Below are 72,089 nucleotides of genomic sequence, written 5' to 3' on the forward strand. Positions count from 1 at the left end.
GCGACAGCCCCAAAACATCACCGCTCTAGAGGAGATCTGCATGGAGGAATGGGCCAACATACCAGCAACAGTGTGTGCCAACCTGTGAAGACTTACAGAAAACGCTTCACCTCTGTCATTGCCAACAAAGGTTATATAACAAAGTATTCAGATGAACTTTTGTAATTGATCAAATACTTATTTTTCACCAAAATTTGAAAAAAATTTCTTTCCAAATCAGAATGTGATTCTCAGGATTTGTTTTCTCATTTTATCTCTCATAGTTGAGGTCGACCTATGATGTCAATTACAGGCCTCTCTCATCTTTTTAAGTGGGAGAACTTTTTTTCCCCACTGTACCACCATATACAGAGATAATATACAAATAATATGCTGCCATATACAGAGATAATACAGATAATATACCGCCATATACAGTACAGACCAAAAGTTTGGACACACCGTCTCATTTAAAGATTTTTCTGTATTTTCATGACTATGAAAATTGTACATTCACACTGAAGGCATCAAAACTATGAATTAACACATGTGGAATTATATACTTAATAAAAAAGTGTGAAACAACTGAAAATATGTCTTATATTCTAGGTTCTTCAAAGTAGCCACCTTTTGCTTTGATGACTGCTTTGCACACTCTTGGCATTCTCTTGATGAGCTTCAAGAGGTAGTCACCGGAAATGGTCTTCACTTCACAGCGCCCTGCATGGTTAGTACCTAGTAGCGCCCCCTTTTGAAAGTATCACAGCTTGTAAACGCTTTTTGTAGCCAGACAAGAGTCTTTCAATTCTTGTTTGAGGATTTTCCTCCATTCTTCCTTGGAGAATTCTTCCAGTTCTGTGAGATTCCTGGGCCGTCTTGCATGCTCTGCTATTTTGAGGTCCAGCCACAGATTTTCAATGATGTTTAGATCAGTGGACTGTGAGGGCCATTGTAAAACCTTCATCTTGCGCCTTTTGAGGTCGTCTATTGTAGATTGTGACTTATGTTTAGGATCATTATCCATTTGTAGGAGCCATCCTCTTTTCAGCTTCAGCTTTTTTACAGATTGTGTTATGATTACATCAAGAATTTGTTGAAACTTCATTGAATCCATTGTTCCCTCTACCTGAGAAATGTTCTCCATGCAATTGGCTGCAACACAACCCCAAAATATGATTGGCTGTATATTATCTGTATATTACATATATATGGTGGTATGTTAGCTGTACATTACGTATATAATATATGGCGGTATATTATCTGTACATTACGTATATATGGCGCTATATTATCCGAATATTACATATATATGGCGGTATGTTATCTGTACATTACGTATATAATATATGGCGGTATATTATCTGTACATTACATATATATGGCGGTATATTATCCGAATATTACATATATATGGCGGTATTTTATCTGTACAGTACGTATATAATATATGGCGGTATATTATCTGTACATTACGTATATATGGCAGTATATTATCCGAATATTACATATATATGGCGGTATATTATCTGTGTATTACGTATATATATGGCGGCATATTATCTGTATATTATGTATATATATGGCGGCATATTATCTGAATATTACATATATATGGCGGTATATTATTAGAGAATATACAGGGAGTCCTCCATTACGTTATATATACACATAATTTACAGATGTTGGTTTTCGTGCAGGTCTCGTCTGTTAAGCTGATTTGCCCTTTTTTACAGCTCTATGTGGCTGAATGTGAATGATGATTTCCAGTTTGTAAAATACTCATGACATTTACCTGAAGGTGTGAACGTCTCCTAATGGCGCAGACTGAGGGTCCGTCTCTTAAAGTCTAATACATACCATGGTATATGGCTATTCCCGTATATCGTGTGGATGGGATTTATGGAGATCTCGTGTCCTCTGTACTTTTTTTTCTGACGCTGTGTAAACTGATCCGCGGTTCCTGTTTGAAATCTGCAACAAGTCAGTTTCTCTTGCAATAAAAATGCCTTTTATTTGAGGATTTTCCCCATAGACTTCAATGAGACGAGGGAAATCCGCAGCAGAAACGCACTAAAAATGCATGTGATCGGCACAGGAATTTATCAATAATGTATTATCAAAACTAAGTGACATGAAGTTTACAAAACAAAAACAGTTTTATTGAAAACGACCAAAAAGAGACAAAAATCGTAGCTGAAAATATGCAGTAAATGTAATATAGTGAATTGGTGCAGGAAATCTGAAACATCAAAAACGCACGAAACGCTCCTGGTGGGAACTCGGTGTAAGAAATGTCAGAAGCAGAAAATACTGATACTACAGAAATACTAATAATAATATATCAGGAATCCATAGATTGTAGGGAATATCCAGAAAATATCTGTACTATAGGGGACGCTGCGGATTTATCAGCATAAAAACAGCCACAAATGTCTCAGGTGTGAACACGCAACTAGGGATGTGTCCAGAACAAAGATGATCAGAGCCTAAAACCTAACGCTCCACATATTATATAGTGAGAGCCACAGCATATAATAATGTATAATAAACCACCATAATATATAATGTCTCCAGTAAATGTATGTAAGAGCCTTATTACAGAATTCATCAGTATATTATAATGTTCGCTCATATTATACAGTGAAAGACGGAATATATAATAACAACCTATAACCACCTCCATGATATCTAATGCCTCCAGCCATAACATCTAATATAATGCACCATCATAATATATATGTCCTCATTCATAGTGAGACCCAAACAGTAAAAAAATATATAATGATACACTGATATAATATATACATAATGTAAAGCACTTCTATAATATATACAGGGTGGTCCAAAAGTAGGCGGACAGAAAGTGTAATAAGGTTATGAAGGGGGAGATTTATCAAACATGCTGTAAAGTGAAACTGGCTCAGTTGCCCTTAGCAACCAATCAGATTCCACTTTTCATTCCTCACAGACTCTTTGGAAAATGAAAGGTGGAATCTGATTGGTTGCGAAGGGCAACTGAGCCAGTTTCACAGATCTAGTTTTCACAGATAGATCTCCCCCAAATCTGTTTTCTTTTCAGATAATTCAGATAACACATAATGACAAATAATTTAAATACAGATCAAAGAAAATGGATTTTAACAGAGTATTGGAAATCTCAAAATGCTGAAACCATTAGAGCAAATTGGGTTGAAACATTTGGTACTCAAGCCGCAAAGAGACAAACCATTTACCGCATTCGTGACAGATTCAATGCCACTGGCTCAATCCTTAATGCTCCAAAAACTGCTCGACCCAAAACCGTCTGTACAGAAGAGAAGAAACAATTTGTTGCTGAAACATTTGTTCAGAGTCCAAAAAGTCCACAGAAGAGTCTCTCTGGAATTGGGAATTTCACGAGCTTCTATCATGCAAATCCTGAAATCTATTGGGTGGAAAGCTTATCGTCCACGTCTAATTCATGGTTTATTGGAGGATGATCCAGACAGGTGGCTGCAATTTACTGAGATTATACTTAACGAAATTGAAGAAAATCCAGTAATTTTAGATAACATTATGTGGAGTGATGAAGCTTCTTTCAAATTATCCGGCCATATTAACAGACATAATTGTATTTACTGGTATCATGAGAACATGTATTTAACATTAGAGCAACAACTAAATGAGCAAAAAAGTTTGTCGAAGCGAAAGAGGCGACTTCAAAGCTGTGCAAATTGTAATGGAGAACAGTGTGAGCGCCTGCGCTGATAACATTTAAGGGCTTTTGTATTATTGTTCAGAATAAAATTTAATTGTCAATGTTATGCTTGTGTTAGTAAATATAATTTTATATATAAATCAAAATAAATGTTATTATTTTCTGTCCACCTACTTTTGGAGCACCCTGTATATGTATATATATATATATATATATATATATATATATATATTGTGAGCCCTCGCGGGCAGGGTCCTCGCTCCTCCTGGACCAGTCGCCGTCATGTTTTGTTCAAAATTATTGTAATTGTTCTTGTATTATACCCCTTTTTCACATGTAAAGCGCCATTGAATAAATGGCGCTGTAATAATAAATAATAAATATATATATATTTATAACGAGAGTCCGAAAATCTAATATATTACACCATTATAGTATATAGTTATATTAGGGATTAGAGATATAGGGAGTGCCATTATGCAAAATATAATATATCCCAAAATTATATTTGTCCTTAGTAATATTATACAGCCACAGACAAAATATTTTTATGATATACAGTATATATATATATATACATATGAGCCCTAATATCTAGTACAATACACTGTTATATAAGTAATTTAAGGAGGGCCATAATACATAGTATACAATATTCCACAGTAATATATATGTCCTGTTTAATATATACATAATGTCTCCTCTAAACTAATGGACTAAGAACCTCATATATAATACACCACTATAATGTTTAATATTACACAGAAAAATATAGGAGAGACATAATATGCAACACAATATAATATATAACATCTTCCCTGCAATATCATATAGGGACAGACAGTCTCTTAATATAATATAATGTATAATGCCTCCTTAATAATAATAGTAATAATAACAATATAAAGTCAGAGCCTAATATATCATATAATGCACCACAATATGGCGTGATGATGAGTGTTAGAGTGTATATATATATATATATATATATACCCCCTTATAACAGTCAGAGCCATCATTGTGATACAATATAATGCAGAATATTTCCACAGTGATAATAAGATATATACCACATATGGGACTTTTCCAAGGATTCTTGAAGTTACTTACTAACTGTAATATACATATCTATATAGATAGATAGATAGATAGATAATAGATGATAGATATATATCCAGACTCCCTCTATTATAAGTGTATATTCTGCCGTTTGTATCTAATAGCTTCATGAATCCTTGTATAAATCCCAACTATATAACATCTTGGTCACTATATATATATATATATATATATATATATATATATATATATATATATATATATATATATATATATACACACACATAAGGTGTGTATACATCCAGATGAGTTACTGATCGCCCGATCACATCGCTCTGTATATTACAGACAATAGCAGTGATACTAATAAGCAGTCGCATCTTCTGTATTGTTTCTATCAGTGATGATTATAATGCTGCTGCTAATAATAATAATAATAATAATAATAATGTCACATATAAAGTACCCGGAGCTGTAGCTGACCGGACACTATACAGTCACATATCATATAGAGAATAATCCATAGCTGCAGAGATACAGCCGGATCTGTGGCGTCCCCCATTCATAGTGTATATATATATATATATATATAATGTGATATTATCGCCCCCAATAATCATATTCCCCCATCACCCAGTACTGACTGATAACAGCCCCCCAATCACACATATAATGTCTGACAGCCCACGGTGCAATCCCCTTGTAGTGTCCGTCTCTGTAGAAGGAGCTGACACAGCAGCAGTCGCAGGATTGTGCGCTACTTCTCTCTGGTGTCACCACACATTGCGTCTGATCACTGATCCCCCCCGGGGCCCCCCGGATCCGGCCGCTGATTGGAGGCTGCAGTGCCGGGTGCGGGGTGCGGCCTCCCCTGGTGTCGGCGCTGTGGAGCCGCGGGTCAGTCGCCATGGCTCTCAGCTCCCGGGCGCACGCCTTCTCTGTGGAGGCGCTAATGGGCGCAAAGCGGAAAGTGCAGGAGGGAGAAGGCGCAGAGCAGCGGAGCGGCCACCGCCAGGAGACGGGTTAGTGTCGGGGGACAGGGGTGCACAGAGGAAGGGACCCCAAACCCGGGATCCCGGCAGGAGCAGGAATGATGGAGGAGACAGCCGGAGGAAGGGCGCAGAGAGAGGAGAAGCGCAAGAAGTAACGGAGGATTGGACCCCGACATACACATATACACACACATATATATATATATATATATATATATATATATATATATATACCTGCCCCTCAGTATACTGGTATCATGTGATGCCTGCTGCAGCGGAGAGGTTTTTTTCTGTGCGGTACCGGAGCCGCTGTCCGTCCCGACTATGTTTTTACACCAGTGAGGTTGGATCCGATCGTTCATGGCCGGGGATACAATTACTATTGTACGATTCTCATACGATCATTCTTCTTTTACAGTTATGGTTCTGGTCTGATGTTATAGAGTCACATTATACGATGATTATTGATCCTCTGTCCCTTTTTGTTACACAAAGTTTTTTTTTTTTTTTTTGCAGCTTTTTTTTTTAGGGAAGACAAATACACAGCGGATTTATGAAGCTCACTAAATTTATGCTGCAGATTTCTCCTTTTGTAATGAAAATTTGTGCTTCAATTTTGCACCAAAATCCCCATTCCGCCCCCCCCCCCTCCCACTTCACTGGGGTCTTTTAGCCCTTTCCGCACCCTTTCCTCTGATTGCTCCACTTACCAATACTGATGTAAAATACTGAGCAAATACTGAATGTGTGAATATGGCCATGGGGCTCATTTCAAAGTCAGTTTTCAATGAATACAACTCTTACCTGTTACAGTCTATGGAGCTGTTCACACCTCTGTGGGGGTTTTTTATGGACGAAGTCTATGGGGCTGCGAAAAAGTCATCCTGCACTTTGATGCCGTCGTGTGACGTCCATTTTTCACAGACTGTTTGATAGGAGAAACCAGAGAATCCACCTACAGTCAAAAAGACCAAACCCTGATGGGAAAACTGAGCAAAATCTGATCAAAAACACTGAGGAATATAGGTCAATTTATTTTTGCATACGATAAAAAAAAAAAAATCACAAAACATCATAGAATGAGCCTTAATGAGTTGGAGAAGTTTAGAATTTTTTTTAAAACTTTTATTTTATAAAATCACTGATGGTAAATACGGGCACAGAGCGACGCTGACGCTGGGGAAACTCTGATGCAGCATAGGGATGAGAATTGGTCGTTTCCTATTCAAGCACAAGCAAACAATTGATGTCTGAGGCCTCACTAAAGGCACTAATGATTTGCATGCAGTGTTTTAAAAAAAATTGTGACTTTTTTCTTATATCGTTGTGATTTCTCCCCCTTTTTTTCCCCTATGACACGTGTATAAAGCACACTCTCCAAGAATGTAAAAAAAAAATCCGGACAACATCTGGTCACAAAATTTATATCACACCTCCTCCTATTTTCCTATTGACTGATATTCATAATTTGGACACAAAAAAAAGGAGCAAAAAATGTTGTGAAAGACCTGGATTTATTTTTTTAAAGTTTAAAGTCATCCTTTCATGTGACGATGGCGCTGACTGCACGGATTGTCCTGATAATAAGATCGCCGGTCTGGGACATCACAGATCAGGATTGGGGATTTATCATCAGTGGATAATGGATCTGGACCAGTGTTGCCAACTTGACTTTTTTTTTTTTTTTTCTGGACAGTTTATCAAAGAATCACTGACAGATTCAAAAACCAGAAATATCATTATGGTTTTAAGTGATATCTGTCCTTAGCCCATCATTTTCATATGAAGAAATTAGCTGCTTTAACTGTAAAATGTTGATAATTACAGTCAACATTTGCAGAAGTTTCTTCAGCTTAAAAAAAATATTGTTTTTTTTACAGACAGGGCAAACAAGTGCCTAATTTTTATGGACTGTCCAGGAATTTCTGGTGTGGATACAGATGACCCCGGGGGGATGCGCGAGGACTGTGCGATCACTGATGTTAAATTTCCTTTCCTGCGGGTTTTGTTGGATGACAGATTATTGGAAATGGAAGAGGGCAGTGATAAGTCACGGTGGTTTCTGATCCAGACACCAGAATTTGTAGCAGCTGCTCTTTATCCTGATAAGATCCTTGATAAATATGATGGTCATTATATATTATAGGGATATGACTTAGATGATATATTCTTCTCATTTATTATGTAATTACAAAAAAAAATTGCTATATCCATCAGGTATATATAATGATACAACAGAATGCTATATATTTCAGGAGTATAAAACCCATCATGTATCAGTACAATGAAATAATACAATTTTAATACACTAAGTATGAAGTATCATAGTAATAGATGTAAATAATTCTATACATTCATGGTGTTACACTGTCATTTTAGAGTACAACCAGATAACAATTTAATTAATTTTACAATTGTAATAGAAGATAATAATATAAACTTATGACATTTTCTCACTGTATTGTTACATTCTACATTTGTATAAGATCGGTCATCCTATAGAGTGTTCATCCATCAAGTCACCACGGCTTGAGATCGAGCTGAAGGCCATTAAAATAAATAAATGCATTAATAAAAATAATGATACAACTTGATAATTTAATATATTGACCCCACTGTATTAATATGATCTGCAATAATTACCATTATAGCAGAGTATATATTTCTAGTTGATTATAACTTTCTACATTAATGCTCTATAATAACATTATAACATTCAATAAAGATACAACCAGATCTTAATATCTATGTGACGAATGTCCTACAATAACTTTAGACAAAACTTTCCTATATACTCCTGGTGTATTATAACATCCTATAATAAGAATATCCTACCCTGGCACATGATGCATTATACTGTTATATAATTCTGATACAATATAATGCACCACGTGTTAGATTGTTATATTTTACGATTCTAGAACAATATGAGAATATTATTTGATAATTGATATAATTCTAACACTAGTTTTACTATATCAAGTGCAGTCATATTCTAGAACATGTTAATACTGTATAACGGCACCCGCTGTTTTATATTCCTATAATACTAGATAAAAGTATTATCACTTTATACCTTTCTAGTAGAAATTCCTATTGATTTTATTACATTATTATACTTTATATGATATTTTTTGTTTTCTTTCATTTTATCAGGTCAAGTATCTGACTAAACCTCAACAACTAAGATTCTGCAGACGTAGATTTCCATATAATATAACCTGAAGTATTATAACATAATTCTGCCACACGATGACATCATCTAATCATGTGCATTATAGCATCATGACAAGTCTAATGCCTCATAATAATATATAATGGCCACAAAGTATTATAATATCCTGCAGCTCTGTTACTCCATAATACCATATAATGGCCCAATATATTATATAGTCCTAGATCTAAAACCTCGTAATCCTACATCATGGCCTGGGTGATTTATACTGTCCTGTACTCGTAATAACTGATAATATTTTATAACGACATCTGGGTGATTATTATATCTTTAATCTATCACCACAACATATTAAAATCTTGCAAAATGCCAATACTGTAATCATGAGGGTGTAATACATGAATGTGATGTTATATTATACTAATACACTATATAATGAGGCTTGTGAGTTATAATATCCCATAATACTGTATGAGCTACAGTATACTAGATGCAATACTAGAAAGACACTTGGGATATTACATAATAATAAGCCCCCTACTAATATATTATATACCAAGCGGTTAAGAAAGTAACGTTGCCGAAGGAAATCTGATTAATCATATTGTCCCATAATAATGTATAATAAGATCTTTATTATTACATAGTACTATAAAATGACACTGAAGGATTATATTGTCCCTATATAATGATTCCGGTGTCTGGTGATGTCTCTATTACTAGATAATATTATATAACGACATTGATGCCATATAGTTTGTAATAATATCTTTATTAGTAGGTAACACTATATAACGACATTGGTGCAGTATTTTGTCCCATATTACTCTTTGGTGATTCCGGTCTTGTAATGTCCATATCCGCTGATCCTATATATTGCCACTGGTGCATTGTCCCGTGATCTTATGTAATGAGTGTGTGATAATATCCTATAATATTAAGTTTAGTGTAAATACTGCGAATCTGATCGGGAAAAAATGCTGCATATTAGGTTGTATTTTCGGTCCGAGTGCTTTCCATCAAAAAATCGGATCACACCCGGACCAATGTTATTCAATGGGGCCGCGCTGATGAATGATTTTTTTTCCACTGACTTGAAATGTCAGCGTGCAGGATTTCCCTCTTAAAATCAGACGAGACCCACCCATCCAAGTCTATGGGTGTGAGAAAGAAATGGGATGCCACAGTAAAGCATGCGATATTTCCGGATACATCGCAGTTCTGTAACATAGGAAAGCGTAAACGGTTAATAGCTGCTGTAAAAAAACGGATTGTACAATGATGACAAGTGAGAAAAAGATCTTCCCACTTTTCTGGATGAGAATCGGACGGATTCTTTTCTAGGGTTGTGTGAACTTAGCCTTAAAGAATCAGCGTCAATAATGAGATTCCGCTAAGTCTTATTCCTGTGCTGCGGAAACGCAAAGTCACAGAAATCCGTTTATTCTGCGGATGTGAATGCGTCTTCCACCGTTTGCACAAGGCGAGATGTGTGGAAATTCTGCCCCTTTTCTGCAGTGAATTCTCAGCAGTATTTATCGCTGCAGATTTCACCAGGTTCCCTGATAGAGACGCAAGGTGCGAATATAAAGTGTTATCCACCGCAGGTAAATCCGCTCTATAACCGCTCGTGCACACCACCATGTGTTTGGTCCGGGTGCAGTCTGAGAAAAAATTCAGATTAATGTTATTCAATGGGGCCGAGCGGAGGAGCGATTTTTTTTTTTCTCTGACAAATTTGCGTGTGAAAAAAAAAAAAAATCGCAGCATGCGCTAATGTCGTCCATAAATCACATGAGATTCGTCCATACAAGTCTACGGATGTAAAACCTACAAAAGACAAAAAATATATCACATACCCTACCATCATTATATATAAATGTAAAGCAAAGTTGCATATGAAATATAGGGTACTTAGTGAACTATTTTTGATAAAAAAAAGTATACATCCATCGTACCAGCGACAAGGTGACCCTAATTGGGACAGTCCTACACTGTCTATATTAAAAACCTTACTGTATATCAAAGTTGAAGTATATAATATATAATGATGGTAGGGTATGTGATATATTTTTTGTCTTTTGTAAGTTTTGTATCTTTTTGCTAGTGTGAACATGCTCCTATGTCTTGCATGTGTACCATCTTAGACCTCAGTTCACATTGCCTGGTTTTTTGTCTTGTTTGCATTCTGTGCAAATTAAGGGTGTGGCATCCCCCTTGTTGAGCTGGTCAGTCTATATGTAACTTACCACGGGCTTAGGTGGTCTGATATTGGGACCCGGTCCTATTTGTCTACCCTTTTATATACATTACTTCAACTTTGATATACAGTAAGGTTTTTAATATAGACAGTGTAGGACCGTCCCAATTAGGGTCACCTTGCCGCTGGTAGGACGGCTTGTATACTTTTTTTGATCAAAAATAGTTCACTAAGTACCCTATATTTAATATGCAACTTTGCTTTACATTTATATATAATGATGGTAGGGTATGAGATATATTTTTTGTCTTTTGTAGGTTTTGTATCTTTTTGCTAGTGTGAACATGCTCTTATTTCTTGCATGTATACCAAGTCTACGGATGTGCAAAAAAAAAAATCGTCTTCTGTACGGAGCCACAGTATAGGTCAGATTTTTACAGATACATTGTAATTCTGTAACATAGGAAGCTGTAAATGATTAATAGCTGCTGCTGTAAAAACCGGATTGTACACCCAAGACAAGGGAGGAAAAAATCATTTCAGTTTTCAGGATGAATTTGTGACAATTTTTTATAGGCTGGTGTGAATCCGACCTAACAAGAAGGACGATATAATCCTAACACTGCGGATATAATGTGACATTACTCAGTACTGGGATTCTGTAGGATATAATGCTGCATTACTTCTCATCTGACGACCCCTGTAAGCGCCCCTTATAGTCGCCCCTCTAATCCTGTCTGCCAGTAATGCCTCTATCCTACTCTTATCCCAGCAGAGAAAAGACCCAAATCGGCAGGACCCCCGTCTCTAGACCCAGCGACGAGCAAAGAAAGCGAAGTCCAGGTGGAGCTCCAGGGAGGAGATCTGTGGAGGAGATTCCATCAGATCGGGACCGAGATGATCATCACCAAAGCCGGGAGGTGAGGAAGCGACAAGGACGGCAACGGTCATATCACCAAAATCCTACTGTGCACCCCAGATGGGGGTAAGGGCCGGAGATTGTGAGCCCGGCCGCCCCCCAACATCAGGGTCTGACCCCACAAATGCTCTTCTGGATGAAGAGGCAATAATTCCCACAGACGCCTCCAAAATCTTGTAGAAAACCCAAAAGAGCAGGAACGACTCCATATTAATGTCTATGGATGTAGATGAGGACAGAGAAGCCCCCGGAGGTGGATGTGGGGGGCACATATTTTTCTCCATATTAATGTCTATGGATGTAGATGAGGACAGAGAAGCCCCTGGAGGTGGATGAGGGGGGCACATACTTTTCTCCATATAGTGTATATTTATGCACAGGTTATATTTTTGCTCCTGCTTTTGGTCTGTGACCTCCCTCTTATATTTTGCTGATTATAGGCGGATGTTTCCTTCTGTGCGAATCAAAGTGAAGGGTCTGGACCCCGCTAAGCAGTATTATATTGCTCTGGATGTGGTTCCTGTCGACTCCAAGCGCTACAGGTATCAACACAATTATATGTGAGCAGCTCTGGGATTCTGCGGAGCTGCTCTGTGTGTAGGGTGGGCTCCATACCCAGCCTCTGTCTCCTTGTAAGGTCTCTACAGGACGACGCTTATTGGGTTTCATTCATCGGAACTGTCTGACTGTAAAACTGTGATTGGCGCCAAGAGCATCCAATCAGATCTCAGCTTTTATGTTAGCACCGCCCCCGAGGATCATCTATGTCCTCCCTGTCTCTATAGATATGTCTATCACAGCTCGCAGTGGATGGTGGCTGGAAACACGGATCATTCCTGCATTTCCCCCCGACTCTACGTGCACCCCGACTCTCCCTGCTCCGGAGAGACCTGGATGAGACAGATCATCAGCTTCGACCGCGTCAAACTCACCAACAACGAGATGGACAACAAAGGACATGTAGGTGTGGAGCCGCGGGACTTACCTCTCTACATGTCTGCATGTCTGGCTATCTACTGTCTATTATCTATCATCTATCTATTATCTATTATCTATCTATTATCTATCTATTATCTATCATCTATCTATTATCTATCTGTTATCTATCTATCATCTATCTATCATCTATCTATTATCTATCTATCATCTATCTATCATCTATCTATTATCTATCTATTATCTATCTATCATCTATCTATTATCTATCTATTATCTATCTATCTATTATCTATCTGTTATCTATCTATTATCTATCATCTATCTATTATCTATCTATTATCTATCTATCTATTATCTATCTATTATCTGTTATCTATCTATTATCTATCTATCTATTATTTATCTATTATCTATCTATCATCTATCTATTAATCATGTATCTATTATCTATCTATTATCTATCTATCATCTATCTATTATCTATCTATCTATTATCTATCTATTATCTGTTATCTATCTATCATCTATCTATTATCTATCTATCTATTATTTATCTATTATCTATCTATCTATTATCTATCTATTATCTATCATCTATATATTATCTATTATCTATCTATCTATCATCTATCTATTATCTATCTATCATCTATCTATTCTCTATTATCTATCATCTATTATCTATCTATCATCTATCTATTATCTATCATCTATCTATCATCTATTATCTATCTATTATCTATCATCTATCTTTCTATCTATCTATCTATTATCTATCATCTATCTTTCTATCTATCTATCTATTATCTATCATCTATTATCTATCTATTATCTATCTATTATCTATCTATCATCTATCTATTATCTATCTATTATCTATCTATCATCTATCTATTATCTATCTATCATCTACTGTATCTATCTATCTATTATCTATCTATCATCTATCTATTATCTATCATCTATCTATTATCTATCTATCTATCTATTATCTATCATCTATTATCTATCTATTATCTATCTATCTATTATCTATCATCTATTATCTATCTATCATCTATCTATTATCTATCTATTATCAATCTATTATCTATCTATTATCTATCTATCTATTATCTATCTATCTATTATCTATCATCTATTATCTATCTATCATCTATCTATTATCTATTATCTATCTATCTATCTATCTATTATCTATCATCTATTATCTATCTATCTATTATCTATCATCTATTATCTATCTATTATCTATCTATTATCTATCTATCTATCTATTATCTATCATCTATTATCTATCTATTATCTATCTATCTATTATCTATCATCTATTATCTATCTATCATCTATCACATGTTCCATGTAAGTAAATTGTGTTGATGATAGAAATGGAATCATTGCTCTTAAACATTATTTCTGCAAACATGAAGTTCCAAATAGATGAAACCTCTCTGGAATTCTATTTCTATAACTTATCAATGGAGAATTATGACTGGATTACTCCTTGTAGAAATGACAATAGTGGGATCGGTTTCCTCCAGAACTCTCTGAAGAGGCAATTTGCATATTAAATTTCCCAGAGGAGCATTGCACAGGGAATAAGCCTCCTTACCTTGACGTGCCAGAGCTGGTGTGTCACTCTCCACAAGGAGAAACGTTACCCCTTAGACCTCAGTCCAGAGCCTCTCCTCTAGCCAAATCAGTTCACATACTTTGCACTGATGAGGGCCAACAACCCGAAACACCGTGTCTGCAAATTGAGGTTCTGATTTGGCTTTTATCCTAAGTCATATAGCACGACTCGTTAAAGGGTTGATTGAGACTTGTAGGATTGCTGCTTCCAATAGGAGGCGCTATAGAGTACAAGCCCTCTTTTTCTCTGAAGAGACAATTTGCACTCCAGAATATGGAGATTCTCTGCTCCCATAAGAAGTGAGGTACATTTATTCCAGCAAAGACCTGACCTCCAGCATCCAAAATACCAAATCGGGAGTCAAGTTCCTCTTTTGTGACCCAACAGTCGCTTTGCCGCATATATGGCAGAACTCATCTGCTTTATTAATGCAGCTTCGATTATAATCTGAGAGAAGTAAAGCAAAAGGCCAACAAGCAATGCTGGGACTGACGGGGGGACGGCTTATAAAGACAAGAGGTGCAGTATTAGAATGACATCATCGGGGCTGAGATGATGTCACACTGATGATGCAGTCTACCCCTAAGCCTGTCGTAAATAACTACTCTGGTATCTTGAAAATTAGAGTCAATTTTTTTTAAATGTAAGCATTATTTTTGTTTTCAGCCCCCCAAATTATGTAGGTTTAAATGCTTATATGACTGATCCAATTTGGCCATAGAGCAGTGTTAATGGGGTAGAAGCAACAATAAGTGAACTCCAAAGTGCGAGACCCTATATATACTGTACACTACACATATAACAGGTCACCTATATATACTGTACAGTACACATATAACAGGTCACCTATATATACTGTACATTACACATATAACAGGTCACCTATATATACTGTACATTACACATATAACAGGTCACCTATATATACTGTACAGTACACATATAACAGGTCACCTATATATACTGTACATTACACATATAACAGGTCACCTATATATACTGTACATTACACATATAACAGGTCACCTATATATACTGTACATTACACATATAACAGGTCACCTATATATACTGTACATTACACATATAACAGGTCACCTATATATACTGTACAGTACAGATATAACAGGTCACCTATATATACTGTACATTACACATATAACAGGTCACCTATATATACTGTACATTACAGATATAACAGGTCACCTATATATACTGTACATTACACATATAACAGGTCACCTATATATACTGTACAGTACAGATATAACAGGTCACCTATATATACTGTACATTACACATATAACAGGTCACCTATATATACTGTACAGTACAGATATAACAGGTCACCTATATATACTGTACATTACACATATAACAGGTCACCTATATATACTGTACATTACACATATAACAGGTCACCTATATATACTGTACATTACAGATATAACAGGTCACCTATATATACTGTACATTACAGATATAACAGGTCACCTATATATACTGTACATTACAGATATAACAGGTCACCTATATATACTGTACAGTACAGATATAACAGGTCACCTATATATACTGTACATTACACATATAACAGGTCACCTATATATACTGTACAGTACAGATATAACAGGTCACCTATATATACTGTACAGTACACATATAACAGGTCACCTATATATACTGTACATTACACATATAACAGGTCACCTATATATACTGTACAGTACACATATAACAGGTCATCTATATATACTGTACATTACACATATAACAGGTCACCTATATATACTGTACATTACAGATATAACAGGTCACCTATATATACTGTACAGTACACATATAACAGGTCATCTATATATACTGTACAGTACACATATAACAGGTCACCTATATATACTGTACAGTACATATATAACAGGTCACCTATATATACTGTACAGTACACATATATCAGGTCACCTATATATACTGTACATTACATATATAACAGGTCACCTATATATACTGTACATTACACATATAACAGGTCACCTATATATACTGTACAGTACAGATATAACAGGTCACCTATATATACTGTACAGTACAGATATAACAGGTCACCTATATATACTGTACATTACAGATATAACAGGTCACCTATATATACTGTACAGTACACATATAACAGGTCACCTATATATACTGTACAGTACAGATATAACAGGTCACCTATATATACTGTACAGTACACATATAACAGGTCACCTATATATACTGTACAGTACAGATATAACAGGTCACCTATATATACTGTACAGTACACATATAACAGGTCACCTATATATACTGTACAGTACAGATATAACAGGTCACCTATATATACTGTACATTACACATATAACAGGTCACCTACAGTACAGACCAAAAGTTTGGACACACCTTCTCATTTAAAGATTTTTCTGAATGTACATGACTATGAAGATTGTACATTCACACTGAAGGCATCAAAACTATGAATTACCACATGTGGAATTATATACTTAACAAAAAGTGTGAAACAACTGAAAATATGTCTTATATTCTAGGTTCTTCAAAGTAGCCACCTTTTGCTTTGATGACTGCTTTGCACACTCTTGGCATTCTCTTGATGAGCTTCTAGAGGTAGTCACCGGAAATGGTTTTCACTTCACAGGTGTGCCCTGTCAGGTTTAATAAGTGGGATTTCTTGCCTTATAAATGGGGTTGGGACCATCAGTTGTGTTGTTCAGAAGTCTGGTGGATACACAGCTGATAGTACTACTGAATAGACTGTTAGAATTTGTATTATGGCAAGAAAAAAGCAGCTAAGTAAAGAAAAACGAGTGGCCATCATTACTTTAAGAAATGAAGGTCAGTCAGTCCGAAAAATTGGGCAAACTTTGAAAGTGTCCCCAAGTGCAGTTGCAAAAACCATCAAGCGCTACAAAGAAACTGGCTCACATGAGGATCGCCCCAGGAAAGGAAGACCAAGAGTCACCTCTGCTTCTGAGGATAAGTTTATCCGAGTCACCAGCCTCAGAAATCGCAGGTTAACAGCAGCTCAGATTAGAGACCAGGTCAATGCCACACAGAGTTCTAGCAGCAGACACATCTCTTCAACAACTGTTAAGAGGAGACTTTGTGCAGCAGGCCTTCATGGTAAAATAGCTGCTAGGAAACCACTGCTAAGGACAGGCAACAAGCAGAAGAGACTTGTTTGGGCTAAAGAACACAAGGAATGGACATTAGACCAGTGGAAATCTGTGCTTTGGTCTGATGAGTCCAAATTTGAGAACTTTGGTTCCAACCACCGTGTCTTTGTGCGACACAGAAAAGCTGAATGGATGGACTCTACATGCCTGGTTCCCACCGTGAAGCATGGAGGAGGAGGTGTGATGGTGTGGGGGTGTTTTGCTGGTGACACTGTTGGGGATTTATTCAAAATTGAAGGCATACTGAACCAGCATGGCTACCACAGCATCTTGCAACGGCATGCTATTCCATCCGGTTTGCGTTTAGTTGGACCATCATTTATTTTTCAACAGGACAATGACCCCAAACACACCTCCAGGCTGTGTAAGGGCTATTTGACCAAGAAGGAGAGAGATGGGGTGCTACGCCAGATGACCTGGCCTCCACAGTCACCAGACCTGAACCCAATCGAGAAGGTTTGGGGTGAGCTGGACCGCAGAGTGAAGGCAAAAGGGCCAACAAGTGCTAAGCATCTCTGGGAACTCCTTCAAGATTGTTGGAAGACCATTTCCGGTGACTACCTCTTGAAGCTCATCAAGAGAATGCCAAGAGTGTGCAAAGCAGTCATCAAAGCAAAAGGTGGCTACTTTGAAGAACCTAGAATATAAGACATATTTTCAGTTGTTTCACACTTTTTTGTTAAGTATATAATTCCACATGTGTTAATTCATAGTTTTGATGCCTTCAGTGTGAATGTACAATTTTCATAGTCATGAAAATACATAAAAATCTTTAAATGAGAAGATGTGTCCAAACTTTTGGTCTGTACTGTATATATACTGTACATTACACATATAACAGGTCACCTATAAATACTGTACATTACACATATAACAGGTCACCTATATATACTGTACATTACACATAAAACAGGTCACCTATATATACTGTACATTACACATATAACAGGTCACCTATATATACTGTACAGTACACATATAACAGGTCACCTATATATACTGTACATTACACTTATAACAGGTCACCTATATATACTGTACAGTACAGATATAACAGGTCACCTATATATACTGTACAGTACACATATAACAGGTCACCTATATATACTGTACATTACACATATAACAGGTCACCTATATATACTGTACAGTACAGATATAACAGGTCACCTATATATACTGTACATTACACATAAAACAGGTCACCTATATATACTGTACATTACACATATAACAGGTCACCTATATATACTGCACATTACACATATAACAGGTCACCTATATATACTGTACATTACACTTATAACAGGTCACCTATATATACTGTACAGTACAGATATAACAGGTCACCTATATAAACTGTACATTACACTTATAACAGGTCACCTATATATACTGTACAGTACAGATATAACAGGTCACCTATATATACTGTACAGTACACATATAACAGGTCACCTATATAAACTGTACATTACACTTATAACAGGTCACCTATATATACTGTACAGTACAGATATAACAGGTCACCTATATATACTGTACAGTACAGATATAACAGGTCACCTATATAAACTGTACATTACACTTAGAACAGGTCATCTATATATACTGTACAGTACAGATATAACAGGTCACCTATATATACTGTACAGTACACATATAACAGGTCACCTATATAAACTGTACATTACACTTATAACAGGTCACCTATATATACTGTACAGTACAGATATAACAGGTCACCTATATATACTGTACAGTACAGATATAACAGGTCACCTATATATACTGTACAGTACAGATATAACAGGTCACCTATATATACTGTACATTACACATATAACAGGTCACCTATATATACTGCACATTACACATATAACAGGTCACCTATATAAACTGTACATTACACTTATAACAGGTCACCTATATATACTGTACAGTACAGATATAACAGGTCACCTATATAAACTGTACATTACACTTATAACAGGTCACCTATATATACTGTACAGTACAGATATAACAGGTCACCTATATATACTGTACATTACACATATAACAGGTCACCTATATAAACTGTACATTACACTTATAACAGGTCACCTATATATACTGTACAGTACAGATATAACAGGTCACCTATATATACTGCACATTACACATATAACAGGTCACCTATATAAACTGTACATTACACTTATAACAGGTCACCTATATATACTGTACAGTACATATATAACAGGTCACCTATATATACTGTACAGTACACATATAACAGGTCACCTATATATACTGTATATTACAGATATAACAGGTCACCTATATATACTGTACAGTACACATATAACAGGTCACCTATATATACTGTACAGTACACATATAACAGGTCACCTATATATATTGTACAGTACACATATAACAGGTCACCTATATAAACTGTACATTACACTTATAACAGGTCACCTATATATACTGTACATTACAGATATAACAGGTCACCTATATAAACTGTACAATACATATATAACAGGTCACCTATATATACTGTACAATACACATATAACAGGTCACCTATATATACTGTACAGTACACTTATAACAGGTCACCTATATATACTGTACATTACACATATAACAGGTCACCTATATATACTGTACAGTACAGATATAACAGGTCACCTATAAAAACTGTACATTACACTTATAACAGGTCACCTATATATACTGTACATTACACTTATAACAGGTCACCTATATAAACTGTACATTACACATATAACAGGTCACCTATATAAACTGTACATTACACATATAACAGGTCACCTATATATACTGTACATTACACATATAACAGGTCACCTATATAAACTGTACATTACACATATAACAGGTCACCTATATATACTGTACATTACACATATAACAGGTCACCTATATAAACTGTACATGACACATATAACAGGTCACCTATATATACTGTACATGACACTTATAACAGGTCACCTATATAAACTGTACATTACACATATAACAGGTCACCTATATATACTGTACATTACACTTATAACAGGTCACCTATATATACTGTACAGTACAGATATAACAGGTCACCTATATAAACTGTACATTGCACTTATAACAGGTCACCTATATATACTGTACAGTACAGATATAACAGGTCACCTATATAGACTGTACATTACACATATAACAGGTCACCTATATATAGTGTACATTACACATATAACAGGTCACCTATATATACTGTACATTACACATATAACAGGTCACCTATATATACTGTACAGTACATATATAACAGGTCACCTATATATACTGTACATTACACATATAACAGGTCACCTATATATACTGTACATTACACATATAACAGGTCACCTATATATACTGTACATTACACATATAACAGGTCACCTATATATAGTGTACATTACACATATAACAGGTCACCTATATATACTGTACATTACACATATAACAGGTCACCTATATATACTGTACAGTACATATATAACAGGTCACCTATATATACTGTACAGTACATATATAACAGGTCACCTATATATACTGTACATTACACATATAACAGGTCACCTATATATACTGTACATTACACATATAACAGGTCACCTATATATACTGTACAGTACATATATAACAGGTCACCTATATATACTGTACATTACACATATAACAGGTCACCTATATATACTGTACAGTACAGATATAACAGGTCACCTATATATACAGTACATTACACATATAACAGGTCACCTATATATACTGTACAGTACATATATAACAGGTCACCTATATATACTGTACAGTACACATATAACAGGTCACCTATATATACTGTACATTACACATATAACAGGTCACCTATATATACTGTACAGTACATATATAACAGGTCACCTATATATACTGTACAGTACATATATAACAGGTCACCTATATATACTGTACATTACACATATAACAGGTCACCTATATATTGTACATTACATATATAACAGGTCACCTATATATACTGTACAGTACATATATAACAGGTCACCTATATATACTGTACATTACACATATAACAGGTCACCTATATATACTGTACAGTACATATATAACAGGTCACCTATATATACTGTACAGTACACATATAACAGGTCACCTATATATACTGTACATTACACATATAACAGGTCACCTATATATACTGTACATTACACATATAACAGGTCACCTATATATACTGTACACATATACAACCCCAATTCCCAAAAAGTTGGTTATGTAAAATGTAAAGAAAACAATGATGCAATGATTTGGAAATCTCTTATTACCAGGGGTGTAACTATAATGGGTACAGGGGCTGCAGTCACACTTGGGCCCTGGAGCCTCGGGGGCCCAAACAGTCCCTCTGGTCTATATTAGAAGACTAAAACGATTACATACCCATGATGGTTACGGGTTCTGTTGGAGATTTGGCATTGGGGCCCACAAGCTTCAAGTTACATCACTTGTCATTGCCATACTTTATCACATAGAACAGATCAGAAAGTGAACATTGGACATTTCTCCATTTCTGTGACTCGTTTAGGAATGGATGATGGCAGAGACACATCTCAGAAGAGTTGTACTCGAGCAATGTCCGCCATTGTACCAGGGCCATGTCCAACACTCTGCAGCAGCGTCCCCTCTTCTTCTTCTTACAACAGTCTCTAAATGTCAGGGAAGTGAGGAGACAGTCGCTGGAGTTTTGGGAGAGGAACTTTTTCCCCTTCTTCTCTGATGTTGGGTTCTCGCTGCTCCTCAGTTCGGGGTCTTTGTAGGATTTTTCATCTCATAATGCACAAAATATTTTCTATTGGTGAAAGGTCCGGACTGAAGGCGGCCGGTTGATCCCCCGAACTCTTCTTCTGCGGAGCTGGGCTGCTGTGATGGAGGCAGGATAGGGTTTACTATTGTCCTGTTGAAAGATACAAGGTCTCCTCTGAACTAGACCTCTGGATGGAGCAGAGGTTGTTCTAACACCTCTATATAACACTCAGTATTGATGGCGCCTCTAATGTGTGCACTGCCCCTGCCATAGGCACTAATGCGCCCCATACATTAGAGATGTGAACTGTGCGCAGACAACAAGCTGGTTGGTCCCTCTCCTCTATAACAAGCTGCATGGTCCCTCTCCTCGATAACAAGCTGGATGGTTCCTCTCCTCAATAACAAGCTGGATGGTCCCTCTCCTCTATAACAAGCTGGATGGTCCCTCTCCTCTATAACAATCTGGATGGTCCCTCTCCTCGATAACAAGCTGGATGGTCCCTCTCCTCTATAACAAGCTGGATGGTCCCTCTCCTATATGACAAGCTGGATGGTCCCTCTCCTATATGACAAGCTGGATGGTCCGTCTCCTATATGACAAGCTGGATAGTCCCTCTCCTTGATAACAAGCTGGATGGTCCGTCTCCCCAGTAACAAGCTGGATTGTCCCTCTCCTAGCTAACAAGCTGGATGGTCCCTCTCCTCTATAACAAGCTGGATGGTCCCTCTCCTCTATAACAAGCTGGATGGTCCCTCTCCTATATGACAAGCTGAATGGTCCCTCTCCTATATGACAAGCTGGATGGTCCCTCTCCTATATGACAAGCTGGATGGTCCCTCTCCTATATGACAAGCTGGATGGTCCCTCTCCTATATGACAAGCTGGATGGTCTCTCTCCTATATGACAAGCTGGATGGTCCGTCTCCTATATGACAAGCTGGATAGTCCCTCTCCTTGATAACAAGCTGGATGGTCCGTCTCCCCAATAACAAGCTGGATTGTCCCTCTCCTAGCTAACAAGCTGGATGGTCCCTCTCCTCGACAAGCTGGATGGTCCCTCTCCTCAATAACAAGCTGGATGGTTCCTCTCTTACTGAGTCCACAGGACATGGCATCCAGGGTTCTCAAAGAATTTCACATTTTGACCACAGAACAGTTTTCCATTTTGCCTTAGTCCATTGAAAATGAGCTTCGTCCCAGAGAAGACGGCAGAGTTTTTGGATTATGTAAATATGCAGCTTCTTTACACGATAGAGATTCCACTTGCATTTGTGGATTGCACGGCGACCTGTGATCACTGACAATTATTTTTGGATTATTCCTGACCCCATGCAGTGATCTGCACAAGCAATCATGTCTTTTTTTTGTAAGTCAGTGAAGCCTGGGGGCCCGGAGATCCCGAGCCTCCACTAATGACCCCTGGCCTTGTCACTTGTGCACAGGATTTCTCCAGAATCTTCTGATGATATCTTGTCCTGTAGATGGACAAATATTCAAAGTCTAGGTAATTTTAGGTTGGGGAATAATTTTTAGATGCAGTTGTCCACAGATCGGTGACCTCCGACCATCTTTGCTCCTGGGAGACTCTGCCTCTTCTGCCTCTGCCTTTTTCCAGCCTTTTGCTATCCCTGGCACAACTTTTCTTGAGCTGTTGCTTCCATCAATTTCTAAATAAGTTCATATTTTCAGATGAGATGGAAAAATGTCCAATGTTCACTTTCTGATCTGTTTTATGTTCTGTGTGAATAATATATGGCGATAAGAAATTTCCAGATCATTAAGTCTTGTTCACTTTACATGTTACACAGTGTCCCAACTTTTTTGGAATTGGGTTTGTGTATATAGAGTATGATCCTACAAACCCCTTATGCCTATGTGTCTCTACATGACCCTCAGTGATGTGCGGGGGGGCCGCACTCATCTTCTTTGTCGTGTGCTCCACAGTCCTGAAATTCCTCCATTTGGCAGCAACAGATGTGTCATTGGTCACAGCACATTACTCCGGTCACTGGATGCCCAGTGTGACCCCGTCCAGCACGACACCCGCACATCACAACTACATCAACGTCACCAACATCAAGTGACACCCAAAAAACACCCGGAACTCATAGGTTTCATAGGTGTCAGACGCCGCCCCCTGTACAGGAGTCAGTTGTCAGATGCACAGTCCGCTCCCTCTGAAGTCATGTGATCTGTGGGGTGCGGGGGGATTATGTCTGGGGTCTTGTGATCTGTGTTGTACGGGGGGTTTATGTCTGAGGTTTTGTGATTTTTGGAGTGCCAGGGGATAATGCCTGGGGTCTTGTGATTTGTGAGATGCGGGGGCTTATGTCTGGGGTCTCAGAATCTTTGGGGTACGGGGGTTACGCCTGGGATCTCAGAATCTTTGTGGTGCGAGGTTTACGTCTGGGGTCACATGATCTGTGGGTTGCTGGGGGCTATGTTTGGGGTATAGGGGCTTATGTCTGGGGTCTCGTGATCTTTGGGGTACGGGGGGCTTATGTTTGGGGTCTCGTGATCTTTGGGGTACGGGGGGCTTATGTTTGGGGTCTCGTGATCTTTGGGGCATGGGGGGGTTATGTCTGGGGTCTCGTGATCTGTGTGAAAAATAAAGTCCTGAGATCTGCGCCTCTTGTATAGTAAAGTGTATAGTAAAGAGTCTGAAGCCTCCGCATGTGACTTTACATACAATCGCCTGCGTGTGGCGCCGGTAGAATGTGGGGTCCCTGTGCCGCTGCTGTCATTTTGCCGCTCCTCTGTACAATCACTTAATTGTGCAGGGATCCAGCAGTGTCACCTACCAGACTGGTAATAATGGCGGCCGTGCGGTGCTGACTGTGGTAATTCTTCTCTTATCTTTGCAGATCATCCTGCAGTCGATGCACAAGTACAAGCCCCGGGTCCACGTCATCCTCCAGGACTCGCGCTTTGACCTGTCTCAGATTCAGTCATTACCAGCAGACGGGGTGAAGACGTTTTCATTCAAAGAAACGGAATTTACCACGGTGACGGCGTATCAGAACCAGCAGGTGGGGGCGCCGGTGGTGTGCCATATGGGCAGCGGGAAATAGTCTGTAGGTTTACAGAGGACAACAACTCCCAGAATGCCTAGCAAACAGAAAGCTAAAAAATGCCCTGTACCAAATACAGTACAGACCAAAAGTTTGGACACACCTTCTCATTTAAAGATTTTTCTGTATTTTCATGACTATGAAAATTGTACATTCACACTGAAGGCATCAAAACTATGAATTAACACATGTGGAATTATATACTTAACAAAAAAGTGTGAAACAACTGAAAAGAAGGAGAGTGATGGGGTGCTACGCCAGATGACCTGGCCTCCACAGTCACCAGACCTGAACCCAATCGAGATGGTTTGGGGTGAGCTGGACCGCAGAGTGAAGGCAAAAGGGCCAACAAGTGCTAAGCATCTCTGGGAACTCCTTCAAGATTGTTGGAAGACCATTTCCGGTGACTACCTCTTGAAGCTCATCAAGAGAATGCCAAGAGTGTGCAAAGCAGTCATCAAAGCAAAAGGTGGCTACTTTGAAGAACCTAGAATATAAGACATATTTTCAGTTGTTTCACACTTTTTTGTGAAGTATATAATTCCACATGTGTTAATTCATAGTTTTGATGCCTTCAGTGTGAATGCACAATTTTCATAGTCATGAAAATACAGAAAAATCTTTAAATGAGAAGGTGTGTCCAAACTTTTGGTATGTACTGTACATCAATCAGATATCAGCAGATCAGATTCTACAACCGTATGTCCATATTACTGGTTCATGAAGGATCATTTTCTCCATAGATAACAAAACTGAAAATTGACAGAAATCCATTTGCAAAAGGTTTCAGAGACCCAGGAAGGAACAGGTAATAACTACTATAATACTGCCCCCTATCTGCATGAATATAACTACTAAAATACTGCCCCCTATGTACAAAAATATAACTACTATAATACTGCGTCTATGTACAAGAATATAACTACTATAATACTGCTCCTATGTACAAGAATAGAACTACTATAATACTGCCCCCTATGTACAAGAATATAACTACTATAATACTGCCCCCTATGTACTAGAATATAACTGCTATAATACTGCCCCGTATGTACAAGAATATAACTACTATAATACTGCTCCTATGTACAAGAATATAACTACTATAATACTGCCCCTATGTACAAGAATATAACTACTATAATACAGCCCCCTATGTACAAGAATATAACTACTATAATACTGTCCCCTATGTACAAGAATATAACTACTATAATACTGCTCCTATATACAAGAATATAACTAGTATAATACTGCTCCTATGTACAAGAATATAACTACTATAATACTGCTCCTATATACAAGAATATAACTACTATAATACTGCCCCTATGTACAAGAATATAACTACTATAATACTGCTCCTATATACAAGAATATAACTACTATAATACTGTCCCCTATGTACAAGAATATAACTACTATAATACTGCCCCCTATATACAAGAATATAACTAGTATAATACTGCTCCTATGTACAAGAATATAACTACTATAATACTGCTCCTATATACAAGAATATAACTACTATAATACTGCCCCTATGTACAAGAATATAACTACTATAATACTGTCCCCTATGTACAAGAATATAACTACTATAATACTGCTTCTATACAGTATACAAGATTATAACTGCTATAATACTGCCTCCTATGTACAAGAATATAACTACTGTAATACTGCCCCTATGTACAAGAATATAACTACTATAATACTGCCCCCTATGTACAAGAATATAACTACTATAACACTGCCCCCTATGTACAAGAATATAACTACTATAATACTGCTCCTATGTACAAGAATATAACTACTATAACACTGCCCCCTATGTACAAGAATATAACTACTATAATACTGCTCCTATGTACAAGAATATAACTACTATAATACTGCCCCCTATGTGCAAGAATATAACTACTATAATACTGCCCCCTATGTACAAGAATATAACTACTATAATACTGTCCCTTATGTACAAGAATATAACTACTATAATACTGCTCCTATGTACAAGAATATAACTACTATAATACTGCCCCCTATGTACTAGAATATAACTACTATAATACTGCTCCCTATGTACAAGAGTTTAACTACTATAATACTGCCCCTATGTACAAGAATATAACTAGTATAATACTGCTCCTATGTACAAGAATATAACTACTATAATACTGCTCCTACGTATAAGAATATAACTACTATAATACTGCCCCCTATGTACTAGAATATAACTACTATAATACTGCTCCCTATGTACAAGAGTATAACTACTATAATACTACCCCTATGTACGAGAATATAACTACTATAATACTGCTCCCTATGTACAAGAATATAACTACTATAATACTGCCCCCTATATACAAGAATATAACTAGTATAATACTGCTCCTATGTACAAGAATATAACTACTATAATACTGCTCCTATATACAAGAATATAACTACTATAATACTGCCCCTATGTACAAGAATATAACTACTATAATACTGTCCCCTATGTACAAGAATATAACTACTATAATACTGCTTCTATACAGTATACAAGATTATAACTGCTATAATACTGCCCCCTATGTACAAGAATATAACTACTATAATACTGCCCCCTATGTACAAGAATATAACTACTATAATACTGCCTCCTATGTACAAGAATATAACTACTGTAATACTGCCCCTATGTACAAGAATATAACTACTATAATACTGCCCCCTATGTACAAGAATATAACTACTATAACACTGCCCCCTATGTACAAGAATATAACTACTATAATACTGCTCCTATGTACAAGAATATAACTACTATAACACTGCCCCCTATGTACAAGAATATAACTACTATAATACTGCTCCTATGTACAAGAATATAACTACTATAATACTGCCCCCTATGTGCAAGAATATAACTACTATAATACTGCCCCCTATGTACAAGAATATAACTACTATAATACTGTCCCTTATGTACAAGAATATAACTACTATAATACTGCTCCTATGTACAAGAATATAACTACTATAATACTGCTCCTATGTACTAGAATATAACTACTATAATACTGCTCCTACGTATAAGAATATAACTACTATAATACTGCCCCCTATGTACTAGAATATAACTACTATAATACTGCTCCCTATGTACAAGAGTTTAACTACTATAATACTGCCCCTATGTACAAGAATATAACTAGTATAATACTGCTCCTATGTACAAGAATATAACTACTATAATACTGCTCCTACGTATAAGAATATAACTACTATAATACTGCCCCCTATGTACTAGAATATAACTACTATAATACTGCTCCCTATGTACAAGAGTATAACTACTATAATACTACCCCTATGTACGAGAATATAACTACTATAATACTGCTCCCTATGTACAAGAATATAACTACTATAATACTGCCCCCTATGTACAAGAATATAACTACTATAATACTGCCCCCTATGTACAAGAATATAACTACTATAATACTGCTCCCTATGTACAAGAATATAACTATTATAATACTACCCCTATGTACAAGAATATAACTACTATAATACTACCCCTATGTACAAGAATATAACTACTATAATACTGCCCCCTATATACAAGAATATAACTACTATAATACTGCTCCTATGTACAAGAATATAACTACTATAATACTGCCCCCTATGTACAAGAATATAACTACTATAATACTGCCCCCTATATACAAGAATATAACTACTATAATACTGCTCCCTATGTACAAGAATATAACTACTATAATACTGCCCCCTATGTACAAGAATATAACTACTATAATACTGCTCCTATGTACAAGAATATAACTATATAATACTGCTCCTATGTACAAGAATATAACTACTATAATACTGCCTCCTATGTACAAGAATATAACTATATAATGCTGCCCCTTATGTTTAAGAATAGAAGTATTATACCGTCTTCGTCTGGATTGATCATGTGACTTCTGTCTTTTAGGGGCGTTCTGGACGGTCTTCTTGAGAACTACCCCTGGAGATCTTCTCTTTCCTTAGACTTTAAGGCGTTTGGGGCAGATCCAGCTGGTAAGAGGCTTTGCAGTTACTCGCTGATCAGCTGCTGGGCTGCAGGTTACATTATGAGGTGTTGGTGATTTGGGAACATGGACTCTGTGTTATGGCCGCGGCTCAGGGATTTGTCAGACATCACTTGCTATAAATCTGCTGTGTCCATTCACTGTAGTGTAAGTTGCTTTTCAGCGGTTGTCACCCGGCTTTCCCAGACTAGTACTGTGGTAGTGGAGCAGGAGATGGTTTCTTCTGGCTTTTCTGGAGCCCCGGAGAGCTGGGTGGCACCTGCTTATTCACCAGGGGTTTCACCATTAACCCCTAAAGGCTGGACCTAACAGACTGATGGACACAATACACTGCGATACTGGACTATTGAAGTGTGTTATTAAAATGCGCCCACAAATGTCTCTCTGCACCCGACGCCCCTCAGTATAAAACAAATACGGTACATTTTTTATCCTGCACAGTGTACACTAGAGAAAAAATAGCAAACTAACATTTTCTTTATACCCCTCAATTTATGAAAAAAATAATAAAAAAAGTTAATAAATTGCATGTACCCCAAAATAAAAAATACACCTGTCTCTCAAAACAACGAGCCCTCATGCGGCCATGTCTAACGAAAAATAAGATGAGCTCCCCTGAATGTGGCGACAAAATAAAAAATAATTTTTTTGTGTGTTTTTAGTGTGTAAAAGACAAAAAAAATAAATAAAAAGGAAACAAAAAGTCACCAAAACTGTATTAAGATGTAGGATAAATTGATCATGTCAGTTTCACCGCAGGGGATCCTGTACGAAAAGACGTTCTGCGCTTTTTTGAGACTCTATAGGCTCTGTGCACACGCTAAGTATTTGCTGCATTTTTGTTTTATTTTTTCCTGTGCAGATTTGTTACAAAAACTGAAGGATTTCCTGAAGTCTCATTCACACGTCGCTTGTTTTTTCCTTGCAGATTTCAAGCAATTTCATATCTGCAGCTCGTTAATTCTTTCAGCGTTTTTGAAGCATTTTCCCCCTATTCTAATGAATGGGGAAACCACATAAAAAATGCAAAAAAGTATCAAAAACACAAGAATTTTACGCTGCATTTTTCCTGCCAACATATCAGTATTTGCAGCAGATTTTGCAGCAGATTTGTCCTCATCAATTCAGTAAGCATTAAAATGTCGCACTTCAGTCTTCAATTGTGCAAATAAAAAAAAATGACATTTTGTTCCCCAGTAGTGTACTGCAGACACTGTGCAAGAATGTAGTGACTTATTGAAAAGTCACAAATGATGAATTGGCCAAAAGCACCAGAATAATGAAACCTGCGCCCACATCATCGCAAAGCCAAAAAACGAGGACTGAAAAAACTGAAGTAAAAATGGCACAAAAGCCATAATGAACTTGGCGAAATGTAAAAATGTCAAAAAAATAAACTTTGTCCCTAATTCCGCATTTGTTTTTCTACTTTAAAGTTACTTTTATTTATTTTTTGTCTTGCTGTATTCATTGACGATTTTTATGCCAAATTCTTCAATATGGCGGACGTGGCTCAAGAATTTTTTGAAAAATAAAAAAAATGTTCTTTATTTTTGTGTCATATTTGCAACTTTTTACAGCAAAAAGTCGCACGTTCCTCTAAATTGTCGCAAAATTTGCATAAAATGTTAAATATACATAAAATCTCTCCCGGGCGAGGAAGGGATCGGAGCACATTTGCACAAAAATGTTGTAACTTTTTAAAAAGTCGCAAATCATAAATTAGCCGAAGCATCTGGAACACATAAAATAGAGTTTATAAAATCTCAAATTAAATGGAGAATAAGACACAAATGAAAAACACCAATGACCAAAAGAAACTAAACTAAAAAAGGCTGAAATGCAATAATAATTCGAATCCTACGTTCTTCATAAACACAAAGTGAAGGAACAGAGCCAAACCCTGCACAGAGCGAACCTGTGTTCAGCTGAGGAGTGGATACAAAGTGTCAGTGCCGACAATGCTGAGACCTCCAGACTGATACATTGTAACAATAGGAGACAATTCCGTGCAGCTGGGAGAGTTTACTTCATATAGACTGAATACTATTGTCAGGACTCATTCACATGTCATTCTCTATTTACATATGCAAAAATTGCTCCAAAGGTCCTTGGTGTTTTATATGTAACCGTCCTCCATGTTTGGACCCGAGGGCCCTCAGTGTTTTGGACCCGAGGGCCCTCAGTGTTTTGGACCCGGGGGCCCTCAGTGTTTTGGATCAGAGGGTCCTCAGTGTTTTATATGTAACCGTCCTCCATGTTTGGATCCGAGGGCCCTCAGTGTTTTGGACCCGAGGGCCCTCAATGTTTTGGACCCGGGGGCCCTCAGTGTTTTGGATCAGAGGGTCCTCAGTGTTTTATATGTAACCGTCCTCCATGTTTGGATCTCAGGGTCCTCTGTGGTTTGGATCTGAGTTGTCTCAGTGTTCTGGATCTGAGTTGTCTCGGTGTTTTGCATCTGAGTTGTCTCGGTGTTTTGGATCTGAGGATCCTCGGTGTTTTGGATCTGAGTTGTCTCGGTGTTTTGGATCTGAGTGGTCTCGGTGTTTTGGATCTGAGTTGTCTCGGTGTTTTGGATCTGAGTTGTCTCGGTGTTTTGGATCTGAGTTGTCTCGGTGTTTTGGATCTGAGTTGTCTCGGTGTTTTGGATCTGAGTTGTCTCGGTGTTTTGGATCTGAGTTGTCTCGGTGTTTTGGATCTGAGTTGTCTCGGTGTTTTGGATCTGAGTTGTCTCGGTGTTTTGGATCTGAGTTGTCTCGGTGTTTTGGATCTGAGTTGTCTCGGTGATTTGGATCTGAGTTGTCTCGGTGTTTTGGATCTGAGTGGTCTCGGTGTTTTGGATCTGAGTTGTCTCGGTGTTTTGGATCTGAGTTGTCTCGGTGTTTTGGATCTGAGTTGTCTCGGTGTTTTGGATTTGAGTTGTCTCGGTGTTCTGGATCTGAGTTGTCTCGGTGTCTTGGATCTCAGTTGTCTCGGTGTTTTGGATCTGAGTTGTCTCGGTGTTTTGGATCTGAGTTGTCTCGGTGTTTTGGATCTGAGTTGTCTCGGTGTTTTGGATCTGAGTTGTCTCGGTGTTTTGGATCTGAGTTGTTTCGGTGTTTGGGATCTGAGTTGTCTCGGTGTTTTGGATCTGAGTTGCCTCGGTGTTTTGGATCTGAGTTGTCTCGGTGTTTTGGATCTGAGTTGTCTCGGTGTTTTGGATCTGAGTTGTCTCGGTGTTTTGGATCTGAGTTGTCTCGGTGTTTTGGATCTGAGGATCCTCGGTGTTTTGGATCTGAGTTGTCTCGGTGTTCTGGATCTGAGTTGTCTCGGTGTTTTGGATCTGAGTTGTCTCGGTGTTTTGGATCTGAGTTGTCTCGGTGTTTTGGATTTGAGTTGTCTCGGTGTTCTGGATCTGAGTTGTCTCGGTGTCTTGGATCTCAGTTGTCTCGGTGTTTTGGATCTGAGTTGTCTCGGTGTTTTGGATCTGAGTTGTCTCGGTGTTTTGGATCTGAGTTGTCTCGGTGTTTTGGATCTGAGTTGTGTCGGTGTTTTGGATCTGAGTTGTCTCGGTGTTCTGGATCTGAGTTGTCTCGGTGTTTTGGATCTGAGTTGTCTCGGTGTTTTGGATCTGAGTTGTCTCGGTGTTTTGGATCTGAGTTGTCTCGGTGTTTTGGATCTGAGTTGTCTCGGTGATTTGGATCTGAGTGGTCTCGGTGTTTTGGATCTGAGTGGTCTCGGTGTTTTGGATCTGAGTTGTCTCGGTGTTTTGGATCTGAGTTGTCTCGGTGTTTTGGATCTGAGTTGTCTCGGTGTTTTGGATCTGAGTTGTCTCGGTGTTTTGGATTTGAGTTGTCTCGGTGTTCTGGATCTGAGTTGTCTCGGTGTCTTGGATCTCAGTTGTCTCGGTGTTTTGGATCTGAGTTGTCTCGGTGTTTTGGATCTGAGTTGTCTCGGTGTTTTGGATCTGAGTTGTCTCGGTGTTTTGGATCTGAGTTGTCTCGGTGTTTTGGATCTGAGTTGTTTCGGTGTTTTGGATCTGAGTTGTCTCGGTGTTTTGGATCTGAGTTGCCTCGGTGTTTTGGATCTGAGTTGTCTCGGTGTTTTGGATCTGAGTTGTCTCGGTGTTTTGGATCTGAGTTGTCTCGGTGTTTTGGATCTGAGTTGTCTCGGTGTTTTGGATCTGAGGATCCTCGGTGTTTTGGATCTGAGTTGTCTCGGTGTTCTGGATCTGAGTTGTCTCGGTGTTTTGGATCTGAGTTGTCTCGGTGTTTTGGATCTGAGTTGTCTCGGTGTTTTGGATTTGAGTTGTCTCGGTGTTCTGGATCTGAGTTGTCTCGGTGTCTTGGATCTCAGTTGTCTCGGTGTTTTGGATCTGAGTTGTCTCGGTGTTTTGGATCTGAGTTGTCTCGGTGTTTTGGATCTGAGTTGTGTCGGTGTTCTGGATCTGAGTTGTCTCGGTGTTTTGGATCTGAGTTGTCTCGGTGTTTTGGATCTGAGTTGTCTCGGTGTTTTGGATCTGAGTTGTCTCGGTGTTCTGGATCTGAGTTGTCTCGGTGTTTTGGATCTGAGTTGTCTCGGTGTTTTGGATCTGAGTTGTCTCGGTGTTTTGGATTTGAGTTGTCTCGGTGTTCTGGATCTGAGTTGTCTCGGTGTCTTGGATCTCAGTTGTCTCGGTGTTTTGGATCTGAGTTGTCTCGGTGTTTTGGATCTGAGTTGTCTCGGTGTTTTGGATCTGAGTTGTCTCGGTGTTTTGGATCTGAGTTGTCTCGGTGTTTTGGATCTGAGTTGTCTCGGTGTTTTGGATCTGAGTTGTCTCGGTGTTTTGGATCTGAGTTGTCTCGGTGTTTTGGATCTGAGTTGTCTCGGTGCTTTGGATCTGAGTTGTCTCGGTGTTTTGGGTCTGAGTTGTCTCGGTGTTTTGGGTCTGAGTTGTCTCGGTGTTTTGGGTCTGAGTTGTCTCGGTGTTTTGGATCTGAGTTGTCTCGGTGTTTTGGATCTGAGTTGTCTCGGTGTTTTGGATCTGAGTTGTCTCGGTGTTTTGGATCTGAGTTGTCTCGGTGTTTTGGATCTGAGTTGTCTCGGTGTTTTGGATCTGAGTTGTCTCGGTGTTTTGGATCTGAGTTGTCTCGGTGTTTTGGATCTGAGTTGTCTCGGTGTTTTGGATCTGAGTTGTCTCGGTGTTTTGGATCTGAGTTGTCTCGGTGTTTTGGATCTGAGTTGTCTCGGTGTTTTGGATCTGAGTTGTCTCGGTGTTCTGGATCTGAGTTGTCTCGGTGTTCTGGATCTGAGTTGTCTCGGTGTTTTGGATCTGAGTTGTCTCGGTGTTTTGGATCTGAGTTGTCTCGGTGTTTTGGATCTGAGTTGTCTCGGTGTTTTGGATCTGAGTTGTCTCGGTGTTTTGGATCTGAGTTGTCTCGGTGTTTTGGATCTGAGTTGTCTCGGTGTTTTGGATCGGAGTTGTCTCGGTGTTTTGGATCGGAGTTGTCTCGGTGTTTTGGATCTGAGTGGTCTCGGTGTTTTGGATCTGAGTGGTCTCGGTGTTTTGGATCTGAGTTGTCTCGGTGTTTTGGATCTGAGTTGTCTCGGTGTTTTGGATCTGAGTTGTCTCGGTGTTTTGGATCTGAGTTGTCTCGGTGTTTTGGATTTGAGTTGTCTCAGTGTTCTGGATCTGAGTTGTCTCGGTGTTTTGGATCTGAGTTGTCTCGGTGTTTTGGATCTGAGTTGTCTCGGTGTTTTGGATCTGAGTTGTGTCGGTGTTTTGGATCTGAGTTGTGTCGGTGTTCTGGATCTGAGTTGTCTCGGTGTTTTGGATCTGAGTTGTCTCGGTGTTCTGGATCTGAGTTGTCTCGGTGTTTTGGATCTGAGTTGTCTCGGTGTTTTGGATCTGAGTTGTGTCGGTGTTTTGGATCTGAGTTGTCTCGGTGTTTTGGATCTGAGTTGTCTCGGTGTTTTGGATCTGAGTTGTGTCGGTGCTTTGGATCTGAGTTGTCTCGGTGTTTTGGATCTGAGTTGTCTCGGTGTTTTGGATCTGAGTTGTCTCGGTGTTTTGGATCTGAGTTGTCTCGGTGTTTTGGATCTGAGTTGTCTCGGTGTTTTGGATCTGAGTTGTCTCGGTGTTTTGGATCTGAGTTGTCTCGGTGTTTTGGATCTGAGTTGTCTCGGTGTTTTGGATCTGAGTTGTCTCGGTGTTTTGGATCTGAGTTGTCTCGGCGTTTGCTCCGTGTGTCAGTTTTTACCTTCAGTTTCACGGACCCATACACTCATGTTGGTACTTTTCATCCTTATAGTTGGTAAAAAAAACTGGACCTGTCTCTGTAATTTCTGCATGGATATACATGGTCTGCAAAAAAACATGGACATGTAAACAGCCCCACAGACTATAATGGGTGCATGTTGTGTCTGTAGATATAACAGATAGGACACGTACAGAAAACACGGATGTCTGACTGAGGCCCAATAGACCCTCATCTGTGAGCACGACTAGTGCTGGAACCATCTGTGTGCAGCAGCTCCTCTGCCTCTCGGCTTCTTGGATGCTGGGGGACAGTGCGCTCCTGAGGAGTGATCACTAATGACGACTGATGAGAATGATTATTGCACCTAGTTTCCATCTATCCGGCGATTCTCCCTCCGGGGTGGGGCAGTGACGATAGTTTCTATGTTCTCATTCATTCGTCACACCGGTCTCTTCAAGGACCCCGATCAGGAATCGCCACTTGTTTCATCTTTGTTTCACCAGTTTTGCAGTAGAATTAGTCGGATGACCACCGAGGCCGCTCCGACATCTGTTAAGAAACAAGAAAACTGATTTTGATGCCACGGATAACTGGAAACGGCCCCTTAAAGGCGTCTTCCATGAATGCAGATTTTAACCCCATCGGCTGGGTCTAAATAGGAATAATAAAATCGGCGTTACTTCCCGGCCTTTCCACCGCGGCTCCGGTCTTTATTGCATTAGTGACACCATGACTATAGCACTCATGACCACTGCAGACAATCACAAGGCTCAATAGCTCAGACGATGTAGATGACACAAACAGCAGAGGCCAAGGGTGTCGTTTTTGGGGTTAAATACTGTGTTCATATAATGATTATCGATGATCATTGATACAATTATCACTAATGATTGTTGCTGAATACTATGGCGATGTCTGATGATTATTGATGACTGATGATGATGATGATTACTATTCCTGATGATTGTTCTCTCGTGCACAGGAGGAAGCTCCGGTTCTTCTCCGCTCACGTCCAGTGGGGGCGCTCCATCCCCTCTTCTGTCTCCATCTTGTTCCCCTCCTACGTTCCACCTGCCCGCCGGGAGTCTTCACTGCTCGGAGACCTATCTCCACAACATAAACGCCCCATTCTGCTACAAAATCTGCCCCAGCGGCCTCCTAAGACCCCGGTCTATGCTGGATAAGCCTGCACCTCCAGGGGGGCACATACTTTCTCCTCTCATGGTGGATGTGCCTTTCTTGTCTACATTTGGCATCTCCAGACACAACAAACTGGAAACGTTCAAGGGTCACAGCGTCCCAGGAGCGGCCGCCACCAGCCCCATGTTGTACGGGATTCCCACATCTGGGAACATTTTCCCTCTCGCCCGGGAAACCCTAAACTGCTCCCTGCACCCGCCCTATGGCTTCTACGGCTACAACCTCTCCGTGCCGTCACATCTCATCACCGCAGCCGGGAATGTAAAGACGACTGACACTTGTCCCAGCTCCTTCAGAGACGTCCGGCCCGGAGCCGCCCGCTGGACGCCCTCGTCTGTCAATCATTGCCTGTAATGGACGCTCACAGGGGACGACAGGAAGGGAGACCATTATTTAATGTTGGATAACGAGCCGGACGACACAAGGACCCTCGTGAGGAGCAACCGGGACCGTCAGGTGCTCTGATCAGTAATGAGGACGCCGCGTGGCCCCGCAGGATGGACATTCACTGTGTACTTTATATATTTCTGCCTTTTTCGCTTCATCCGTTTTATTATTCTGGATTTTCTGAATATTCAGCTCAACTTACACGTAATAAATCGTGACCGGTCAAATTCAAGAAACCGTCCGCGACCTCCTGAACTCCTTGTCCGTCCCAACATGTGGCGGTACTATGGCCTCAGGCACGTACCGGTACTAGTACTATGGCCTCAGGCACGTACCGGTACTAGTACTATGGCCTCAGGCACGTGGCGGTACTATGGCCTCAGGCATGCGGTGGTACTAGTACTATGGCCTCAGGCATGCGGTGGTACTAGTACTATGGCCTCAGGATCGTGGTGGTACTATGGCCTCAGGCACGTGACGGTACTATGGCCTCAGGCACTTACCGGTACTAGTACTATGGCCTCAGGCATGCGGTGGTACTAGTACTATGGCCTCAGGCATGCGGTGGTACTAGTACTATGGCCTCAGGATCGTGGTGGTACTATGGCCTCAGGCACGCGGCGGTACTATGACCCCAGGCACACAGCGGTGCTATGGCCCCAGGCACGTGGCGGTACTATGGCCTCAGGCACTTACCGGTACTAGTACTATGGCCTCAGGCACGTACCGGTACTAGTACTATGGCTTCAGGCACGTGGCGGTACTATGGCCTCAGGCACTTACCGGTACTAGTACTATGGCCTCAGGCACGTACTGGTACTAGTACTATGGCCTCAGGCACGTGGCGGTACTATGGCCTCAGGCACGTACCGGTACTAGTACTATGGCCTCAGGCACGCGGTGGTACTAGTACTATGGCCTCAGGATCGTGGTGGTACTATGGCCTCAGGCACGCGGCGGTACTATGACCCCAGGCACACAGCAGTGCTATGGCCCCAGGCACGTGGCGGTACTATGGCCTCAGGCACTTACCGGTACTAGTACTATGGCCTCAGGCACGTACCGGTACTAGTACTATGGCCTCAGGCACGTGGCGGTACTATGGCCTCAGGCACTTACCGGTACTAGTACTATGGCCTCAGGCACGTACTGGTACTAGTACTATGGCCTCAGGCACGTGGCGGTACTATGGCCTCAGGCACGTACCGGTACTAGTACTATGGCCTCAGGCACGCGGTGGTACTAGTACTATGGCCTCAGGATCGTGGTGGTACTATGGCCTGAGGCACGCGGCGGTACTATGGCCCCAGGCACACAGCGGTGCTATGGCCCCAGGCAAGCGGCGGTACTATGGCCCCAGGCAAGCGGCGGTACTATGGCCCCAGGCATGCGATGGTACTATGGCCCCAGGCACGCGGCGGTACTATGGCCCCAGGCACACGGCGGTACTATGACCTCAGGCACACGGCGGTACTATAACCTCAGGCATGCGGCGGTTCTAGTACTATGGCCCAAGCACGCGGCAGTACTAGTACTATGGCCTCAGGCACGCGGCAGTACTGGTACTATGGCCTCAGGCACGTGGCGGTGCTATGGCCCCAGGCAAGCGGCGGTACTATGGCCCCAGGCACGCGGCGGTACTATGGCCCCAGGCACGCGGCGGTACTATGGCCCCAGGCACGCGGCGGTACTATGGCCCCAGGCACATGGCGGTACTATGACCTCAGGCACACGGCGGTACTATAACCTCAGGCACGCGGCGGTACTAGTACTATGGCCCAAGCATGCGGCAGTACTAGTACTATGGCCTCAGGCACGCGGCAGTACTGGTATTATGGCCTCAGGCACGTGGCGGTGCTAGTACTATGGCCTCAGGTACGTGGCAGAACTATGGCCTCAGGCACGTGGCGGTACTAGTACTATGGCCCAAGCATGTGGTGGTACTAATACTATGGCCTCGGGCACGTGGCAGTACTATGGCCTGACATGGTGGTACTGTTGCCTGACATGGCGGTACTAGTACTATGGCCCCAGGCACGTAGCGGTACTATGGCCTCAGGCACGTGGCGGTAGTAGTACTATGGTCCAAGCATGTGGCCGCACTAATACTATCGCCTCGGGCACGTGGCAGTACTATGGCCTGACACGGTGGTACTATGGCCTGACGTGGCGGTGGTACTATGGCCTCAGGCACGTGGCGGTACTAGTACTATGGCCCCAGGCATGTGGTGGTACTATGGCCTCAGGCACACAGCAGTACTATGGCCCCAGACACGTGGTGGTGCTATGGTCTTAGGCACGTGGCGGTACTATGGTCCCAGACACGCAGCAGTACTAGTACTATGGCCTCAGGCACGCGGCGGTACTAGTACTATGGCCTCAGGCACGTGGCGGTACTAGTACTATGGCCTCAGGCACGCATCAGTACTAGTACTATGGCCTCAGGCACGCGGCGGTACTATGACCCCAGGCACGCGGCAGCAGTATAGTCTTATATGCACATGACAGTATTATGGTCCTGTATAACTTCCAGGGTGTATGGAGCCGTAATGGAGCAGATGTAGACCTATATAAGGACCCACTTTACATCCTACTTCTCTGATTTTGTATTTAGGATTGTTTCACTGGACGCCATATTGTGAGATTCTTCCTATGGAGCTTGGTGTAGAGCACCATATGACGGCACATGGGGCCTCCTCCATAATACAGAGCTGCCGGCGCTCCATGCACATCTCACCTGTAGCTGCAGTACATTCTGCTGACTATGGGAGGATGAGCTGCACCAATGAATATACTGCACGACTATACACAGGGTGTCCTAAATACATATCGTATTTGCCTCTACCCTAATCTCACCCAGGAGGGGGTCCATCTACCCTAATCTCACCCAGCAGGGGGCCCATCTACCCTAATCTCACCCAGCAGGGGGCCCATCTACCCTAATCTCACTCAGGTCCATCTACTCTAATCTCACCCAGCAGGGGGCCCATCTACCCTAATCTCACCCAGGACAGGGCCCATCTACCCTAATCTCACCCAGGATGGGGCCCATCTACCCTAATCTCACCCAGGATGGGGCCCATCTACCTATCTACCTTAATCTCACCCAGGACGGGGCCCATATACCTTAATCTCACCCAGGACGGGGCCCATCTACCTTAATCTCATCCAGGACAGAGCCCATCTACCCTAATCTCACCCAGGATGGGGCCCATCTACCCTAATCTCACCCAGGATGGGGCCCATCTACCCTAATCTCACCCAGGTCCATCTTCCCTAATCTCACCCAGGACTGAGCCCATCTACCCTAATCTCACTCAGGATCGGCAGTATCTGCCTTATTTTCACCCACAGGACATAAATATTTGAAACCCAACCCAAACTCATCCATTACAGGTTGTATCTACCCCAAATTTCCATCCTGTACCGTGTATATTTGGGGTATATGCACCCTGTAGGTGATGAGCTTCAGGTGTATACAATGTGTTGTAGGTGAGATTGGAATATATACTGTATACCATGTGGTGTGTACGTTTTGGCGTACATACACCCCCGTTGTTAGTTGGAAATTGGGTAAATATACCAAAAAATTTAGTTTGGGGTAGATAATCCTTGTAGTGGAAAAGATTGGGGGAATTTTTCGCAGCGCTCTTGGGATTTTCGGTCGTTTCCTTACAGTCCAGGGGCTTAAATATCTCCAGAGCACAGATGGGAATTACACACGTCTGTAAGTCAATGAACAAAAAAGGTTTTTTTCTTGTTTGTTTTTCCTTCCATTTCGTCAGATTTCTCTTTCTGGTGTTGGTGGAAATTCTGATGTGTGACAGGTGAAAAGCTGAATGCTGGGAATAGACGGCCGTGTGCGGCTGCGGGTGTGAGCTGTGGATCGCGCCGTCACATCCGCCGGACGTCTCCTTCCGTAATATCAGACATTTTAAACCTTTGAACTATTTTTCGTGATTTATAAAAGTTTTATTTCACTGAAACCACAAACTTCTCAAACTTCCAATTCAGAAAAAATCCGGCAGCCGCCAATTAGCCGAGGACTTGATGGCGGACTGTTCCGGATTCTCTCCTCGCCGCTCGCAGGAACATGTTGTTCCAATAAAGGTCAATAAGGAAAAGCGGCCGATGTCTAATTTCCTGCTGAACTTTCCACCGTGAATGTTTACAAATGGCGGGTGATGCGTACAGCGGCCTCATTGTGCGCAGAGGGGCGGTGGGCGAGGAGCGGGCACCATTTGTCCACTTTTTCGGGTGACTTCAGGAGAACTGATCGACGTTCTGTGACCTGGATGCGCACTCCCATCATCCTATGTCAGAAGCATTATTGACGAGGGATTTAGATGGAAAATTCGGCACTTTTATCAACGTAATTAAAAATGGCCCCAAACCAGAAACTCGTTCATTTTTTTCAATCCGTATTGGTAAAATCAGCCCCTAGGAGCGGACGACCATAAGTGGTCAATATATGAACCCCACTAAAACAGGACGACAGATATAATGGGGTCCTGGCGGACGCAGTCATGCATATGGTGACGTAAATCCCGCACGTTGTGATATCATCAGTCCTCCGGGTTGGAGGCTCTGCTGCTAGTCTGGTCCGCTGAGTTATTCTGTCCCAAAAAACATAGGGAAGTATTAACCATTTACCTCCTGCAAACACAGGAATTAGAGAAGTGTTCTGGCGATTTCCTAAGTTATTTTCTATGATCAGTGAGGGTCTCGGGATGGTCGGGGGTCGCATCCTCCGGGTGATGGCACAGACCTCCCCCAATCATGATCCTCATGCAAACAATTTCCTCCCAGTTTCCCGGACACCTGCAAACACTTAACAGCTAATCAGCGCAGCTCACCTGCGAGACGGGCGCAAGACGATGCGTAGGAGGGGGCACCACGGACCCCCACAGGACACTGAGACCAGACACTGAGCAAAACCCCCCACTATAATACATCACTTATGTGTGAGGTGCAGAAAGTATCACACAACTGAAGTAGATACAGTGCCTGAGTTAGGTTGTATCACAGGACAGGATTAGATACAGCAGCACAGCAGAAAGAAAAACATGATATGATTAGATACACTAGTAGGAGGCAATTAAATGTAACATACCAGTAGTTTACAGGCTATCTTCATGTTTTGCACCACTAGGGGGAGCTCCCTGTATACAGAGATACATGATAAGATTCTGTCTGCAGCCACCACTAGGGGGAACTTCCTGTATACAGAGATACATGATAAGATTCTGTCTGCAGTCACCACTAGGGGGAGCTCCCTGTATACAGAGATACATGATAAGATCCTGTCTGCAGTAACCACTAGGGGGAGCTCCCTGTATACAGAGATACATGATAAGATTCTGTCTGCAGCCACCACTAGGGGGAGCTCCCTGTATACAGAGATACATGATAAGATTCTGCCTGCAGCCACCACTAGGGGGAGCTCCCTGTATACAGAGATACATGATAAGATCCTGTCTGCAGTCACCACTAGGGGGAGCTCCCTGTATACAGAGATACTTGATAAGATTCTGCCTGCAGTCACCACTAGGGGGAGCTCCCTGTATACAGAGATACATGATAAGATTCTGTCTGCAGCCACTACTATGGGGAGCTCCCTATATACAGAGATACATGATAAGATTCTGTCGCCAGCCACCACTAGGGGGAGCCCCCTGTATACAGAGATACATGATAAGATTCTGTCTGCAGCCATCACTAGGGGGAGCTCCCTGTATACAGAGATACATGATAAGATTCTGTTGGCAGCCACCACTAGGGGGAGCTCCCTGTATACAGAGATACATGATAAGATTCTGTCTGCAGCCACCACTAGGGGGAGCTCCCTGTATACTGAGATAAGATTCTGTCTGCAGCCACCACTAGGGGGAGCTCCCTGTATACTGAGATAAGATTCTGTCTGCAGCCACCACTAGGGGGAGCTGCTTATTTATCTATATATCTCTCACTGACCTCAGCAATAATTTTGCATGCAGTAAGCGCCCTCTAGTGCAGTATCTGAGCTTGGACTGTGGCCTTTTCTATGTCAGAAATTTTCAGGCGAAATCCATTCAACACACAAATCTGTATCCCAGCTGTGCAGTGGTATGACTTCGCTTTTTGTGACTTTTCTATACTGGGAACCCATTAGACTGTGGGAGGCGCTGTCATACTCTGTGTGGTGGACTGTGGGGGGCGCTGTCATAGTATGTGTGGTGGACTGTGGGGGGCACTATCATACTCTGTGTGGTGGACTGTGGGGGGCGCTGTCATACTCTGTGTGGTGGACTGTGGGGGGGGCGCTATCATACTCTGTGTGGTGGACTGTGGGGGGCGCTGTCATACTCTGTGTGGTGGACTGTGGGGGGGGGCGCTATCATACTCTGTGTGGTGGACTGTGGGGGGCGCTGTCATACTATGTGTGGTGGACTGTGGGGGGCGCTGTCATACTATGTGTGGTGGACTGTGGGGGGCGCTGTCATACTCTGTATGGTGGACTGTGGGGGGCGCTGTCATACTCTGTGTGGTGGACTGTGGGGGGCGCTGTCATACTCTGTGTGGTGGACTGTGGGGGGCGCTGTCATACTATGTGTGGTGGACAGTGGGGGGCGCTGTCATACTCTGTGTGGTGGACTGTGGGGGGCGCTGTCATACTATGTGTGGTGGACTGTGGGGGGCGCTGTCATACTCTGTGTGGTGGACTGTGGGGGGCGCTGTCATACTCTGTGTGGTGGACTGTGGGGGGCGCTGTCATACTATGTGTGGTGGACTGTGGGGGGGGCGCTATCATACTCTGTGTGGTGGACTGTGGGGGGCGCTGTCATACTCTGTGTGGTGGACTGTGGGGGGCGCTGTCATACTCTGTGTGGTGGACTGTGGGGGGCGCTGTCATACTATGTATGGTGGACTGTGGGGGGCGCTGTCATACTATGTGTGGTGGACTGTGGGAGGCGCTGTCATACTCTGTGTGGTGGACTGTAGGGGGCGCTGTCATACTCTGTGTGGTGGACTGTGGGGGGGGCGCTATCATACTCTGTGTGGTGGACTGTGGGGGGCGCTGTCATACTATGTGTGGTGGACTGTGGGAGGCGCTGTCATACTCTGTGTGGTGGACTGTGGGGGGCGCTGTCATACTCTGTGTGGTGGACTGTGGGGGGCGCTGTCATACTCTGTGTGGTGGACTGTGGGGGCGCTGTCATACTCTGTGTGGTGGACTGTGGGGGGCGCTGTCATACTATGTGTGGTGGACTGTGGGGGGCGCTGTCATACTCTGTGTGGTGGACTGTGGGGGGCGCTGTCATACTCTGTGTGGTGGACTGTCGGGGGCGCTGTCATACTCTGTGTGGTGGACTGTGGGGGGGCGCTATCATACTCTGTGTGGTGGACTGTGGGGGGCGCTGTCATACTATGTGTGGTGGACTGTGGGAGGCGCTGTCATACTCTGTGTGGTGGACTGTGGGGGGCGCTGTCATACTCTGTGTGGTGGACTGTGGGGGGCGCTGTCATACTCTGTGTGGTGGACTGTGGGGGGGGCGCTGTCATACTCTGTATGGTGGACTGTGGGGGGCGCTGTCATACTCTGTGTGGTAGACTGTGGGGGGCGCTGTCATACTATGTGTGGTGGACTGTGGGGGGCGCTGTCATACTATGTATGGTGGACTGTGGGGGGCGCTGTCATACTATGTGTGGTGGACTGTGGGGGGGAGTGCTGTCATACTATGTATGGTGGACTGTGGGGGGCGCTGTCATACTATGTGTGGTGGACTGTGGGGGGCGCTGTCATACTATGTGTGGTGGACTGTGGGGGGGGTGCTGTCATACTATGTATGGTGGACTGTGGGGGGGTGCTGTCATACTATGTATGGTGGACTGTGGGGGGCGCTGTCATACTATGTGTGGTGGACTGTGGGGGGCGCTGTCATACTATGTGTGGTGGAATGTGGGGGGGGCGCTGTCATACTATGTATGGTGGACTGTGGGGGGCGCTGTCATACTATGTGTGGTGGACTGTGGGGGGCGCTGTCATACTATGTGTGGTGGACTGTGGGGGGCGCTGTCATACTATGTGTGGTGGACTGTGGGAGGCGCTGTCATACTATGTGTGGTGGACTGTGGGGGGTGCTGTCATACTATGTGTGGTGGACTGTGGGGGGTGCTGTCATACTCTGTGTGGTGGACTGTGGGGGGGGCGCTGTCATACTGTGTGTGGTGGACTGTGGGGGGTGCTGTCATACTATGTGTGGTGGACTGTGGGGGGCGCTGTCATACTATGTGTGGTGGACTGTGGGGGGCGCTGTCATACTATGTGTGGTGGACTGTGGGAGGCGCTGTCATACTATGTGTGGTGGACTGTGGGGGGTGCTGTCATACTCTGTGTGGTGGACTGTGGGGGGGGCGCTGTCATACTGTGTGTGGTGGACTGTGGGGGGTGCTGTCATACTATGTGTGGTGGACTGTGGGGGGCGCTGTCATACTATGTATGGTGGACTGTGGGGGGCGCTGTCATACTATGTATGGTGGACTGTGGGTGGCGCTGTCATACTCTGTGTGGTGGACTGTGGGGGACGCTGTCATACTATGTGTGGTGGACTGTGGGGGGCGCTGTCATACTATGTATGGTGGACTGTGGGGGGCGCTGTCATACTATGTATGGTGGACTGTGGGTGGCGCTGTCATACTATGTGTGGTGGACTGTGGGGGGCGCTGTCATACTATGTATGGTGGACTGTGGGGGGCGCTGTAATACTATGTGTGGTGGACTGTGGGGGGTGCTGTCATACTATGTATGGTGGACTGTGGGGGGCGCTGTCATACTATGTGTGGTGGAATGTGGGGGGCGCTGTCATACTATGTGTGGTGGACTGTGGGAGGCGCTGTCATACTATGTGTGGTGGACTGTGGGGGGCGCTGTCATACTATGTATGCTGGACTGTGGGGGGCGCTGTCATACTATGTGTGGTGGACTGTAGGGGGCGCTGTCATACTATGTGTGGTGGACTGTGGGGGGCGCTGTCATACTCTGTATGGTGGACTGTGGGGGGCGCTGTCATACTATGTGTGGTGGACTGTGGGGGGCGCTGTCATACTATGTGTGGTGGACTGTGGGGGGCGCTGTCATACTATGTATGGTGGACTGTGGGGGGCGCTGTCATACTATGTGTGGTGGACTGTGGGGGGCGCTGTCATACTATGTATGGTGGACTGTGGGGGGGCGCTGTCATACTATGTGTGGTGGATTGTGGGGGGCGCTGTCATACTATGTATGGTGGACTGTGGGGGGCGCTGTCATTCTATGTGTGGTGGATTGTGGGGGGCGCTGTCATACTCTGTGTGGTGGATTGTTCGGGGGCGCTGTCATACTGTGTGTGATGGACTGTGGGGGGCGCTGTCATACTATGTGTGGTGGACTGTGGGGGGCTCTGTCATACTCTGTGTGGTGGACTGTGGGGGGCGCTGTCATACTATGTATGGTGGACTGTGGGGGGCGCTGTCATACTATGTATGGTGAACTGTGGGGGGCGCTGTCATACTCTGTGTGGTGGACTGTGGGGGGCGCTGTCATACTATGTGTGGTGGACTGTGGGGGGCGCTGTCATACTCTGTGTGGTGAACTGTGGGGGGCGCTGTCATACTATGTATGGTGGACTGTGGGGGGCGCTGTCATACTATGTATGGTGGACTGTGGGGGGCGCTGTCACACTATGTGTGGTGAACTGTGGGGGGCGCTGTCATACTCTGTGTGGGGGGCGCTGTCATACTATGTGTGGTGGACTGTGGGGGGCGCTGTCATACTCTGTGTGGTGGACAGTGGGGGGCGCTGTCATACTATGTATGGTGGACTGTGGGGGGCTCTGTAATACTATGTGTGGTGGACAGTAGGGGGCGCTGTCATACTATGCATGGTGGACTGTGGGGGGTGCTGTCATTCTCTGTATGGTGGACTGTGGGGGGCGCTGTCATACTATGTATGGTGGACTGTGGGGGGCGCTGTCATACTATGTGTGGTGGACTGTGGGGGGCGCTGTCATACTCTGTGTGGTGGACTGTGGGGGGCTCTGTCATACTCTGTGTGGTGGACTGTGGGGGGGCGCTGTCATACTATGTGTGGTGGATTGTGGGGGTCTCTGTAATACTATGTGTGGTGGACTGTGGGGGGTGCTGTCATACTCTGTGTGGTGGACTGTGGGTGGCGCTGTCATACTCTGTGTGGTGGACTGTGGGGGGCGCTGTCATACTCTGTGTGGTGGACTGTGGGGGGCGCTATCATACTATGTATGGTGGACTGTGGGGGACGCTGTCATACTATGTGTGGTGGACTGTGGGGGGCGCTGTCATACTATGTGTGGTGGATTGTGGGGGGGCGCTGTCATACTATGTGTGGTGGACTGTAGGGGGTGCTGTCATACTATGTGTGGTGGACTGTGTGTGGCGCTGTCATACTATGTGTGGTGGACTGTGGGGGGCGCTGTCATACTCTGTGTGGTGGACAGTGGGGGGCGCTGTCATACTATGTGTGGTGGACTGTGGGGGGCGCTGTCATACTATGTATGGTGGACTGTGGGGGGCGCTGTCATACTATGTGTGGTGGACTGTGGGGGGCGCTGTCATACTATGTGTGGTGGACTGTGGGGGGCGCTGTCATACTATGTGTGGTGAACTGTGGGGGGCGCTGTCATACTATGTATGGTGGACTGTGGGGGGCGCTGTCATACTATGTATGGTGGACTGTGGGGGGCGCTGTCATACTATGTGTGGTGAACTGTGGGGGTGCTGTCATACTATGTATGGTGGACTGTGGGGGGCGCTGTCATACTATGTATGGTGGACTGTGGGGGGCGCTGTCATACTATGTGTGGTGAACTGTGGGGGTGCTGTCATACTATGTATGGTGGACTGTGGGGGGCGCTGTCATACTATGTGTGGTGGACTGTGGGGGGCGCTGTCATACTATGTGTGGTGAACTGTGGGGGGCGCTGTCATACTATGTGTGGTGGACTGTGGGGGGCGCTGTCATACTATGTGTGGTGGACTGTAGGGGGGGCGCTATCATACTCTGTGTGGTGGACTGTGGGGGGCGCTGTCATACTATGTGTGGTGGACTGTGGGGGGCGCTGTCATACTATGTGTGGTGGACTGTGGGGGGAGCGCTATCATACTCTGTGTGGTGGACTGTGGGTGGCGCTGTCATACTCTGTGTGGTGGACTGTGGGGGGCGCTGTCATACTCTGTGTGGTGGACTGTGGGGGGCGCTGTCATACTATGTGTGGTGGACTGTGGGGGGCGCTGTCATACTATGTGTGGTGGACTGTGGGGGGCGCTGTCATACTATATGTGGTGGACTATGGGGGGCGCTGTCATACTATGTGTGGTGGACTGTGGGGGGCGCTGTCATACTATGTGTGGTGAACTGTGGGGGGCGCTGTCATACTATGTATGGTGGACTGTGGGGGGCGCTGTCATACTATGTATGGTGGACTGTGGGGGGCGCTGTCATACTATGTGTGGTGAACTGTGGGGGTGCTGTCATACTATGTATGGTGGACTGTGGGGGGCGCTGTCATACTATGTATGGTGGACTGTGGGGGGCGCTGTCATACTATGTGTGGTGAACTGTGGGGGTGCTGTCATACTATGTATGGTGGACTGTGGGGGGCGCTGTCATACTATGTGTGGTGGACTGTGGGGGGCGCTGTCATACTATGTGTGGTGAACTGTGGGGGGCGCTGTCATACTATGTGTGGTGGACTGTGGGGGGCGCTGTCATACTATGTATGGTGGACTGTGGGGGGCGCTGTCATACTATGTATGGTGGACTGTGGGGGGCGCTGTCATACTATGTACGGTGGACTGTGGGGGGCGCTGTCATACTCTGTGTGGTGGACTGTGGGGGGGGCGCTATCATACTCTGTGTGGTGGACTGTGGGGGCGCTGTCATACTCTGTGTGGTGGACTGTGGGGGGCGCTGTCATACTATGTGTGGTGGACTGTGGGGAGCGCTGTCATACTATGTGTGGTGGACTGTGGGGGGCGCTGTCATACTATGTGTGGTGGATTGTGGGGGGCGCTGTCATACTATGTGTGGTGGACTGTGGGGGGCGCTGTCATACTATATGTGGTGGACTGTGGGGGGCGCTGTCATACTATGTGTGGTGAACTGTGGGGGGCGCTGTCATACTATGTATGGTGGACTGTGGGGGGCGCTGTCATACTATGTATGGTGGACTGTGGGGGGCGCTGTCATACTATGTGTGGTGAACTGTGGGGGGCGCTGTCATACTATGTATGGTGGACTGTGGGGGGCGCTGTCATACTATGTATGGTGGACTGTGGGGGGCGCTGTCATACTATGTGTGGTGGACTGTGGGGGGCGCTGTCATACTATGTGTGGTGGACTGTGGGGGGCGCTGTCATACTATGTATGGTGGACTGTGGGGAGCGCTGTCATACTATGTATGGTGGACTGTGGGGGGCGCTGTCATACTATGTATGGTGGACTGTGGGGGGGCGCTCTCATACTATGTGTGGTGGATTGTGGGGGGCGCTGTCATACTATGTGTGGTGGACTGTGGGGGGCGCTGTCATACTATGTGTGGTGAACTGTGGGGGGCGCTGTCATACTATGTGTGGTGGACTGTGGGGGGCGCTGTCATACTCTGTGTGGTGGACTGTGGGGGGGGCGCTATCATACTCTGTGTGGTGGACTGTGGGGGGCGCTGTCATACTCTGTGTGGTGGACTGTGGGGGGCGCTGTCATACTATGTGTGGTGGACTGTGGGGAGCGCTGTCATACTATGTGTGGTGGAATGTGGGAGGCGCTGTCATACTATGTGTGGTGGACTGTGGGGAGCGCTGTCATACTATGTGTGGTGGACTGTGGGGAGCGCTGTCATACTCTGTGTGGTGGACTGTGGGGGGGGCGCTATCATACTCTGTGTGGTGGACTGTGGGGGGCGCTGTCATACTCTGTGTGGTGGACTGTGGGGGGCGCTGTCATACTATGTGTGGTGGACTGTGGGGAGCGCTGTCATACTATGTGTGGTGGAATGTGGGAGGCGCTGTCATACTATGTGTGGTGGACTGTGGGGAGCGCTGTCATACTCTGTGTGGTGGACTGTGGGGAGCGCTGTCATACTATGTGTGGTGGACTGTGGGGGGCGCTGTCATACTATGTGTGGTGGACTGTGGGGAGCGCTGTCATACTATGTGTGGTGGACTGTGGGGAGCGCTGTCATACTATGTGTGGTGGAATGTGGGGAGCGCTGTCATACTATGTGTGGTGGAATGTGGGAGGCGCTGTCATACTATGTGTGGTGGACTGTGGGGAGCGCTGTCATACTATGTGTGGTGGACTGTGGGGAGCGCTGTCATACTATGTGTGGTGGACTGTGGGAGGCGCTGTCATACTATGTGTGGTGGAATGTGGGGAGCGCTGTCATACTATGTGTGGTGGACTGTGGGGAGCGCTGTCATACTCTGTGTGGTGGACTGTGGGAGGCGCTGTCATACTCTGTGTGGTGGACTGTGGGAGGCGCTGTCATACTCTGTGTGGTGGACTGTGGGGGGCGCTGTCATACTATGTGTGGTGGACTGTGGGGAGCGCTGTCATACTCTGTGTGGTGGACTGTGGGAGGCGCTGTCATACTCTGTGTGGTGGACTGTGGGGGGCGCTGTCATACTATGTGTGGTGGAATGTGGGAGGCGCTGTCATACTATGTGTGGTGGACTGTGGGGAGCGCTGTCATACTCTGTGTGGTGGACTGTGGGGGGGGCGCTATCATACTCTGTGTGGTGGACTGTGGGGGGCGCTGTCATACTCTGTGTGGTGGACTGTGGGGGGCGCTGTCATACTATGTGTGGTGGACTGTGGGGAGCGCTGTCATACTATGTGTGGTGGAATGTGGGAGGCGCTGTCATACTATGTGTGGTGGACTGTGGGGAGCGCTGTCATACTCTGTGTGGTGGACTGTGGGGAGCGCTGTCATACTATGTGTGGTGGACTGTGGGGGGCGCTGTCATACTATGTGTGGTGGACTGTGGGGAGCGCTGTCATACTATGTGTGGTGGACTGTGGGGAGCGCTGTCATACTATGTGTGGTGGAATGTGGGGAGCGCTGTCATACTATGTGTGGTGGAATGTGGGAGGCGCTGTCATACTATGTGTGGTGGACTGTGGGGAGCGCTGTCATACTATGTGTGGTGGACTGTGGGGAGCGCTGTCATACTATGTATGGTGGACTGTGGGGGGCGCTGTCATACTATGTGTGGTGGAATGTGGGGAGCGCTGTCATACTATGTGTGGTGGACTGTGGGGAGCGCTGTCATACTATGTGTGGTGGACTGTGGGAGGCGCTGTCATACTCTGTGTGGTGGACTGTGGGAGGCGCTGTCATACTCTGTGTGGTGGACTGTGGGAGGCGCTGTCATACTCTGTGTGGTGGACTGTGGGGGGCGCTGTCATACTATGTGTGGTGGACTGTGGGGAGCGCTGTCATACTCTGTGTGGTGGACTGTGGGAGGCGCTGTCATACTCTGTGTGGTGGACTGTGGGAGGCGCTGTCATACTCTGTGTGGTGGACTGTGGGGGGCGCTGTCATACTATGTGTGGTGGAATGTGGGAGGCGCTGTCATACTATGTGTGGTGGACTGTGGGGAGCGCTGTCATACTCTGTGTGGTGGACTGTGGGAGGCGCTGTCATACTCTGTGTGGTGGACTGTGGGAGGCGCTGTCATACTCTGTGTGGTGGACTGTGGGGGGCGCTGTCATACTATGTGTGGTGGAATGTGGGAGGCGCTGTCATACTATGTGTGGTGGACTGTGGGGGGTGCTGTCATACTATGTGTGGTGGACTGTGGGGGGCGCTGTCATACTATGTGTGGTGGACTGTGGCAGGCTCTGTAATACTATGTGTGGTGGACTGTGGGGGGCGCTGTTATACTCTGTGTGGTGGATTGTGGGGGGGCGCTGTCATACTCTGTGTGGTGGACTGTGGGGGGCTCTGTCATACCATGTGCGGTGGACTGTGGGGGGCGCTGTCATACTCTGTGTGGTGGACTGTGGTGGGCTCTGTCATACTATGTGTGATGGACTGTGGGGGGCGCTGTCATACTATGTGCGGTGGACTGTGGGGGGCGCTGTCATACTATGTGTGGTGGACTGTGGCGGGCTCTGTAATACTATGTGTGGTGGACTGTGGGGGGGGCGCTGTCATACTCTGTGTGGTGGACTGTGGGGGGCGCTGTCATACTATGTGTGGTGGACTGTGGGGAGCGCTGTCATACTATGTGTGGTGGACTGTGGGGGGCGCTGTCATACTATGTGTGGTGGACTGTGGGGGGCGCTGTCATACTATGTGTGGTGGACTGTGGCGGGCTCTGTAATACTATGTGTGGTGGACTGTGGGGGGGCGCTGTCATACTCTGTGTGGTGGATTGTGGGGGGGCGCTGTCATACTCTGTGTGGTGGACTGTGGGGGGCTCTGTCATACCATGTGTGATGGACTGTGGGGGGCGCTGTCATACTATGTGCGGTGGACTGTGGGGGGCGCTGTCATACTCTGTGTGGTGGACTGTGGGGGGCTCTGTCATACTATGTGTGATGGACTGTGGGGGGCGCTGTCATACTATGTGCGGTGGACTGTGGGGGGCTCTGTCATACTATGTGTGGTGGACTGTGGGGGGCGCTGTCATACTATGTGTGATGGACTGTGGGGGGCGCTGTCATACTATGTGCGGTGGACTGTGGGGGGCGCTGTCATACTATGTGTGGTGGACTGTGGCGGGCTCTGTAATACTATGTGTGGTGGACTGTGGGGGGCGCTGTCATACTCTATGTGGTGGACTGTGGGGGGCGCTGTCATACTCTGTGTGGTGGTCTGTGGGGGGCGCTGTGCTATCACCCCTGGGTCCAGGCTTGGCGCTCCCCCTGTATGTGTCCCTGTTTCTGGGGGCCATGGACATCGTCATCTATAGGATGAGTAGATGATTCCACAGCAACAGACTCGTCACATGATGCCAGCGCAGAGCCCCCGACAGTGCAGGTAGCCCCCTCCACCGGTGGTATTTGGGGTCACCTCTCAGATTTGGTTTATTGCTCCCCTTTACCTGTAGCCGGGAGTCGGGACATAGACGTCACATGGAGCCTGTCCATCATGGAGCTGAGGACGTGAACCCCTCAGCAGGTCGGGGACCCCCCACACGTCTATCACTCATGATTTCCTCCACATGCCGGACGCCCCAATACGTGGAGATTCCTGCTCATTCAGGTTTAATGGAAACCACATTTCAGCTCCATCTGTTTCCCGACATCTTGTAGATCAATTTGCAGCCAAATGTCAGCAAATCCCCCCTGAGACGCTGAGTGACACGTGTCTGCGAGGGGGAAACATCAAGCACATCAGGTGCATCCAGCAAATGTCCAGACACCAGGAATGTCACCCCCCTCCAACACTGATTGTAATGGAGGCCACACATGTATCCAATCCTGCCACCTGTGATACTGTCTGCTGAGCTGTGTATCCAATCCTACCACCTGTGATACTGTCTGCTGAGCTGTGTATCTAATCCTATCCTGTGTGATACTGTCTGCTGAGCTGTGTATCCAATCCTACCACCTGTGATACTGTCTGCTGAGCTGTGTATCCAATCCTGTCCTGTGTGATACTGTCTGCTGAGCTGTGTATCTAATCCTATCCTGTGTGATACTGTCTGCTGAGCCGTGTATCTAATCCTCTCCTGTGTGATACTGTCTGCTGAGCAGTGTATCTAATCCTTTTATGTGTGATACTGTCTGCTGAGCTGTGTATCTAATCCTATCCTGTGTGATACTGTCTGCTGAGCTGTCTATCTAATCCTATCCTGTGTGATACTGTGTGCTGAGCTGTGTATCTAATCCTATCCTGTATGATATTGTCTGCTGAGCCGTGTATCTAATCCTATCCTGTGTGATACTGTCTGCTGAGCTGTGTATCTAATCCTACTTCGTGTGATACTGTCTGCTGAGCCGTGTATCTAATCCTGTCCTGTGTGATACAGTCTGCTGAGCCCTGTATCTAATCCTCTCCTGTGTGATACTGTCTGCTGAGCTGTGTATCTAATCCTATCCTGTGTGATACTGTCTGCTGAGCCGTGTATCTAATCCTATCCTGTATGATACTGTCTGCTGAGCCGTGTATCTAATCCTACTTCGTGTGATACTGTCTGCTGAGCCGTGTATCTAATCCTATCCTGTGTGATACTGTCTGCTGAACTGTGTATCTAATCCTATCCTGTGTGATACTGTGTGCTGAGCTGTGTATCTAATCCTATCCTGTGTGATACTGTTTGCTGAGCCGTGTATCTAATGCTATCCTGTGTGATACTGTCTGCTGAGCCGTGTATCTAATCCTATCCTGTGTGATACTGTCTGCTGAGCCGTGTATCTAATCCTATCCTGTGTGATACTGTCTGCTGAGCCGTGTATCTAACCCTATCCTGTGTGATATTGTCTGCTGACCAGTGTATCTAATCCTACTATGTGTGATACTGACTGCTGAGCTGTGTATCTAATCCTACTTCGTGTGATACTGTCTGCTGAGCCATGTATCTAATCCTATCATGTGTGATACTGTCTGCTGAACTGTGTATCTAATCCTATCCTGTGTGATACTGTGTGCTGAGCTGTGTATCTAATCCTATCCTGTGTGATACTGTCTGCTGAGCCGTGTATCTAACCCTATCCTGTGTGATACTGTCTGCTGACCAGTGTATCTAATCCTACTATGTGTGATACTGACTGCTGAGCTGTGTATCTAATCCTACTTCGTGTGATACTGTCTGCTGAGCCGTGTATCTAATCCTATCCTGTGTGATACTGTCTGCTGAACTGTGTATCTAATCCTATCCTGTGTGATACTGTCTGCTGAGCCGTGTATCTAACCCTATCCTGTGTGATACTGTCTGCTGACCAGTGTATCTAATCCTACTATGTGTGATACTGACTGCTGAGCTGTGTATCTAATCCTACTTCGTGTGATACTGTCTGCTGAGCCGTGTATCTAATCCTATCCTGTGTGATACTGTCTGCTGAACTGTCTATCTAATCCTATCCTGTGTGATACTGTCTGCTGAACTGTGTATCTAATCTTATCCTGTGTGATACTGTCTGCTGAGCCGTGTATCTAATCCTATCCTGTGTGATACTGTTTGCTTAGCCGTGTATCTAATGCTATCCTGTGTGATACTGTCTGCTGAGCCGTGTATCTAATCCTATCCTGTGTGATACTGTCTGCTGAGCCGTGTATCTAATCCTATCCTGTGTGATACTGTCTGCTGAGCCGTGTATCTAATCCTATCCTGTGTGATGCTGTCTGCTGACCCGTGTATCTAATCCTATCCTGCGTGATACTGTCTGCTGAACTGTGTATCTAATCCTGTGTGATACTGTCTGCTGAGCCGTGTATCTAATCCCATCCTGTGTGATACTGTCTGCTGACCCATGTATCTAATCCTATCCTGCGTGATACTGTCTGCTGACCCGTGTATCTAATCCTATCCTGCGTGATACTGTCTGCTGAACTGTGTATCTAATCCTGTGTGATACTGTCTGCTGACCCGTGTATCTAATCCTATCTTGTGTGATACTGTCTGCTGAGCTGTGTATCTAATCCCATTCTGTGTAATACTGTCTGCTGAGCCATGTATTTAATCCTCTCCTGTGTGATTCTGTCTGCTGAGCCGTGTATCTAATCCTCTCCTGTGTGATACTGTCTGCTGAGCTGTGTATCTAATCCTCTCCTGTGTGATACTGTCTGCTGAGCCATGTATCTAATCCTATTATGTGTGATACTGTCTGTTGAACCGTGTATCTAATCCTATCCTGTGTGATACTGTCTACTGACCCGTGTATCTAATCTTATCCTGCGTGATACTGTCTGCTGAGCTGTGTATCTAATCCTATTCTGTGTGATACTGTCTGCTGACCCGTGTATCTAATCCTATCCTGTGTGATACTGTCTACTGACCCGTGTATCTAATCTTATCCTGTGTGATACTGTCTGCTGAGCTGTGTATCTAATCCTATCCTGTGTGATACTGTCTGCTGAGCCGTGTATCTAATCCTATCCTGTGTGATACTGTCTGCTGAACTGTGTATCTAATCCTGTGTGATACTGTCTGCTGAGCCGTGTATCTAATCCCATCCTGTGTGATACTGTCTGCTGAGCTGTGTATCCAATCCTACCACCTGTGATACTGTCTACTGAGCTGTGTATCTAATCCTACCACCTGTGATACTGTCTGCTGAGCTGTGTATCTAATCCTTTTATGTGTGATACTGTCTGCTGAGCCGTGTATCTAATCCTATCCTGTGTGATACTGTGTGCTGAGCTGTGTATCTAATCCTATCCTGTATGATACTGTCTGCTGAGCCGTGTATCTAATCCTCTCCTGTGTGATACTGTCTGCTGAGCCGTGGATCTAATCCTTTTATGTGTGATACTGTCTGCTGAGCCGTGTATCTAATCCTTTTATGTGTGATACTGTCTGCTGAGCCGTGTATCTAATCCTTTTATGTGTGATACTGTCTGCTGAGCCGTGTATCTAATCCTCTCCTGTGTGATACTGTCTGCTGAGCCGTGTATCTAATCCTATCCTGTATGATACTGTCTGCTGAGCCGTGTATCTAATCCTTTTATGTGTGATACTGTCTGCTGAGCCGTGTATCTAATCCTATCCTGTATGATACTGTCTGCTGAGCCGTGTATCTAATCCTCTCCTGTGTGATACTGTCCGCTGAGCTGTGTATCTAATCCTATCCTGTATGATACTGTCTGCTGAGCCGTGTATCTAATCCTCTCCTGTGTGATACTGTCTGCTGAGCCGTGTATCTAATCCTTTTATGTGTGATACTGTCTGCTGAGCCGTGTATCTAATCCTCTCCTGTGTGATACTGTCTGCTGAGCCGTGTATCTAATCCTCTCCTGTGTGATACTGTCTGCTGAGCTGTGTATCCAATCCTGTGATGCGGATGAGTCTGGTTGTGTGGGTTCTGCAGGAGGTGCAGGGTGGCCTCTGATTTGGGGTCTGATGGTTCCTGACAGATGGGGGATCTAATCTCCTATGAAGGTTTCCATCTGCTGCAGATTGCGGTGATGTCGGCTCTTCCTGCCCAGTTGAAGCCGCACTTGTCCATCACACAATTGGTGCAGACACCTGGAAAAGTCCTGACTGGCCCGTAATAACAGGAGGACCCAGGTCACATGACAGCACTCACCTATTATAACATGTGGGAATCATACTGCGGTGAAGATGATGGGGATGGTAATGACAGTTATGATGATGGTGGTGAGGATAATGATGATAATGACAGTGAGGATGGTGGTGGGGAGGATGATGGGGATGATTGTAGCAGGATGATGGGCATGGTAATGACAGTTATGATGGTGGGGAGGATGATGATGGTGGTGGTGGTCGTGAGGATGATGGGCATGGTAATGACAGTTATGATGGTGGGGAGGATGATGATGGTGGTGGTCGTGAGGATGATGGGTATGATAATGACAGTTATGATGATGGTGGTGAGGATGATGATGATAATGACAGTGAGGATGGTGGTGGGGAGGATGATGGAGATGATGATTGTAGCAGGTTGATGGGCATGGTAATGACAGTGATGATGACGTTGGTGGTCGTGAGGATGATGGGCATGGTAACTCCACTTCACCAGTAGATTCCCTTTCACACATGTTTGGATTATAACCCCCAGCATTCATAGTGACATCACACATCAACCACCATAACACCCTAATCGCCACATTCCAAGCAATTTTACGCCCATAATTTGCTTAATGAATCGACCATTTATGTTTCATCTCTTGACCGTTTTCAAGATCTCTGCTTGCTGTCAATGATGTGAACTCCTGTATTCACCCTGTCCACAGCCAGTCCTGATCAGAGCTGAGAAGTGGTTACAATGTATCAGTGCAGACAATGCTGTCACCTCCAGACTGATACATTGTAGCAGAGGGTTGTGCAGCTGCTGTGATGTCTCCACTGATACATTGTATCCACTCCTCTGCAGGAGCATCTGCTGCCTCTGAATGGACACAAGAGCTCTCATTCACTAACAGCAAGCAGACATACTGAAAATAATGAAGACCTGAAACATAATGTCTACTAGAAGATTACAGAAGGTTTGATTGTTGTAAAACTGGAAAATCTCTTTATAATCTGGACAGTTTGATAATCTGACGTTCGCCAATGCCAGCACATATAATGGCGGAGGTGGGAGGACTCTCATCAGATCCTGGGGTCACCTCTGATCTGGGCTCCTGTAGATTATATATATATAAACTTCTCTATGGATTTCTGATAATCCAGAATATTTGATAATCTGGAGGATTGTACCTGTATATATGGAGGAGTTATAAGAATGTAAACCAAGAAGCGTCCCACCCAGCCCCAGTTCCCGGCGCACCCCGTATATCTAGCCTGGATTTGTGGGGTCATCTGATCCTGGTGGGCATTAGGGGGGGGGGGGGGGGGCGATGTGTTCGGGTCAGAGGGGCCGGGGTCACGGGCCGCACTGATTGAACCAGGGCCATTTGCTGTCGGGATTTCCTCTGATTATTTACTGAAACCTTTTGGTGTCAGATGCGACCAGACAAGCTCAACACAACTATCACCCCCATCAGATCAAGGGGTCCAGAGCCTGAAGTGCAAACCTAAATTCAGCAAAGTCGGGGGGCTGTAATGGCGGCCATATTACCGACACCCGGCTTTCCCAGATCCTGATGTATGGGCTGAGGGTAGAGAACGCCTAAGGACGGCTGCCCCCGATCCGGGCACATTCCACAGCTGGCAGCGCCATTGTTGGCCAGGACATTCCGAGGCTCAGTTTACATCTGATACTTATAATCCGGGGATGTTGTTTGGATTTCGCAGTAAACAATGGTCGTATGTGACAAGCCGCACGCTCTCCGAACATCGCAGCGTAAACGCCGGGGCTGCTGGGAACGGCCCCCCGTCACAACCACTTTACATCAACCCTGAGCTGTTTATAGAACAACGGCACGGGGTAAATACGCCCCGTAAATGGCCGTCACACGTGAGGCGTAACCGACCCGCCATGGAACTCACCAGATGAATGCATGCACAGTGATGGGAAAAAGTAAGTGCCCCCCATGTAATGCATCAATATCTGCTCTACACAAACAACATTCACAGATCTCTCATTTCATTCTTTGGAAAAAGTGAGTGCCCCCTACTTCAGTCTTAGCATGTATCTCTGTATACAGGGAGCTCCCCCTAGTGGTGGCTGCAGACAGAATCTTATCATGTATCTCTGTATACAGGGAGCTCCCCCTAGTGGTGGCTGCAGACAGAATCTTATCATGTATCTCCTTATACAGGGAGCTCCCCCTAGTGGTGGCTACAGACAGAATCTTATCATGTATCTCTGTATACAGGGAGCTCCCCCTAGTGGTGGCTGCAGACAGAATCTTATCATGTATCTCTGTATACAGGGAGCTCCCCCTAGTGGTGACTGCAGACAGGATCTTATCATGTATCTCTGTATACAGGGAGCTCCCCCTAGTGGTGGCTACAGACAGGATCTTATCATGTATCTCTGTATACAGGGAGCTCCCCCTAGTGGTGGCTATAGACAGGATCTTATCATGTATCTCTGTATACAGGGAGCTCCCCCTAGTGGTGGCTGCAGACAGAATCTTATCATGTATCTCTGTATACAGGGAGCTCCCCTAGTGGTGGCTGCAGACAGAATCTTATCATGTATCTCTGTATACAGGGAGCTCCCCCTAGTGGTGGCTGCAGACAGAATCTTATCATGTATCTCTGTATACAGGGAGCCCCCCCTAGTGGTGGCTGCAGACAGAATCTTATCATGTATCTCTGTATACAGGGAGCTCCCCCTAGTGGTGGCTGCAGAAATAATATTATGTATCTCTGAAGACTTGTATCTGCAGTGTAAAGTATTTGTGATATAGGGCTGTATGGCCACAGGAGCAGAAGGCATGTAATAATCAGAAAAGTCACATTAACATAAACTGTTACATGCAGTGTAAAGCATGATTGAGGAGATTTTCTATTCTGGGAATACTTAGGTGCATCCGGGTCTTGTCAGGTCACTGTGCAGATTAAGGTTAATCCCTACAAAAGGGAAGTGGGTGAGAATGGATGAGAACGAGGAATCAAAACCTGCAGCGCATGGAGACCATGAATATATCAGTAGAATACAATATTATATATATATATTATGGCGATTGTTAGGGCGGTTATTTATTACTGCAGCGTTATTTCTGTTACCTATTAGTATTTATATAGCATTTAGTACCTTCATATTATATTGTTGCTATAGTTACTTGTATTATTTATTATTAAAACTGCGTTCTATTGATCCTTTATCTTTTGTTATACCAGTATCGCTATTTTATTATTGTTTTTCGTTACCATAGTTAATAATAATAATAATAATTAATAATAATAAAAAAAATAGTGTCATTATTATTATTTATATTGTTCATTTTTCTGATCCTGGAAATGTTTTCTTTGTGAGATTTTCCAGCAGTTTTGTTGCTGAGTTGCTGCCGCCGGTGATCTGGAAGCTTTTTCTGCCCCGACCCCCTGCAGTCAGTGATCTGCGGCCCCCTGAGATCTGACTAAAATCTGCTAACAAATTAATAGCCTGAAAGGTTAAGTGACAGCGCGGAGAACATGTGTCTGTCAGCAGAGGATCAGGCCAGGAGGGGCCCTGCTGACACCGGGGGCCACAGGGGGCAATCACTACAGGCTCAGGTAACTGGCTATTGGCTTAGTTCAAACAAGATCCAAATATAAACAATGAGACATGTGCTGCCCACGGGGGGCTATGACCAACTGGGAGGGGGAGATGATATACTGGGAGGGGGCGATGATATACTGGGAGGGGGCGATGATATACTGGGAGGGGGAGATGATATATTGGTAGGGGGAGATGATATATTGGTAGGGGGAGATGATATACTGGAGGGGGAGATGATATACTGGGAGGGGGCGATGATATACTGGGAGGGGGAGATGATATATTGGTAGAGGGAGATGATATATTGGTAGGGGGCGATGATATATTGGTAGGGGGAGATGATATATTGGTAGGGGGAGATGATATATTGGTAGGGGGCGATGATATATTGGGAGGGGGCGATGATATATTGGTAGGGGGAGATGATATATTGGTAGGGGGAGATGATATATTGGTAGGGGGCGATGATATATTGGGAGGGGGCGATGATATATTGGTAGGGGGAGATGATATATTGGTAGGGGGAGATGATATATTGGTAGGGGGTGATGATATATTGGGAGGGGGTGATGATATATTGGGAGGGGGAGATGATATATTGGTAGGGGGAGATGATATATTGGTAGGGGGAGATGATATATTGGTAGGGGGAGATGATATATTGGTAGGGGGCGATGATATATTGGTAGGGGGCGATTATATATTGGGAGGGGGTGATGATATACTGGGAGGGGGAGATGATATACTGGGAGGGGGTGATGATATACTGGGAGGGGGCGATGATATACTGGGAGGGGGAGATGATATACTGGGAGGGGGTGATGATATACTGGGAGGGGGAGATGATATATTGGGAGGGGGAGATGATATATTGGTAGGGGGAGATGATATATTGGTAGGGGGAGATGATATATTGGTAGGGGGAGATGATATATTGGTAGGGGGCGATGATATATTGGGAGGGGGCGATGATATATTGGTAGGGGGAGATGATATATTGGTAGGGGGAGATGATATATTGGTAGGGGGAGATGATATATTGGTAGGGGGAGATGATATATTGGTAGGGGGTGATGATATATTGGGAGGGGGAGATGATATATTGGTAGGGGGAGATGATATATTGGTAGGGGGAGATGATATATTGGTAGGGGGAGATGATATATTGGTAGGGGGCGATGATATATTGGTAGGGGGCGATTATATATTGGGAGGGGGTGATGATATACTGGGAGGGGGAGATGATATACTGGGAGGGGGTGATGATATACTGGGAGGGGGCGATGATATACTGGGAGGGGGAGATGATATATTGGTAGGGGGCGATGATATATTGGTAGGGGGAGATGATATATTGGGAGGGGGTGATGATGTACTGGGAGGGGGAGATGATATACTGGGAGGGGGTGATGATATACTGGGAGGGGGCGATGATATACTGGGAGGGGGCGATGATATATTGGTAGGGGGCGATAATATATTGGGAGGGGGCGATGATATATTGGTAGGGGGTGATGATATATTGGTAGGGGGAGATGATATATTGGTAGGGGGCGATTATATATTGGGAGGGGGAGATGATATACTGGGAGGGGGAGATGATATATTGGTAGGGGGTGATGATATACTGGGAGGGGGCGATGATATATTGGTAGGGGGAGATGATATATTGGGAGGGGGTGATGATATATTGGGAGGGGGTGATGATATACTGGGAGGGAGTGATGATATACTGGGAGGGGGCGATGATATACTGGGAGGGAGAGATGATATATTGGTAGGGGGAGATGATATATTGGTAGGGGGAGATGATATACTGGGAGGGGGCGATGATATATTGGTAGGGGGAGATGATATATTGGGAGGGGGTGATGATATACTGGGAGGGGGTGATGATATACTGGGAGGGGGAGATGATATACTGGGAGGGGGTGATGATATACTGGGAGGGGGAGATGATATACTGGGAGGGGGCGATGATATACTGGGAGGGGGAGATGATATATTGGTAGGGGGCGATGATATATTGGTAGGGGGAGATGATATATTGGTAGGGGGTGATGATATACTGGGAGGGGGTGATGATATACTGGGAGGGGGTGATGATATATTGGTAGGAGGAGATGATATATTGGTAAGGGGCGATGATATATTGGTAGGGGGAGATTATATATTGGTAGGGGGCGATGATATATTGGTAGGGGGAGATGATATACTGGGAGGGGGAGATGATATACTGGGAGGGGGTGATGATAAATTGGTAGGAGGAGATGATATATTGGTAGGGGGCGATGATATATTGGTAGGGGGAGATGATATACTGGGAGGGGGAGATGATATATTGGTAGGGGGAGATGATATATTGGTAGGGGGAGATGATATATTGGGAGGGGGAGATGATATACTGGGAGGGGGCGATTATATATTGGGAGGGGGGAGATGATATACTGGGAGGGGGTGATGATATAATGGGAGGGGGTGATGATATACTGGGAGGGGGAGATGATATACTGGGAGGGGGAGATGATATATTGGTAGGGGGAGATGATATATTGGTAGGGGGAGATGATATACTGGGAGGGGGCGATTATATATTGGGAGGGGGAGATGATATACTGGGAGGGGGTGATGATATAATGGGAGGGGGTGATGATATACTGGGAGGGGGAGATGATATACTGGGAGGGGGAGATGATATACTGGGAGGGGGTGATGATATACTGGGAGGGGGAGATGATATATTGGTAGGGGGAGATGATATATTGGGAGGGGGAGATGATATACTGGGAGGGGGCGATTATATATTGGGAGGGGGAGATGATATACTGGGAGGGGGTGATGATATAATGGGAGGGGGTGATGATATACTGGGAGGGGGAGATGATATACTGGGAGGGGGAGATGATATACTGGGAGGGGGAGATGATATATTGGTAGGGGGAGATGATATATTGGGAGGGGGAGATGATATACTGGGAGGGGGAGATGATATACTGGGAGGGGGAGATGATATATTGGTAGGGGGAGATGATATATTGGTAGGGGGCGATGATATACTGGGAGGGGGTGATGATATATTGGTAGGGGGAGATGATATACTGGGAGGGGGAGATGATATACTGGGAGGGGGAGATGATATATTGGTAGGGGGAGATGATATACTGGGAGGGGGAGATGATATACTGGGAGGGGGAGATGATATATTGGTAGGGGGAGATGATATATTGGGAGGGGGTGATGATATACTGGGAGGGGGCGATGATATATTGGTAGGGGGAGATGATATATTGGGAGGGGGCGATTATATATTGGGAGGGGGAGATGATATACTGGGAGGGGGAGATGATATACTCGGAGGGGGAGATGATATATTGGTAGGGGGAGATGATATACTGGGAGGGGGTGATGATATACTGGGAGGGGGCGATGATATATTGGTAGGGGGAGATGATATATTGGGAGGGGGCGATTATATATTGGGAGGGGGAGATGATATACTGGGAGGGGGAGATGATATACTCGGAGGGGGAGATGATATATTGGTAGGGGGAGATGATATACTGGGAGGGGGTGATGATATACTGGGAGGGGGCGATGATATATTGGTAGGGGGAGATGATATATTGGGAGGGGGCGATTATATATTGGGAGGGGGAGATGATATACTGGGAGGGGGAGATGATATACTGGGAGGGGGTGATGATATATTGGGAGGGGGTGATGATATACTGGGAGGGGGTGATGATATACTGGGAGGGGGAGATGATATACTGGGAGGGGGCGATGATATATTGGGAGGGGGTGATGATATACTGGGAGGGGGTGATGATATATTGGGAGGGGGTGATGATATATTGGGAGGGGGTGATGATATACTGGGAGGGGGCGATGATATACTGGGAGGGGGTGATGATATACTGGGAGGGGGCGATGATATACTGGGAGGGGGCGATGATATATTGGGAGGGGGTGATGATATACTGGGAGGGGGTGATGATATATTGGTAGGGGGAGATGATATACTGGGAGGGGGCGATGATATACTGAGAGGGGGTGATGATATATTGGGAGGGGGTGATGATATACTGGGAGGGGGCGATGATATATTGGTAGGGGGAGATGATATATTGGGAGGGGGCGATTATATATTGTGAGGGGGCTATGATATATTGGTAGGGGGAGATGATATATTGGTAGGGGGCGATGATATATTGGTAGGGGGCGATGATATATTGGTAGGGGGAGATGATATATTGGTAAGGGGCGATGATATATTGGTAGGGGGCGATGATATATTGGTAGAGGGAGATGATATATTGGTAGAGGGTGATAATATACTGGAAGGGGGCGATGATATATTGGTAGGGGGCGATGATATACTGGAAGGGGGCGATGATATATTGGTAGGGGGCGATGATATATTGGTAGGGGGTGATGATATATTGGGAGGGGGCGATTATATATTGGTAGGGGGTGATGATATATTGGGAGGGGGCGATGATATATTGGTAGGGGGCGATGATATATTGGGAGGGGGAGATGATATATTGGGAGGGGGTGATGATATATTGGTAGGGGGTGATGATATACTGGGAGGGGGCGATTATATATTGGTAGGGGGCGATGATATATTGTTAGGGGGTGATGATATATTGGTAGGGGGAGATGATATATTGGGAGGGGGTGATGATATATTGGGAGGGGGCGATTATATATTGGTAGAGGGTGATAATATACTGGGAGGGGGCGATGATATATTGGTAGGGGGTGATGATATATTGGTAGGGGGTGATGATATATTGGTAGGGGGTGATGATATATTGGTAGGGGGTGATGATATTTTGGTAGGGGGAGATGATATATTGGTAGGGGGTGATGATATTTTGGTAGGGGGAGATGATATATTGGTAGGGGGTGATGATATTTTGGTAGGGGGAGATGATATATTGGTAGGGGGAGATGATATATTGGTAGGGGGTGATGATATTTTGGTAGGGGGAGATGATATATTGGTAGGGGGTGATGATATACTGGGAGGGGGCGATGATATAATGGGAGGGGGTGATGATATATTGGTAGGGGGCGATGATATAATGGGAGGGGGTGATGATATATAGTTAGGGGGTGATGATATACTGGAGGGGGAGATGATATATTGGTAGGGGGTGATGATATAATGGGAGGGGGCGATGATATAATGGGAGGGGGCGATGATATATTGGTAGGGGGAGATGATATATTGGTAGGGGGTGATGATATATAGTTAGGGGGTGATGATATACTGGAGGAGGAGATGATATATTGGTAGGGGGAGATGATATATTGGTAGGGGGCGATTATATATTGGTAGGGGGAGATGATATACTGGGAGGGAACAATTGTATATAGGGGAATAATGATGAACTGGAAGCGGGTGATGGAACGTATGGACTGATGGCGGATGGGGATGTGGCACACGGGCAGGGGGTGATAATATAGGAGGAAGGGAGAATGATGTTATAAGTACCCAGCATTTCTCCATAAATACCCCTCCCATATAAATACCCCACCTCCTCTATGAATCTCCCCGGACTTTGATATTATTACATATAGTCCTGGTGGCAGACGCTTGTAGCGGACCCCCCACAGTATGGGGGAGGGAAGGGGGTCCGGGCTCTGCTGCTCCAGCCGATGTCTCAATCACATGGAAATCTCTGCACTAAACCATAACAGTTGTTTTAACTTATGTCCAATGTGTCACTCAGGGAAATTGGGATCAGACGGTGTCAAAAAGATTCCGGAAAAGCCAAAAGCAGAGAAAAATCGGCTCCAGCTCCAGAGAATTATAACATCATGTGGCCAATTACAGCTCAACGCCAAACGCCGGCCGCAGCCAACAACCTTCTAGTGGTTTTGGCTGCAGATCACACAGACGAGTCCACGGGTCCGGCCCCTCCCCCGACATCAGACAGAATACCTCCGATTATAATATAATAATGGCATCGAAGTGACACAATGTCACCTGTCACCGTCCCCAGAAATGGCGCCAGTCACACGCTGCCACACACATGGGATTTTTACTACTGCCTATCATTATCTTTACTCTCTCTTTATTACTGATCACGTGTATAATATAAAAGTGCACCCCCCTCACAGGGGTCATGTCCCCCAATTATATGGCTTTAATTTGGGTACATCTAAACTACCATAAAATGAACATTACATCACTGCGCCGTTCTCAAGTGATGTCATCAGTATTGTCATAGACTGAAAATGTCATCTGTGTCTGACCCCGAACGCTGAGAAATACCAGTCACATGTCCTGTGCTGAGAGCGCCACCTGCTGTCAGAAAACAGATGACAGCTATGTCACATATATACACACTGCATCTGCACCAGCAGAATAGTGAGTGCAGCTCTGGAGTATAATACAGGATGTAACTCAGGATCAGTAATGTAATGTATGTACACAGTGACTGCACCAGCAGAATAGTGAGTGCAGCTCTGGAGTATAATACAGGATGTAACTCAGGATCAGTAATGTAATGTATGTACACAGTGACTGCACCAGCAGAATAGTGAGTGCAGCTCTGGAGTATAATACAGGATGTAACTCAGGATCAGTAATGTAATGTATGTACACAGTGACTGAACCAGCAGAATAGTGAGTGCAGCTCTGGAGTATAATACAGGAGGTAACTCAGGATCAGTAATGTAATGTATGTACACAGTGACTGCACCAGCAGAATAGTGAGTGCAGCTCTGGAGTATAATACAGAATGTAACTCAGGATCAGTAATGTAATATATGTACACAGTGACTGCACCAGCAGAATAGTGAGTGCAGCTCTGGAGTATAATACAGGATGTAACTCAGGATCAGTAATGTAATGTATGTACACAGTGACTGCACCAGCAGAATAGTGAGTGCAGCTCTGGAGTATAATACAGAATGTAACTCAGGATCAGTAATGTAATATATGTACACAGTGACTGCACCAGCAGAATAGTGAGTGCAGCTCTGGAGTATAATACAGGATGTAACTCAGGATCAGTAATGTAATGTATGTACACAGTGACTGCACCAGCAGAATAGTGAGTGCAGCTCTGGAGTATAATACAGAATGTAACTCAGGATCAGTAATGTAATGTATGTACAAAGTGACTCCACCAGCAGAATAGTGAGTGCAGCTCTGGGGTATAATACAGGATGTAACTCAGGATCAGTAATGTAATGTATGTACACAGTGACTGCACCAGCAGAATAGTGAGTGCAGCTCTGGAGTATAATACAGGATGTAACTCAGGATCAGTAATGTAATGTATGTACAAAGTGACTCCACCAGCAGAATAGTGAGTGCAGCTCTGGGGTATAATACAGGATGTAACTCAGGATCAGTAATGTTATGTATGTACACAGTGACTGCACCAGCAGAATAGTGAGTGCAGCTCTGGAGTATAATATAGGATGTAACTCAGTATCAGTAATGTAATGTATGTACACAGTGACTGCACCAGCAGAATAGTGAGTGCAGCTCTGGAGTATAATACAGGATGTAACTCAGTATCAGTAATGTAATGTATGTACAAAGTGACTCCACCAGCAGAATAGTGAGTGCAGCTCTGGGGTATAATACAGGATGTAACTCAGGATCAGTAATGTTATGTATGTACACAGTGACTGCACCAGCAGAATAGTGAGTGCAGCTCTGGAGTATAATATAGGATGTGACTCAGTATCAGTAATGTAATGTATGTACACAGTGACTGCACCAGCAGAATAGTGAGTGCAGCTCTGGAGTATAATACAGGATGTAACTCAGAATCAGTACAGGATCAGTAATGTAATGTATGTACACAATGTCTGCACCAGCAGAATAGTGAGTGCAGCTCTGGAGTATAATACAGGAGGTAACTCAGGATCAGTAATGTAATGTATGTACACAGTGACTGCACCAGCAGAATAGTGAGTGCAGCTCTGGAGTATAATACAGGATGTAACTCACGATCAGTAATGTAATGTATGTACACAGTGACTGCACCAGCAGAATAGTGAGTGCAGCTCTGGAGTATAATACAGGATGTAACTCAGGATCAGTAATGTAATGTATGTACAAAGTGACTCCACCAGCAGAATAGTGAGTGCAGCTCTGGAGTATAATACAGGATGTAACTCAGGATCAATAATGTAATGTATGTACACAGTGACTGCACCAGCAGAATAGTGAGTGCAGCTCTGGAGTATAATACAGGATGTAACTCAGGATCAGTAATGTAATGTATGTACACAGTGACTGCACCAGCAGAATAGTGAGTGCAGCTCTGGAGTATAATACAGGATGTAACTCAGGATCAGTAATGTAATGTATGTACACAGTGACTCCACCAGCAGAATAGTGAGTGCAGCTCTGGAGTATAATACAGGATGTAACTCAGGATCAGTAATGTAATGTATGTACACAGTGACTGCACCAGCAGAATAGTGAGTGCAGCTCTGGAGTATAATACAGGATGTAACTCAGGATCAGTAATGTAATGTATGTACACAGTGACTGCACCAGCAGAATAGTGAGTGCAGCTCTGGAGTATAATACACGATGTAACTCAGGATCAGTAATGTAATGTATGTACACAGTGACTCCACCAGCAGAATAGTGAGTGCAGCTCTGGAGTATAATACAGGATGTAACTCAGGATCAGTAATGTAATGTATGTACACAGTGACTCCACCAGCAGAATAGTGAGTGCAGCTCTGGAGTATAATACAGGATGTAACTCAGGATCAGTAATGTAATGTATGTACACAGTGACTGCACCAGCAGAATAGTGAGTGCAGCTCTGGAGTATAATATAGGATGTAACTCAGGATCAGTAATGTAATATATGTACACAGTGACTGCACCAGCAGTATAGTGAGTGCAGCTCTGGAGTATATTACAGGAGGTAACTCAGGATCAGTAATGTAATGTATGTACACAGTGACTGCACCAGCAGTATAGTGAGTGCAGCTCTGGAGTATAATACAGGATGTAACTCAGGATCAGTAATGTTATGTATGTACACAGTGACTGCACCAGCAGAATAGTGAGTGCAGCTCTGAAGTATAATACAGGATATAATACAGGATCAGTACAGGATCAGTAATGTAATGTATGTACACAGTGACTGCACCAGCAGAATAGTGAGTGCAGCTCTGGAGTATAATACAGGATGTAACTCAGGATCAGTACAGGATCAGTAATGTAATGTATGTACACTGTGACTGCACCAGCAGAATAGTGAGTGCAGCTCTGGAGTATAATACAGGATGTAACTCAGGATCAGTAATGTAATGTATGTACACAGTGACTGCACCAGCAGAATAGTGAGTGCAGCTCTGGAGTATAATACAGGATGTAACTCAGTATCAGTAATGTAATGTATGTACACAGTGACTGCACCAGCAGTATAGTGAGTGCAGCTCTGGAGTATAATACAGGAGGTAACTCAGGATCAGTAATGTAATGTATGTACACAGTGACTGCACCAGCAGAATAGTGAGTGCAGCTCTGGAGTATAATACAGGATGTAACTCAGGATCAGTAATGTAATGTATGTACACAGTGATTGCACCAGCAGAATAGTGAGTGCAGCTCTGGAGTATAATACAGGATGTAACTCTGGATCAGTAATGTAATGTATGTACACAGTGACTGCACCAGCAGAATAGTGAGTGCAGCTCTGGGGTATAATACAGGATATAACTCAGGATCAGTAATGTAATGTATATGCACAGTAACTGCACCAGCAGAATAGCGAGTGCAGCTCTGGGGTATAATACAGGATGTAACTCAGGATCAGTAATGTATGTACACAGTGACTGCACCAGCAGAATAGTGAGTGCAGCTCTGGAGTATAATACAGGATGTAACTCAGGATCAGTAATGTAATGTATGTACACAGTGACTGAACCAGCAGAATAGTGAGCGCAGCTCTGGAGTATAATACAGGATGTAACTCAGGATCAGTAATGTAATGTACAGTTGAAACCAGAAGTTTCCATACACTATATAAAAAGACACATCTGCATGTTTTTCTCAATATCTGACATGAAATCAGAATAAACCTTTCCTGTTTTAGGTCAATTAGGATTACCATCATTTTTAATTATTTGCCAAATGCCAGAATGAGAGAGAGAGAATGTTTTAAGGCATTCTTATTACTTTTATCTCTTGCCCGGAGGTTTGTTCAGGATTTTTCTTGCTTTTTTGCTGCATTTATTTTCCCTGTCCTTTTGTCCCTTTATGCATATATGACGCGCCCCCTGGGCCAGTGTTGTTTGGGGGATACCCGGAGCCGGATCAGATGGGGGTTGTAGTCTCCGAGTGGCGGTGACCCGGTCCGTGCCCAGGGTGTCAAGCTCAGTGTGTGGCAGTCCTACAGATGTTGCTGGATGTTCTTTAGTGTCGACTACGCCACCCGTTGATTTGCGGTCAATACGGCCGCCGCTGCAGCAGGGTCCGCTGAGGCTGGTGGTGTGTGTGCAGCTTCTGGTAGTATAACCCCCAACGGGAGGGGTATAGCCTCAGGGGGTCAGTTGTAGAGGGTGGTGGTTGTGGTGGTGCAGTGAGGATGGTATTAAGACTCAGAGTCGGGCTGTGCAGTTCAGGGTGTTTACTTACTGCTGTTGTTCTGGTCACTCCGGCCTTGAGTGACCGCCCGAGCCGTGCTG

At 44.2% G+C, this 72,089-nt stretch overlaps 1 protein-coding gene across 1 annotated transcript; it reads left to right on the forward strand.

The window, feature by feature from the left end:
- The first annotated feature begins 5,642 nt into the window (after window positions 1-5,642).
- Window positions 5,643-37,591, forward strand: TBX22 (T-box transcription factor 22). The gene is made up of 8 exons (XM_073638054.1): window positions 5,643-5,757; window positions 11,875-12,022; window positions 12,462-12,563; window positions 12,807-12,981; window positions 25,516-25,680; window positions 26,466-26,530; window positions 29,723-29,808; window positions 37,020-37,591. The coding sequence occupies exons 1-8, from the start codon at window positions 5,643-5,645 to the stop codon at window positions 37,589-37,591; spliced, it is 1,428 nt and encodes a 475-aa protein (XP_073494155.1).
- The last annotated feature ends 34,498 nt before the right edge of the window (window positions 37,592-72,089 follow it).

The sequence above is a fragment of the Phyllobates terribilis genome, unplaced genomic scaffold, assembly GCF_046119375.1.
Source record: "Phyllobates terribilis strain yellow unplaced genomic scaffold, ASM4611937v1 Scaffold_7__3_contigs__length_470593459, whole genome shotgun sequence".
NCBI classification, from domain to species: domain Eukaryota; kingdom Metazoa; phylum Chordata; class Amphibia; order Anura; family Dendrobatidae; genus Phyllobates; species Phyllobates terribilis.

What these genes read in the sequence shown, in the direction of transcription:
- TBX22 (XM_073638054.1), top strand. Translation starts at nt 5,643, where the DNA reads ATGGCTCTCAGCTCCCGGGCGCACGCCTTCTCTGTGGAGGCGCTAATG. An exon ending in CGGCGTATCAGAACCAGCAG is followed by an intron (nt 25,681 to 26,465) that starts GTGGGGGCGCCG and finishes TTTTCTCCATAG; the next exon opens with ATAACAAAACTGAAAATTGA. An exon ending in AGAGACCCAGGAAGGAACAG is followed by an intron (nt 26,531 to 29,722) that starts GTAATAACTACT and finishes TCTGTCTTTTAG; the next exon opens with GGGCGTTCTGGACGGTCTTC.